The sequence below is a fragment of the Ranitomeya variabilis genome, chromosome 2 (assembly GCF_051348905.1).
Source record: "Ranitomeya variabilis isolate aRanVar5 chromosome 2, aRanVar5.hap1, whole genome shotgun sequence".
Classification (NCBI taxonomy): domain Eukaryota; kingdom Metazoa; phylum Chordata; class Amphibia; order Anura; family Dendrobatidae; genus Ranitomeya; species Ranitomeya variabilis.
This window is the reverse complement of record NC_135233.1, coordinates 675991976-676058988: the sequence shown is the minus strand read 5'-3', so window position 1 is coordinate 676058988 and position 67013 is coordinate 675991976. Positions and strand designations below refer to the sequence as shown.

Sequence of the window (67013 nt, the reverse complement as noted above, 5' to 3'; positions counted from 1 at the left end):
TATTGAGAATAAAAGTAAAATGGACTGGTCATGGAGAGCACAAGCGACGTAGTTCAGCTCGTGTTAAAAATCTTCATTAGTTTCCACAACGTGTTTCAACGGAATGGCTCCGCCTTCCTCAGGTGGTAGTTATCTACCAGTAATAACTACCACCTGAGGAAAACGGAGCCATTCCGTTGAAATGCGTTGTGGAAACTAATAAATGAAGACTTAACACGAGCTGAACTACGTCGCTTGCGCTCTCCATGACCCGTCCATTTTACTTTTATCCTGTCTGATCCTCTTTTGAGGTACCCGGCCGGAGCTGCAGCGTACCACCCTTATTGCAACATTCCAACCTCCAATTTGGCGCTCCCGTGAAGCCGCCTGCCTATTATCACAGATGTATGAAGGACACAGGTTGTGGATGGCTTTGTATGTCATGGTTAGGGTTTTGACTGGGGAGAATGAGCAGCCATTTACATTAATGGATAGGTCTGTTGGGGGAGTCAAGTGAGGTGGGGGAAAGATGATGAATTCTGTTTTGTCCATATTAAGTTTTAGAATTGTAGCTGATAAGAAGGATGAAATAGCAGACAGACATTGTGGGATTCTGGTTAGCAGGAGGTGATATCTGGCCCAGAGATGTAGATCTGTGTGTCATCAGCATAGAGGTGATATTGAAATCCATGAGATTTATATGAGCTGTCCGATGCCGAAGGTGTAAATGGAGAAGAGCAGAGGCCCTAGGACTGAACCTTGTGGGACTCCGACAGATAGGTGGCGAGGTGAGGAGGTGGGTGTGTGTGGGAGATGGTGAATGTCCAGTCTGTTAAGCCCCCGTCTCACTAAGCGAGATCGCTAGCGAGATCGCTGCTGAGTCACAAGTTTTGTGACGCAACAGCGACCTCAGTTGCGATCTCGCTATGTGTGACACGTAGCAGCGACCAGGCCCCTGCTGTGAGATCGCTGGTCGTGTCGGAATGGCCTGGACCTTTTTTTGATCGTTGAGGTCCCGCTGGGTAGCACACATCGCTGTGTTTGACACCTTACCAACGACCTCGTTGACGACTCAGACACTGAATCGTCATAATAGCTCCCATGTGACATCGTTGTACAGATCGCTACTGGTCGCTGGTGAGATGTCAAACAGTGAGATCGCAGCAGCGATCGTTGGGAAGATCTCACTGTTTGACATCTCACCAGCGACCACATAGCGACGCAGCAACGATCCCTGACAGGTCGTATCGTTGTCGGGATCGCTTTAGCGTCGCTAAGTGAGACGGGGCCTTTAGGTATGACGAGATCCAAGATAGGGCCAAGTCAGTGATGTCAAGAGATGAGAGGGTCTGTAATAATAGGGAATGGTCCTTTGTGTCAAAGGCAGAGGACAGGTCTAGGAGGAGGAGGACAGAGTAGTGTTGCTTGGCTTTGGTGGTTAATAGGTCATTGGTGACTTTATTTAGGGCAGTTTCAGTGGAGTGATGCGGCCGTAAGCCAGATTGTAAGTGGTCGAAGAGGGAGCAAGAAGACAGGTGGGAGGACAGTCCAAGATGGACTTGTTGTTCCAGTAGTTTTGAGGCATAGGGGAGAAGTGATATGGGGTGATAGCTAGATACAGAGGATGGATCAAGAGAGGGCTTTTTGAAGATAGGTGTGATTGAGGCATGTTTAAAGCTTAAGGGGAAAACACCAGTTGTTAGTGATAGGTTGAAGAGGTGGGTTAGGGTTGGGATGAAGACGGTGGTGAGGTTTGGGATGTAGTGGGATGGGATCGAGTCAACTGCACAGGTGGCGAGATGTGATCTTGAGTGGAGAGTCGATCTTCTGTAATGGTGGAGAAGTTGGTTTTGGAGGAGGAGGGCTGAGCAGTTGGGAGAAAGGGCTCTGGGGGTTGTCGACCAAAACTGTCTCTGATGTTATCAATCTTCTGCTTGAAAATGAGGCAAAGTCTTCGGCTGAGTTGAGTGGAGAGGGAGGAGGTGCTGGGGGACAGGGGGGGAGAGAACTGAAAGTGTTGAATAACTGTTTAGGGTTGTGAGACAGGGAGGATATGAGAAGTACGGTAGGTAGTAGTGAGGGACTGTTTGAATGCGATGAAGTGCTCATTGGAGTGGGATTCTTTTCCATCTCCGCTCAGCAACCCTAGTCATTTCCTACTAATGAGGACGTCGAACTGCTATTCTTCTTATCTCAGCTACCAAATTGTGGTATCCACAGCAAAGCTACATTTGTCTGTAAGACAACCCTTACGTTTACTGCTTGATAAAACAGATTGCTTGCTTGCTTGATTGGAAACATTGCTTGTAATATCGTCTAATGTCTTCAGCACTTTCTGGTGAATGGCCATCCTGCAAATGCTGTGATGGTAAAATATTTGAAATTCTGTTGGAAGGCCAATGATGCCCCCTAGTGGAGCAATATGGTGCAACATATATTTATTCTCCAACGGATGTCATTTTTGTAAGGAAAAATTAGAACACAAAATTGTCCTTTTATACAGTGCTAAAGTAACTAATATTTATACTAAACACTTAGTACTATATACAATACTATACATCTGTTATGTACATGTGAATGATGCATATCAGTAAGGCTTTGTTCACACACTGCTACTAATGGGTTACCTATGAATCTGTTTTGGGGACATTAAAGGATATATCTGGGACTTTGTGAAAAACTAAAATGTGCCTAAGAACTAACAAGCAGGTAGTTGCTACCTACATGCTTGTTGTTCCCGGAGCTGTCAGATGACATTGCATCCACAATCACACAACCCCAACCCAACTGAGATGGTTTTGGATGGGTTGAAACGAAGAGTGAAGGCAAAGCAGCGAACAAGAGCTCAGCACCACTGAGAATTCCATCAAGACTATTGGAAGCCATTCCATGTGAATACCTAAAGAAGGCGCTTGAGAGGATGCCAAGGATGTGTATAGCAGTGATTATAGTAAGGCTGGGGACAGATGAACTTATCAAAAATCAAAAAAACTCGGGCGAGTTTCATCTGTGTGACATCTGCTTTTTACATCAGTGTACGATCCATTTTCATACATTCACTTTCAGAAATGTACATGATCAATTAAAGTTTTCTAGGTTAAGAATAAAGTGTCCGTAAAAATCAGATATCAGTACCCATAGACTTGAATGGGCAAGTCTCATTTGATATACGCAAGAAACTAGTGCATGCTGTCATTTTTTTTTCTCACAATCGGACTGAAACATCATTAATGTGATATCTCATCAAAATTTGCACGCGTCCGATTTGTACACTTGTCTGCCCAAGCCCTAAAAGTGGTACTTTGCGGAATCCACTACTTGGACAACTTCTTGTCATGCCCCTCGATAAAATAATAAAGCCTATACTCACCTCCCGTGCCAGCGCCGCTCCCGTGGTGTCGGAACCCGCGCTCCCGGGGATGTTGTGCGGTTGTTGTGACATTGGTGTCCAATCAGCACAGGCATCACTGTCTCCACCTTCAGACAATCCGAACATGAAGAGGAAGTCAGATTAGCTGCAGCCTGGACTTCCTCTACATGTTCGATTTGTCCAAAGGCGGGGACAGTGACGCCTGTGCTGATTGGGCACCGGGGTCACGTGTCACAACAACACGAGAGCCATGGGGAGAGCAAGTGTTGACACCGCGGGAATGGCGCTGGCACAGGAGGGGAGTATACAGGTCCTTCTCAAAAAATTAGCATATAGTGTTAAATTTCATTATTTACCATAATGTAATGATTACAATTAAACTTTCATATATTATAGATTCATTATCCACCAACTGAAATTTGTCAGGTCTTTTATTGTTTTAATACTGATGATTTTGGCATACAACTCCTGATAACCCAAAAAACCTGTCTCAATAAATTAGCATGTTTCACCCGGCCAATCAAATAAAAGTGTTTTTTAATAACAAACAAAAAAACCATCAAATAATAATGTTCAGTTATGCACTCAATACTTGGTCGGGAATCCTTTGGCAGAAATGACTGCTTCAATGCGGCGTGGCATGGAGGCAATCAGCCTGTGACACTGCTGAGATGTTATGGAGGCCCAGGATGCTTCAATAGCGGCCTTAAGCTCATCCCGAGTGTTGGGTCTTGCGTCTCTCAACTTTCTCTTCACAATATCCCACAGATTCTCTATGGGGTTCAGGTCAGGAGAGTTGGCAGGCCAATTGAGCACAGTAATACCATGGTCAGTAAACCATTTACCAGTGGTTTTGACACTGTGAGCAGGTGCCAGGTCGTGCTGAAAAATGAAATCTTCATCTCCATAAAGCATTTCAGCCGATGGAAGCATGAAGTGCTCCAAAATCTCCTGATAGCTAGCTGCATTGACCCTGCCCTTGATGAAACACAGTGGACCAACACCAGCAGCTGACATGGCACCCCACACCATCACTGACTGTGGGTACTTGACACTGGACTTCAGGCATTTTGGCATTTCCTTCTCCCCAGTCTTCCTCCAGACTCTGGCACCTTGATTTCCGAATGACATGCAAAATTTGCTTTCATCAGAAAAAAGTACTTGGGACCACTTAGCAACAGTCCAGTGCTGCTTTTAAGTGGCTTTACCTGGGGAATGCGGCACCTGTAGCCCATTTCCTGCACACGCCTGTGCACGGTGGCTCTGGATGTTTCCACACCAGACTCAGTCCACTGCTTCCTCAGGTTCCCCAAGGTCTGGAATCGGTCCTTCTCCACAATCTTCCTCAGGGTCCGGTCACCTCTTCTCGTTGTACAGCGTTTTCTGCCACATTGTTTCCTTCCAACAGACTTACCATTGAGGTGCCTTGATACAGCACTCTGGGAACAGCCTATTTGTTGAGAAATTTCTTTCTGGGTCTTACCCTCTTGCTTGAGGGTGTCAATGATGGCCTTCTTGACATCTGTCAGGTCGCTAGTCTTACCCATGATGGGGGTTTTGAGTAATGAACCAGGCAGGGAGTTTTTAAAAGCCTCAGGTATCTTTTGCATGTGTTTAGAGTTAATTAGTTGATTCAGAAGATTAGGGTAATAGGTCGTTTAGAGAACCTTTTCTTGATATGCTAATTTATTGAGACAGGTTTTTTGGGTTATCAGGAGTTGTATGCCAAAATCAACAGTATTAAAACAATAAAAGACCTGACAAATTTCAGTTGGTGGATAATGAATCTATAATATATGAAAGTTTAATTGTAATCATTACATTATGGTAAATAATGAAATTTAACACTATGTGCTAATTTTTTGAGAAGGACCTGTAAGCTTTATTGTTTTATGGGGGCAAAGTATTTTGATCAAGAAGGGGTTGACCTAGTAGTGGACAACCCATTTAACACCTATTCTGGTTTGTTTCACACATTTCTTTATACCTTTTTTCTACGTGTTCCTTGGTGGTTTTGCCACCATTGCGTGAACAGGTGTATAGCACTGCTATCGGTATAAGTAGACTTCATAGGACTATATCAGCCAGAAATATGTCAAGTGGACTGACAACTACCATCATTAATATCTATCATTGCTATCACTTTAGGTGGACTGTGAAGCATTATCTCATTAATATGTAGGTCTGCTAAGGACCTCTGGGTATTGCGATAACCAGTGTTCTACAAATGGGACTGACGACTTCTATCAATACTCTTTTTGACACTCATTGGCTCACCTCTTTACCATAGTAGTAATTGTCCATTTTCCTGTTCCTTTGGCTTGGAGGAAAATTTGAAAAACGAGAGGTCAAAAGAAGTTGGGAGTTAAAACAAATTTATTTTAAAAACTATATACAAAATAGCAGTATGTACATCATTTCTTGTGAACACGAACAACATAAAACAAAGCAGCATTTGATGGTTCTCCCTGAATGCAAGTGTAAAGACATTAAACAAAAGTTAAAATCACATAAAACCAAGAACATAAGGTAGATAAAATGTTAACTTAGAAATGGATAACATATCACATTTCAAATATGGAGTTTGTGAAATAATTCTGTAAAGCCACATTCACTCAAGTTTTTGGTGCGTTTTTCACAATGCATGTTGTCAAAATAATGCAAGTAGCCTATTTTACTTCATGGGTGCAGAAAATCTGCAACATCAAAAACTCACCAAAAGCTCATCATGTGAACATGGCCTTATAAGTAAAAGCATATAAAAAGCATGGGTTCTTGTGTGACACACACACGATTTTTATCTAGCAAAGCCTAGTGTGCCTCTTGTCACACACTTTTCATTGGATCACGGAGGTATGATGTAGCTCTTGTCAGTTGAGACAAAGGTTTCAGGAACAGTGTTTCTTTACACTGCAGCCCGTACTGACATGACTAGTATGGGCTGTGTTTGAATTATGTGATGGGGACAATTTTACTATATTCCGGGAGAACCCCTTTTAAGTGCAATTCTGCACGCACAGTATTTATTCATTATGAAAATCAGCAACTAACAGGACCCTGAAGTTTCATCACCTTGGTCTGTACATAACACCATGAAGCGGTTTTCCATGCAGGCTTTCCGTTGCTACTTTAAGAGCTTTCCACACATATTTATAAACTGCATGTGGCTATTACTCTGGATAGTTATGTACTCACACTACACTTTTCCCCGCCTCCATTTAGAGCAGACCTGGGCAAGATGCGGCCCGCGGGCCGCATCCGGCCCGCCTGATCATTTTAAACGGCCCGCCAGCTAGCTGTCACTTCTGACAGCCGCCCCCGCTCGGCCAGCCGCCCGACGCTTCTGAGGAGGACCGCTGGCGGCTGGAGTGAAGGCCCCGAGCTCATCCACACGCTGTCGGAACTGTATGCGCTTGCAGCGTATACAGTTCCTCCAGAGTCCAGGGTCAGGATGTGATTGACACAGCATCAGGAGCCATTGGCTCCCGGCTGTGTCAATCATTCTTGTGACCGGAGGCAGCATTATGCCACCAGTCACAAGAGGCAGAGCCGGGTTGATCATCTGTTTATCGTTGGCGGCGGCCATCTTCCCGAGGCCGCACATGCGCAGATGGAGTGCTGTGCTTCACGGGGCTTCTGGAAAATGGCCGCGGGAGGCCGCGTGTGCGCAGATGGAGATCACGGCGGCTATTTTCCTGAAGCCGAGTTTGCAGATTTAGATCTCGGCTTCAGGGAAATGGCCACCGCGATCTCCATCTGCGCACATGCGGCCTCCCGCGGCCATTTTCCTGAAGCCCCGTGAAGCACAGCACTCCATCTGCGCACGTGCGGCCTCGGGAAGATGGCCGCCGCCAACGATATTCAACCCGGCTCTGCTGCTCACATTGCATTCCGGGCCGCTGCGTCACCTCACCGGTGGAAGGGACCCTGAGCACGCCATACCGCACCTCTGCCGTCGCCACACCACTGCTGTAACCCCCCCATGGACACCAGGCCGTGGCGTCGCCCACCTAAGCAGGAAGGGACCCTGCTCAGGTGCACGCCGTACCGCATCACCCCACCTCTGCCGACACCATGCCTCTTGTGACCCTGCTCTGCCACCGCCAGCCCTCAGGTAAGATACTGTAAATTCAGACAATAAGACGGACCCCCATCTTATTAAAAAATCATTTTTTCTGCAATTTTCACCCCAAATTTGGGGTGCGCCTTATGGTCCGGTGCGTGTTATAGTCCGAAAAATACGGTAATTATATTAGTCCGGCCCTCTAAAACCATCCCAATTTCTCATGCGGCCCCATGGCAAAATTAATTGCCCAACCCTGATTTAGAGCTTTTGCAAACTAATTAAAGGGGTTGTCTGCATTTCAGTGCATTTTATTTTACTTCGATGCATGTATTTGAGGCTAAAAATCATTTTTGCAATTATGTTTATGAAACAAAATTGTACAATTTGCTTCTGTGTTGCACTGTCTGTTGCTGGCTGCAGAATAAGTTAACCGAGTGACCATCAGTGAGCTCGCTCTAAATGTCTTAAGGGGAGAGCTTTTAGAGCTATAATCTGTCCTTTTCTGAACTTCTCTCAGACCACATCAAAGTTGAATCTGCAGGAAAACAAAGAGCTTGCGACAGCCAAACAGTGAAAAATAAAACCCCAAAAGTATTTTTAATCTTAAATACAATGCATTTCAATAAAAAAATAATTTTAAAAAAATGTACTATATTACTATATATCATGATTTTGTCATCTCTTGTGGTGTTATGTACATATATTGCATAAACCAACCTGAAAATTAGCATTCTGATATGGAATAGGACCCATGCCCAATAGTCTCCTGCCGTGGTGTGGTAGCCACTAGAACTTGACCACCGAGCATGCCGGAGTGTCTCATCACGTCAGAATATGAGGACCAAAGTGTAAGCACGTATTACGGTTGTAGAAGAGGACAAAGGACCTTCTTCTGACGGGTGGAACCCGACCCATCAAAGATTTATGGTTTAGCCAATTAAAACTGGTACTTATCAGAATGTTATTTTAAGCAGTTAAAACGATATATATGTTGAAATTCTCTGCCCTCCGAATCAAGTGTTACAGCAGAACCATGAGACTTTTACAGTAAGATAACCCTTCCAATGGCAATCCTAAGGAATAAATAAAAAAAGAGGAGCTGTCTGGTACATTGGGTAGTTTGGAGTAATTGTCAGATTTTCACGTTTTCCCAAAAACCTCTGAAACATATCCATGAAATCAGACATGGACTTGCTTTCTTGTAATTTCCTTCTGTGTTCTTTTCCCAATAGGCTTTAGCAGGTGGCGCCCAAACTACAAGTGGAGAACATAGGAAAGGTTAGAACAGATATACATTCATATATACAGTACACTAGGAAAATCGTGAAGGATCAATCAGCGAATCAAACCGTTGGGCATAAGAGCCTGCAGTCAGATGACAGCATCTATTGTATTGGGGCACTATTCCAGCCTATAGCTGCCCCCTGGGCTGTCCAGGTCACAGTTGTGAGAGGCGATCGAGGCCATTTTGTTGTAGCTCACAGCAAACGCTGTGAGCTTGGTTTTGCCCATCATTGCGCACAGTGCTTAGTGCGTGCCGTGAGAGGAGCACTGAGCAGCCGAGGAGAGAAGGTGCCGGAGAGCACAGGTCTCAGGAGAGTATCTGCGGCAGTGGTTACAGCCTGTTAGTATTACACTACATGCTGAGATCACCGCTCACTGCCGACCTGTTCAGGGCACAGCAGTGCGATCATCCATGTGCTGTGCTCTGAACAGACTGACAGTGGACTCAGTGCTGAGTGGGAGTGCAGGGAAGGGAAGTACAAATGTTTACTGCTTTGTTTCTATACATTGAATGGATGGGTGAGACATATACCAGGATGGCAGAGGCCCATATACCAGGATGTAGGGGGCCATATACCAGGATGGAGGAGGTCATATACCAGGATGGCAGAGGCCCATATACCAGGATGTAGGGGGCCATATACCAGGATGGAGGAGGTCATATACCAGGATGGAGGGGGCCATATACCAGGATGTAGGGGGCCATATACCAGGATGGAGGAGGTCATATACCAGGATGGAGGGGGCCATATACCAGGATGCACTATATGGGGCCATGAAACTCTGATGGTTTACTGAGGCCACCTCTGTTCAGAGCCGACGGGACTCGTGGAGCGCAGTGGGACCCGGAGTGGCTCTTGCTACAGCCTATGAGCGTTGTTTTCTGAGAACACCATGGACTACATCGGCCCTGCGTGGGATTTTTTTTCGCTCTAATAAATTGGTGAACGAGCTACAATGACTTGTCTTTATTTCTCGTTCATTTTTTTTCAGGTTTCCATCTGTGGACTACGTCGGATTTCCAGGACTGTAGTGCACCAGACTGGGTTTTTGTTTCTTTTTTTCCCCAAAAATAAATTGGTGAACCAGGGAACATGGCGGGGAGTGTTTTTTTAAATAAAGTTTACTTTTCTGCCTGTCTTTTTTTCTTTCATTACCGGGTTAGTAATGGGGGTGTCTGGTAGGCACCTCTCCATTACTAACCCAAGGGCTTGATGCCAGATGTGATTTTTGACAAATCACAGCAGTCACCAACCCCAACTACCATTACCCTAATTGCTAACGCACCAGGGCAATCAGGAAGAGCGAAGGCAAAGCGTCAAAATTGGCACATCTTACGTGATTCTCCAATTATGGGGCGGCGGTGGGCTGCTACAGACCCATGTATCCAATACAGTAACGGACCATGCTATACAGTTGACCTAGTCTTATGACCACTTCACACAATAGATATTGCTGCAGAGTATATAGTGTTAAAGAGATTATCCAGGACTATTTTATTTTATTTTTTAAAGTATGGGTCAAAGAACTAACAGGCCAATAGTTGCTAGCTATCTGCCTATTGTCCCCGGCACTGATCTCTGCTGACACAGAGCGGTGACCGCTCATGTCGGCGATTCAGCGGCTTTTGCTGGAGTCACGTCGACAGAGCAGCAACTTCTCTTTTACTCTGGTCTCTTGATGGGGCATGACTGCTGACTGCATAAGGTCGGCAATCACGCCCTGTGACAGAAGAAGAAGAAGAGCTGCTCTGTTGATGTGGAGCAGCTGAATCACCGGCAGCAGCGGTTGGTGACTGCTGTGAGCTGGCACCGAGTACAACAGGCGGGTAGTTGGCTGTTTGACCAACTGAAAATAAGGCAGATGAAAGATCATGAATGGAAGTTTTGCTGCTAGTCATGTAAAAGTTTTACCATTGGGGCTTCAGGACTGGAGAACGGAGACTCCTCATGAGATCTATTTTCTTTATCGACAGAGTCATCACCATTTCTGTGTGCAAACTTCTGCTTTAAGGCTCTGGCTATAATGGCTGCAGGGTCTGTGGGATCAGTAAGCGAACGTCTCTTCTTGTCTTTCCTGGTTATGGGTGTCCCACCAGGGGATCTAAGGGGAAAAAGTAGTGACCACAAACATCACTGCCACTATGTAACAGAGGCGCCGACAGGCTATAACTTAGATCTTCAAACAAGCCATTTTTCATGTATTGCGGCTAGGTCTAATAAGAATTGTTTCATTCAATTTTCGGAAAAGACATGTCTAAGACACTATTATTGGCACTAGTACAACACGTTAATAATTAGGGACAGACTAATCTGAAATGTTAAATCTAACATAATATTGAGATCATGTTTGCATAAGTTAGTTTCAACTTTGCAATTGATTGAGTTCCAACTCTCGGCACAGCGCCCTCGCCCCAGCTCTGGGTACCAGAATGATTATGGGTGGGAGTTGGAGGGCCCAGGGTCAAACAGTATAGGGCAGTACGCCTGTGCCTGCAAGGGCTCCCCTGCACCTCCGGGCCCCGATGCAGCTGCACTGATTGTATTTCCGCCCCTGCTCCTGTGAACCACGCAACCTTGATAAAGAACATAAAAATTAGCAAGAAAAAAAAAAGTTAAATTTTTCTGGATTCATATGGCAGATTTAAAAAAAAAAAAAAAAAGCAGAATACTCAGAAGAGCAGCGGGAAATAAAATAGGAGCAGAAACTGGTCACTTCTGATCTGCTGACAAGTCTTCTTTAACTACTGCTGGACTGCACATAGACTACACATCTGGGCGGTCCACACATTACTCTGCACTGACATTCTATGGGGTGGGAAGTTGGACACAGCAAGGCTTCCCAGAGAGATGGTAAACATGGTTTATTACCCGTGTACCTGCTCAACCTCTGCATACATAGTGCTATCGATTAGGAATCTATAGCACTGATTGTGCTTCTCCCTCCAGGCTCAGTAAACATGGGATCTCTGGGTGTACAGATGGAAAGGAGCTTCTATGTAGCTAGGAGATTGAGATTCGCCTGCAACTGGGGCTAATGTAACAACCACAGTTATAGGGGAAATCACTATTAAAAATATATATATTAAAATGTAAAATGCCCCCCCCCCCCAAACATTTTTATGACCTTATGGGGGCATTATTAAATAAATAAAACAAAACTAAAAGAAAAGTAAAAAAAGAGAGCGAAATACTGCCAGTTTGAATCTTTGTTTGTAGCCATGCCCCTTTGAAAACAAAATGTGTCCTGTATATAAACATTACATAGCTTGAAAAAAGAAAAAAAGTCCTTGGTCTATTAAATTCAACCTTTCTCCCCAACCGTGTTTCAGCGATGAGATCTCATCTCTCGAGATCTTGGTCCCAAGATCTCCATCTGCGCATGCGCCGCCTCCCGGAGGCCATTTTCCCGATGTCCACTGCACAGGAAAGCATGGACGAACTGACAGGGGGCTCTGGCCTTTCACAAAATGTCGGCAGAGCCCCTCGCAGCACAGGACACCTCCTCATCCCAGCCTGCAGCAACGCCTCACTCCTGCCTCCTCCAGCAGCGACCCTGGGACCCGGCTTCACCGCAGCCACCACCCCCGGTAAGCAATAAGATGCATGGATTATAAGAAGCACCACCAATTAATTAAAAAAAGTTTTTTATTCCTATTTTTCTCCTCAAAATTTGGGGTGTGTCTTATAATCTGGAGCGTCTTACAAAGCGAAAAATACGGTATACATTGTTTGTCACTAAATTAACTATAACCCACAATGTTATGTGTACTGAGGAAATCATCCAGCCCTTTTTTAAAAGCTGTTATAGTGTCTGCCATTACTACCTCCTGTGGTCGGCATCCCACAGTCTGACTGCTCTAACTGTAAAGAACACTTTCCTGGTTAGCTGCCGGAATCTCCTTTCTTCCACCCATAATGAGTGCCGCCTGGTCCTTAGTATGGTCCTTGGAAGGAATAAGTCATGCTCCAGTCCTCTGTACTGACCACACATACATATATTTATACATGTAAATGAGATCTCCTCTGAGGCGTCTTTTTTTCTAAACTAAACAAGCCCAACTTTTCCAACCTCTCATCAGATAAAAGGCATTCAGTCCATGGTAATAACTATTATTTCAAAGGAAAGAAAAAAAAAGGGGCTAAAATTATTTGAACACCCAGACAAGAACATTTTTAGAGCTGTTAAAAACACATGTATAATAAAACCCGTAAGGGGGTTGGCCGGGTCATGCACTGGATCTTATTTTATTTTTTGCAGTTTTCGCCTTCATACTATTTCACGCTGTCTGTAATAAAAGAGAATCTATATCTGATCTTACCTTTCGACCACCCGAAGCTTGATGGAATTCATGCCTTTTAGCACATCCATCATGCTGGGAAGCTTCTCCACGTTGCCCTTCTCTGAGGCCGCTCTTTCCGTCGGGCTGCACTTGTGCGAAGCTTTACGCTCTCTTATTAGATCGAGTGCAGATTTGGCAGAGTTTAGTTTGGTCGGTGGGGCTGGAGGTGGCGGAGGAGGGGGAGGTGGCGGTGGTGGAGCTACTGGTGTTGTACATTGGAAGAACTGTGCGGAAAGTGGTGTAGAAGCTAAAGATGGCGGTGGGAGGGCGTTCCCTGGGCTGCCAAATGAGCACATCGATTCTGTATCTGAGAACAAAAAGAGATCAAATCACACCAAATAGCAAGTTTGGCCTGTTTAACCCCTGAAGGGATTACTAAGGAGACACTAATGGCTTACGAGACTGTGCGGCTTTGGACTCTTGTAGGGCAACGATTGCGGCAATCTGTGCTCGGAGCTGCAGCAGCTCCTCTTCTAAAGCCGCTATTTTCAGAATGGCATGATCGTTTGCAGGAAGAAGACTCTTTTCACACACTCTCTTGGCCGACATCATAGTGAGAAATCCTGAATCTGCGTTACATGGCTCCATGGACTTGTTTGATGGAAGATCATGTCTGATGAAAGAGGCCACTATCACTACAGAACCATTAAATAGTAGTTATTAAAGGGACTCTGTCCCCAGATTTATGATACCGCATCTGAGAGCAGCATGGTATAGGGGCCAAGACCCCGAATCCAGTGATGCTACTGGGCTCCTTGATGTAGCTTTGATAAATCACTGTTTTAACCTCTGCAGCTCTGCTAGTCCTATCAATGATCAGATATGCAGTCATTGATATTCAAAAGCTCCGGCTAACCATGTCCCTCTCCACTGTCAGTGTTGTCTAAAGTGTAGACAGAAGACTATAAATCAATGGTGCAGGTGGGGCTGGATTGAGCCCATACAATATGGGAGAAGAAAAGAACTCACCGTAAGTAATAAGCACCTTGGTAATTTTATTTGTCTCGTTACACCATACGAAGCACACGATCGCAGGAAAGTCATCGCCTACATGCACCAGCGTTCTCCTGTAACATGTCAGCTGCTGAAGATACCAAGACCCTTATGATGCGTGACGCTTTTCTTCTCCATATTTTCATATTGTATTACTGGACTATTTTCTATCGCCGCTAAGCACCACCTATGTTATTTCCTGACAGAGACCATAACGATAATTGTTCAGTGTCAAATATGTATGTATGTATTGTAAGAGTCATGTCGGTCTGGTAGTCGGGGGCAGGTATATCTCGCCCAGGTATTTGCCCTATGTGAATTAGGCCGCTCAGTATCTTCAGGATACCGAGGGGTTAATAAGTGCAGGAATAAAGGCTGACCAGCTGGAGGTTTCAGGTGTCAGCCTGGGGCACACAGAATGCCTGTCTGTGTGAGACAAACGTGAGTGAGAGCTGTGCTCATGAGCTCTGAAATGTTAGCTGGGAGGGAGAAGCCCCCCCAGTTGTTAGATAGCAACGTATTTGTTTAGTTAGCGCCGGACAGGCTAGGATTTATTTTTATGTTTTGTTTTCTGTATTTGCTTTCACTTTAATAAACCTGACCTGAGGTCAGTCAACTTGGAAACCTGCTGTCGCCTCAGAGTTCAATGCACAAACCACGTGACCTTTGACCCCAGCAAAGGCGATCCCGGAGTGTTTTGTTACATTGTGGTGGAGAACGCGGGCAACGCGTGGCACAGGCGACAGTATGGAAGACGTGGTGAAAGCCCTAGTACAGTCCACTGCCATACAGCAGCAGGCCACTGCAGCACAGCAGGAAGCTAATCGCTTGATGGCCGCACAGCTGAAGGAGTTACTGGACATGACGGCTGCAGACCGCCAGCTTCTCCAACAGGTGGCGCAACGCTTGGTGAGCATGCCTGAGGTTGACCCGGAAGCAGAGTCCAGGAGGATCCATGTGAGTCGATACTGGCAAAAGCTGACCGCAGAAGATGACGTCGAGGCGTACCTGACAACGTTTGAGCGGACAGCGTTGAGAGAGAAGTGGCCGAAGGAACGATGGGCCGATCTAATTGCTCCGTTTCTCTCCGGTGAGGCCCAAAAAGCTTACCATGACTTGGACCCGGAAGTCGCTCAGGACTTTGAGAGGTTGAAAGCTGAGGTCCTGGCCCGGCTGGGTGTGACGACGGCTGTCCGTGCACAGAGGGTACATCAGTGGACCTATCAGCAAGATAAACCGCCGCGATCGCAGATGTTCGACCTGATCTACTTGATAAAGAAATGGCTGCAACCCGAGGTACTGACAACTCCGGAGATAATCCAGCGGGTCGTTCTGGATAAGTACCTGAGAGTACTACCTCCGGCGCTGAAAAGGTGGGTAAGCCAAGGAAATCCCACGACAGCGGATCAACTTGTGGAGTTGGTCGAGCGTTATTCCGTGGCAGAAGGACTCCCGACGAAACCGCTAGCACCCGGTCTGTGACTTCTCCTCGTGGAACCGGTAAGACTGTTCCAGCGACTACGGGTGAAGGAAAAATCGCCAAAAACTGTGGGGGAGGAACCCGGGACTGCTCGCACTCCGAGACCGAGAGTATGGGACGGTGGTCTCAGTAGGGGGCCTGTTAGGTGTTTCCGTTGCCGTGAGAAGGGCCATGTTTCTGCGAACTGTCCTGTTACCACTGAACCCATGCAGTGCGATGTTATAGACTCTAAGAAACGCATGTCTTTGGTTACACGGCTGGTGAATGTGAATGCGGGCCAAAATGATATAGCAAAACACCTGTGTGAATTATCTGTTGATGGGAAAAGTGTTGTGGCATTACTAGACTCTGGAAGTGTGGTGACTCTGGTGAAAGCTAGTCTGGTGGCACTTCCGTCTGGTTCGTCTGACAAATTCTCTGTAACGTGTGTGCATGGTGACACCTGCTCGTACCTAACAGCGGTCATACCGATTTCCACTCCCTATGGGTCTGTGCAACACAAAGTGGGACTCGTTCCCGCATTGTTACATGATATAATCCTGGGTAGGGATTTCCCCCATTTCTGGCAGTTATGGGAGAATCAGTTGCTCCTTCACGGTAGCTGTGAACCTTCCCCCATGCCATCTGGAGGTCCCGAGTTCCTAGATGAGACCCCACAGGAAGATGTTGCTGGGGAGGTTATTGAACCCAACCCTGAGTACCCCTTCTCCGTTATGGCGGGGGAAACGGAGGAAACTGAAGAAACTGAGGAAACTCAGCGAGGGGCGGAGGCAGACGGCCATCCAGCACCCTGCCTGCTGGATTTGGGAGTTCAGTTGGATGACTTCCACAGCGAACAAATGAAAGATCCTACCCTGACTCAGGCTAGGAAAAATGTAAAAGTGATAGATAGCGTACCCGTAGAACCTGACACTAGGCTAGCGTACCCGTACATGGTTCTTGAAAATGATTTACTCTACCAGGTAGAAAAAAAAGGGGAAGACACTGTGCAACAGTTAGTGGTACCCAAACCTTATCGGCGGAAGGTACTGGACCTGGCCCACGGACATATAATGGGGGGACATCTGGGGGTACAAAAAACCACAGAAAGAATATTGCATTGTTTTGTGTGGCCTGGAATACACAATGATGTGCGTAACTATTGTGAGTCCTGTCCAGAGTGCCAAATCTCGGCACCTAAACCTCGGTTCTGTAGCCCTTTGGTACCCCTCCCTATCATTGGAGTCCCGTTTGAGAGAATTGGGATGGATTTGGTTGGGCCCCTTCCCCGGTCCGCACGTGGGCATCAACATATCCTCGTCATCATGGACTATGCCACTAGTTATCCCGAAGCCATCCCTTTGCGTAACACTGCTACCAAAACGATCGCCAAAGAATTGGTGCAAGTGTTTAGTCGGGTGGGAATTCCAAAACAGATGCTCACCGACCAGGGGACTCCCTTTATGTCAAGGGTGATGAAGGAGCTCTGCAGGCTCTTACAAATAGACCAGTTGCGTACGTCTGTCTATCACCCTCAAACAGATGGCCTGGTTGAGCGGTTCAATAAAACCTTAAAACAGATGCTCCGGAAGGCGATAGACAAAGATGGGAAGAACTGGGATTACTTGTTACCCTATTTGCTGTTTGCCATTAGGGAAGTTCCCCAGTCTTCCACAGGATTCTCGCCTTTCGAGCTATTATATGCCCGTCGTCCCCGTGGACTGTTGGACGTCGCAAAAGAAACCTGGGAAGGTCAAGTCACTCCCTTTAAAACGGTGATAGACCATGTAACGCAAATGCAGGACCGGATTGCTGCTGTCATGCCCCTTGTTAGGGAACATATGTTACAGGCCCAGGGAGCCCAGAGGCAAAGTTATGATAGAGGCGCCAAGGTCCGTACATTTGCACCCGGGGATAGGGTGTTGATCCTAATTCCTATGGTGGATAGTAAATTTCTGGCGAAATGGCAGGGCCCCTTTGAGGTCATGGAACGAGTTGGAGAAGTGAACTATAAAGTGCACCAGCCTGGTAAGAGAAAACCAGAACAGATTTATCATGTGAATCTGATAAAACCCTGGAAAGACCGCGCTGCCCTAACAGCGGATCTGCCCCGTCCGGTTTGCTCACCGACTGTACCGGAGGTGCAGATTGCCGAGACTCTCTCGGAACGACAAAAATCTGAGGTTAAGCAGTTTTTGTTACAGAACCAACAGTTTTTCTCGAAAAAAAGTGGCCAGACTAGGCTAGTGAAACATGAGATTGTCACAGAGCCTGGTGTCACAGTTCATGTGAAGCCATACCGGATTCCGGAAGCACGCCGTGAAGCCGTCTCCCGGGAGGTGAAGGCAATGTTGGACTTAGGAGTCATTGAGGAGTCACACAGCGCCTGGTCCAGTCCAATCGTGTTGATACCTAAGCCGGATGGCTCTATACGGTTTTGCAATGACTTTAGGAAACTGAATGCGGTTTCTAAATTTGATGCGTACCCTATGCCCCGGGTCGATGAGTTGATCGACCGGCTTGGTAAAGCCCGATACATTACGACCCTGGATCTAACAAAGGGGTACTGGCAGATCCCTCTGGCCGAGGCGGCCAGAGAGAAGACGGCATTTGCTACACCGGAAGGGCTGTTCCAGTATATCTACATGCCGTTTGGACTTCACGGAGCCCCAGCAACGTTCCAGAGATTGATGGATCGAGTCTTGAGGCCCCACAGGCAGTACGCCTCTGCCTACCTAGACGACATCATAATTTACAGCGTGGACTGGGAAGCTCACCTCCGGAAGGTACAGGCGGTGATTGATGACCTGAGAGACGCAGGCTTAACGGCGAATCCCAAGAAATGTTACATCTGCCTTGAAGAAGCCCGATACTTGGGCTACGTGATTGGCAGAGGAGTGGTTAAACCCCAGATCGACAAAATACAGGCAATTCAGGGCTGGCCGCAACCAGTGAACAAGAAATAAGTTCAAGCTTTCCTGGGCATTGCCGGCTATTATCGCCGGTTCATACCCAACTTTGCGGCCATGGCTACCCCCTTGACGGATCTTACCAAAGGGAGGGATTCCGTCATGGTAAAATGGTCCTCAGCGGCTGAAGAGGCCTTCCACAGTCTGAAACGGGCTTTGTGCTCTCAGCCCGTACTAGTGACTCCTGATTTCAGCAGCGAGTTTGTGGTGCAAACTGATGCTTCTGATACTGGTGTCGGAGCTGTACTTTCCCAGGTAAGGGACGGAGTCGAACACCCGGTCCTCTACCTCAGTCGGAAACTGAATGTACATGAGCAGAGGTATGCCGTGATTGAAAAAGAGTGCCTAGCCATCAAATGGGCTCTCGACTCCCTCAAATATTACCTGGCAGGTAGGAAGTTTAGGCTGGTCACGGACCATGCCCCTCTCAAGTGGATGTACCTCCACAAGGACCGTAATAGTCGGGTAACCCGGTGGTTCCTTGCCCTGCAGGCTTACTCTTTCACGGTGGAGCACCGCCCCGGGGTGCAGATGGGGAACGCTGATGCCCTGTCCCGAGTACACTGTTTCGAGAGTATTCTTGCTCGACCTGAGTGGTCTGAGCAGGGGGGGAGGATATGTAAGAGTCATGTCGGTCTGGTAGTCGGGGGCAGGTATATCTCGCCCAGGTATTTGTCCTATGTGAATTAGGCCGCTCAGTATCTTCAGGATACCGAGGGGTTAATAAGTGCAGGAATAAAGGCTGACCAGCTGGAGGTTTCAGGTGTCAGCCTGGGGCACACAGAATGCCTGTCTGTGTGAGACAAACGTGAGTGAGAGCTGTGCTCATTATCTGTGTAATGTTAGCTGGGAGGGAGAAGCCCCCCAGTTGTTAGATAGCAACGTATTTGTTTAGTTAGCGCCGGACAGGCTAGGATTTATTTTTATGTTTTGTTTTCTGTATTTGCTTTCACTTTAATAAACCTGACCTGAGGTCAGTCAACTTGGAAACCTGCTGTCGCCTCAGAGTTCAATGCACAAACCACGTGACCTTTGACCCCAGCAAAGGCGATCCCGGAGTGTTTTGTTACAGTATGTATGTATGTATGTATGTATATGCACACACACATACACACTGTAAGGGGTTGACTCACTCAGCTGTGTGCAGAGATAGGCACAGCTTCTTGTGGCCAGTCACCTGCTGGTTTAGGAGAACAAGTCAAAGATAAAGTCCAGTGGAGTCTTTTTTCATGCAAGATTCACCCGCAGGGAACACTCAAAGTCCTCAGCTCCTCCACGTCTGGAGAAAAAAAATAAATAAATAAATAAAAAACAGTGGCTGAACACTTAACTCCCCTGCCACAACCTTGAGATGAAAATATGGTGAATAGGGTTCCGCCCATCTCTCACAAAAAACAAAACAGTCTTTTATCACGGCTGGTTAACACATATCACCCCTCACATAGTGCGTGTGTGTGTGTGTGCGCGTATATATATATATATATATATATATATATATATATATATATATATATATATATATATATATATACACACACATATTCAAATTGTTCAGAGACCTGGTAGATCTGCAGCTGATAAAACGGAGGCTTAAGCGAAACTACCGAGAGAAGCCCAGTAAGTGATACATCATTGGAGTCAGGGTCTCTGTCCTTTGGAGAGGATAAATCTCATGATAGATTCCTTTTGTAAGTAGTACGTTGATATTACCGAAATCTGGTGTACATCGGTGCATTGTCATCAAACAGACATGGGGAATCTGCTAAGGAAGCAATGCCAGGTTTCTCACACTCTTTAGCTTCTAATACTCCAGGTCCTATGAATTTCTGCAAGAGAGAAATAAAAGATATTATGCCAAAAAGCAAAGCTTTTGTATTAATCTCCATGAAGGGAATCTGTCACCTAGTTTTTACTATATAATCTGAGAGCAGCATGATGTAGTGATGGAGACCCTGATTCCAGCAGTGTCACTCACTGGACTGATTGTTGTCATTTCAATAAAATCAGAGTTATATCAGCAGAAGATTATCACTAGAGGACTAGTTGTCTTGTGTTATATAGTCTTCCTGCTCTATGTAACCTCACCCCCTCACTAATTAACAGTTTTCTGCATATGCACAGTGTACGCAGAAAGTTGCCAATCAGACAGCGCAGGGTTATTGAGAACTCAGCATTAGAGAACTGCTAGATCAGCAACAGATGAAACAGTGATTGTATAAAAAATGCATCAAGCAGCCCAGCAATGATATCATTGGAATCAGGGTCTCTGCCAGTATATCATGCTGCTCTCAGACTGAAAATAAAAAATCTGGTGACAGATTCCTTTAAACACTTGGGCTGTTTTAACACAAACTGATATTATTAATCAGGGTTGTATTATTTATTTATTAAAAAGGTGCTTGCCAAGAGGAATAATCCATATAATGTACTAGCAGCACTTTATCAGCCACCTAATAAAGTTCTTAAAGAAGCCCTCCTCCCATCAAAGTTTTTATCATCTTAATATATTGCATTCATCCTATTATATAGCACTGTGTACTTACAATTGCTCATTTTGACTTTCTACCCAGCTAATTCTTCTCTGTTTTATGTAGACATAGGAAGTCTCGTCTCTACATTTATCATTCCCCTCTTCACCTCCTGACAAAGCTGCTCAGCTATTCACGCCGCCACAGACTTTTGCACTGACTATGACTCATACAGGGAAAATTGACCTCCTGCTACTACATCAAGCTTAGAAAGATTCAGCTAGTCAGTTTTTAATCACGTGATGTCACAGACCTAATGAAAAACAGAAGAATTACCTGGGTAGAAAGGCAAAATGAGCAATTGTAAGTATACATAATAGCTTTATTTTGCAGTCATTACAATTACAGGGATACTAAATCTACAGTTTAAGGTTTGCACGTTGTCACGATAAAAGCATTTATGAAAAAAAAACAAAAGTTTTTTGTGTTGTCAAATTCCAAGAGCTGCACCATTTCTATACTTTCATGGACTGAGCTGCATCAGTGCTTGTATGCTGTAAGACAAGTTGTAGCTTTCAGTAATACCTTGTTTGGGATATATGTGGCTTTTGATACATTATTTTTTGGGAGGTCTGGTGAACAAAAATACCAGTTCTTTATGCTTTTTATTGTATTTAGCATTTAGTACAAATAACATGACTGTTGTCAATGTACCGTATATACTCGAGTATAAACCGACCCGAGTATATGCCGACCCCCCTAATTTTGCCACAAAAAAACTTAATGACTCGAATATAAGCCTAGGGTGGAAAATGCAGCAGCTACTGGTAAATGTCAAAAATAAAAATAGATACCAATAAAAGTAAAATTAATTGAGACATCAGTAGGTTAAGTGTTTTTGAATATCCACATTGAATCAGGAGCCCCATATAATGCTCCATACAGTTTATGATGGGCCCCATAAGATGCTCCATAGACACATTTGCCTCATATAATGCTGCACAAATGCTGATTATGGCCCCATAAGATGCTCCATTCAGACATTTGCCCCCATATCATGCTGCACATGGCTCCATACAGATGCCCCATACAGATATTTGCCCCCATATCATGCTGCACATGGCCCCATACAGATGCCCCGAATATATTTGCCCCCATATCATGCTGCACATGGCCACATACAGATGCCCCATACAGATATTTGCCCCCATATAATGCTGCACATGGCCACATACAGATGCCCCATACAGATATTTGCCCCCCTATCATGCTGCACATGGCCACATAAGATGCCCCATACAGATATTTGCCCCCATATCATGCTGCACATGGGCACATAAGATGCCCCATACAGATATTTGCCCCCATATGCTGTTGCTGCGATTAAAAAAATTAAAAAAAAATTACATACTCACCTCTCCGGCCCCCGGCACTTGCTATAGTCACCTGCTCCCCGTTCCACAGCTGTGTCTTCCCATCCTCTGCACCGATGTTCAGGAAGAGGGCGGCGCGCACTAATCGCGTCACCGCGCCCTCTGACCTGAGCGTCACTGCGGAAGACACAGCGGCGCCGACAGTGGAACGAGGACCAGGTGAATATCGCGCACTGCCCCCCGTCATACTCACCTGCTCCCGGCGAGGTCCCTTCACGTCTGTTCCCCGGCGTTGCATTTTCTTCCTGTAGTGAGCGGTCACCATTACTGCTCATTACAGTAATGAATATGCAGCTCCACCCCTATAGTGACCGCTCACTACAGGAAGAAACTGCAGCGCCGGGAAGCAGGGACCGCGCCAGGATTAGGCGAGTATTATTAGACAGCCTCCGCTCCCCCTCCCCTGCCGACCCCTGGGTATGACTCGAGTATAAGCCGAGAGGGGCAATTTCAGCCCAAAAAAGTGGGCTGAAAATGTCGGCTTATACTCGAGTATATACGGTAGATGCAGCAATACTAAATATGTTCTGGCCCTATAAATTGAGTGCTGAGGCTTGCAGCTTGCCAAATAGCCACAATGTCCAAATCTGGGCAGGTTCATACAGCCAGTCCTAATGACAAACATCCTGGTAGGTCATGAGCGCATGAGGTGACATCACCAGGGTGTTTAACCCCTTTACTTTACCGTCATGACCAGGCCAAATGTTACAATACTGACCTGTGTCACTTTATGAGGTAATAACTTTGGAATGCTTCAACAGAGCCCACTAATTCTGAGACTGTTTTTTGTGACATATTGTATTTCATGATAATGGCAAAAATGTATTCGATAGGACTTGTGCAAGTCAAAAAATTGAATTAGTAGTCCATGGATGTGTGGAACAGTCAGGGCCGGCGTTAGGGGCAAGCAAACTAGGCAGTTGCCTAGGGCCCCCACTACCCCAGCCAGTGGCATTCTGCTAATAGCAGCAGACAACACTGCCACTATGGGGCCCGTGAGTGAGGGGGGCCTGGTGCAAGCGCCACTCCCTCACATCGCCGCACATTCAACTGCATCAGCATCATAGATGCTGATACAGTTCAAATCACTGATGGAGGAGAGAGAGTCAGCTGACAATCCCTCTTCCATCATTCCCCGTCTGCCTCTGACGCAGCGGGCGCAATGACGTCACTTCATCGTGCACCACACTGAGTCGACACAAGGGTCCAGTTAGAAAATTAAGTAGTGGTGTTATGGGCCAAAAATTGCTGGGCGTACTAATTTGTCTCAGCCACCATGAGATTTTCAAACTCCTCAGAGAAAAAGACATTGAAAAAGTCTATTTCTGTGAGGTCGGTGGTGTCAAATTGGATTCCTGATTGCGCTACAGAATCAGGAATCTGTGGCTCAATCTTCGGAAGATGAGGTCCATACGGGGTCAGTAACGGCGGTGCTGGTCCATTTTCTGTCCTGGGGAGTATAAAGAGATGAAAAATAAAGAAAGGTGGGATCCTCTCCCTCACCTTCAGTGCCAGAGGCATGGAAAGCGCATGCCTCCCCTGCTGAATACCTTGTTTGGGACAATTCTTTTTTCACAAAAAAAATAAACACAACCGGAGGTTGGTCAGTGATGTGTCGCTGATCAGCGCTCAAGGGCTGTAGGACGGGGGTACGGATGTGACTCTTTTTCCGCTTTACTATCTGACACTATCCCTGACTAAATTCAGTAACAAATACTGAAGTAGAAGACTATTACTACAGTATATTTTTACTGTCCCTAATCTAGTCCTATCAACTAATCTAAATTATTTCTTTTGATTCTTTTTTAACACAAAAAAACAAAACAAAAAGAGGTCGATCACTGAGGCGCGTCAGTGATCAGCGCTCAACAGCTGTAGGACACACAAACGGATGTGGTGCAAAAAGGGGATACAAAAAATAGCCAAAAGCGAGCACAGACACTGATAAGTGGCGTGCATCTGATCAGCAGCTTGACGGCTGTAGGACACACACGAAATGGTGCAAAGGGGGGGTGAGTAGAAAAAAAGTAGACAGTAAAAAAAAAAAAAAAGTAATGGAAAACAGCGAGTGCGGATCAGTGATTTGCGTCACTGATCATCGCTCACTGGCTGCACGAAAACGAAAAAAAAAAATGCCCCAAAAAATATATATATGTGTGTGTGTGTGTGAAAGAGAAACTCTCATGAGAAACAATGCTATTAACATGCAAATATGGTGTTAATCTGCAGGTAACTAGCATTCTGAACATACCCAGTGCCTGAACGGTCTGGCTGCAGGGGTGAAATTAACTTTATTCCTCCCTGCAGCCTTTCAGTCACCGCTCAGTAAATAGTGAGGGCAACAAGGTGTCAGAAAGATATTTCTCTGCAGATTAACCCCATATCAGCAGAGTAATAGCGTTTATTCACATGACAGGTTCCCTTTAATGTTCTGTGGATTCACATGATGTAGAAGTGCACAAACCTGGAAATGACGCCGGGGGCACTGTTCCAATGGCAGCAATGTTCCAATAATTCGAACCACACTACGGGTCCAGCCATAGTTCTTACGCTCCAAGATTTGCATACACTAGAGAGAAATAAACCAGAAAATCACACAGTTAGGGAGAGGTCAGCACAGTCACCTCACCACGATCAAAGTTCTGACCTGACAGGTCGCGTGCCGCAGTCATGGGAGCCACAGGCGCGTGCCGCAGTCATGGGAGCGACAGGCGCGTGCCGCAGTCATGGGAGCCACAGGCGCGTGCCGCAGTCATGGGAGCCACAGGCGCGTGCCGCAGTCATGGGAGCCACAGGCGCGTGCCGCAGTCATGGGAGCCACAGGCGCGTGCCGCAGTCATGGGAGCCACAGGCGCGTGCCGCAGTCATGGGAGCCACAGGCGCGTGCCGCAGTCATGGGAGCCACAGGCGCGTGTCGCAGTCATGGGAGCCACAGGCGCGTGCCGCAGTCATGGGAGCCACAGGCGCGTGCCGCAGTCATGGGAGCCACAGGCGCGTGTCGCAGTCATGGGAGCCACAGGCGCGTGCCGCAGTCATGGGAGCCACAGGCGCGTGCCGCAGTCATGGGAGCCACAGGCGCGTGTCGCAGTCATGGGAGCCACAGGCGCGTGCCGCAGTCATGGGAGCCACAGGCGCGTGCCGCAGTCATGGGAGCCACAGGCGCGTGCCGCAGTCATGGGAGCCACAGGCGCGTGCCGCAGTCATGGGAGCCACAGGCGCGTGTCGCAGTCATGGGAGCCACAGGCGTATGTCATTGTCATACTATGCATTTTTTATGCTTTATATATGCAGATAAGCTCCTTTATACAGTACCAGAATAGCCTATGATATTTCAGAAATCTCATGCACACACATTGGTTTTTTTGTCATCAGGATTTTGTGCTTTGCTTGGGTTTTTGCACAATGGAGCGTGTCACTTTCAGCGTTTTTCGCCCACTGAATTGAATGGGTGGTGAAAAAACGCAGGTATCAGGTTTTGCTGCGTGTTTTATGCCAAAACCTGATTCTATAAAATAGGAATTTTTCTATTTTCAACACTAAGCTTTATCAACATGCACAGGAGAAATCTAGCATGCCAAAACGCGGCAAAAAAACACAAGAATAACCAAGGAAAACCTGTTATTTTTCTACAGCTTCTTTCCTGCCAGGAGATCAGGTTTTGCTGCACAAAAAAAAAAAAAAAGGGTGAAAAAACACCTAGCGTGAACTTATCCGCACAGCAAAAACTCACTAGAATCCGCAGAAAAACCGCAAGAAATCCGCATCAATTCCGCTGGAAAACCGCCAGTGTTTTACCCTGCATTTTCTGCCAAGAGATGCGGATTCTCTGCAGAAAAATCCGCAGGCTAATCCGCAACGTGTGCAGTGTGCACATAGCCTTAAGCTCCACTCCAGTGCGCGTTTTTCAGCGCTGGGTGGTACTACTAATCTAAGGTCCCTGCCCCTAGTATTATACTTACCCCCTGCTTCTTCACCTTTCATTGGCACCGCACCGCCATCTTGTGACCGCAACTTCGGACTGACCGGAAGTCAGAAGTAACAGTCACAAGATCTCAATGCAAGTCTATGAGCGATAGCCTTATTCTGTCATACACTTGCATTGAAAAGTGACCCCCAGATCAGTCAGCAAACACTGGAGCCATCTCACAACCTGCAGAGGACGAGCGGAGCTGCGGCGATAGAAGACGGCAGCTGGTAAATATAAGACTGGGTTCAGGGACCTTAGACTAGAAGCAGCACTCCAGCGCCCGGGTGACGGGCCTTTACCTATAGATTTCATCAGTATTACAAATAAAGTAGGTCTTCACTTTAGATTCCAATTTTGTGCTGGCAGGTTCCCTTTTCGGCCCACTTGGTTATCTGTGCCTGCCAGTGTCCCTGTCGGGGACAGTATGAAACGTCAAGCTGAATGAGAAGAAAATTTGTGCCAGAAACTGTGGCACCCTATCTCCACAACAGAGTGGAGAAAAAAAAAAAGAAACATTTTCTTCTAAATTCCTGCCGTAACATACAGGAACGTAGAGTTAATAATTCTTAAATTTGGGAACATTCCTCTTTAAAAGGGAATGCGACACTATTTGTATCCATACGATAATATATCTATCGTATATATACGATTTTTTTTATATAGTAATCATTCATGTTTAAAAACAAAATAAAATATTGTGCTTTAACAGTTAATTTTGTATTACTTTGCCACTATTATTTGCTGATGTGCAGATACGGCAGCCCCAGGCCCTATGAGACTGCGGTTGGCATCTTGTGTACGCGGACGGCAGTAACAGGAGCACACGGGCAGCCTTACAGTGTACTACTGATCCCAGGCTTCCAAGCTGCTCTCACCACTGGCAGATGTTACCTCTACAGTCCTGCTCTGAGTGATGACACCCGCCTGGGATCAGTACTACAATGTTAGGCTGCCAACATGTACTCACAGCTGCTGTCTTTGCTCATATTCATATTATTATAATATTTTAATTATAATATATAATTATAATCTAATAATAATAATATAATATTTATTATATTCATATTATAATTTGTAAAGCGCTGCGGAATATGTTGGCGCTATATAAATAAAATTATTATTAAATTATTATTATTATATTCAGAAAATTCATCATGCTGCTGTGCTCTGAACACTGACTCGGCTCTGCTCAGTGAGTGATGCAGGGATACACGAGTCAGGCGTTACTCCTGCGTCTGTAAACAAGGTCCGGGCACCAGCGCTGCCGTAATGACTTCATCCAGAGGTGAGTACACGTCACTGGGCGAAATCCCCGCCGCAGCGCTGGTGCCGGACCTGGGGAGTGCTCATTACTGTGATCTGAGCACAAAAGTCACAATGATATGACAGCTCCACTCAGATCACAGTAATGGTCTAGAGCTGTGTATCTAGTTCTATCATGTGTGATACATTCTGCAAAGCCGTGTATCTAATCCTATCGTGTGATACCGACTGGTGTGTTATCACATTGTGGCAAAAAAACAAAATGACTCTGGACTATGACCCTACACTTCATCCTCCCTTATCCTTTTGAAAATACCTAAAAAGGGTGGGGAAGAGTGGCGTCAGACACATGGAGCAGACCCCCACACATTTACTGCAGGCAAAATGGCGGCTAGCCCTACACCAGGTCACGACAATGTCTAATAGGATTCTGCTCTACGTCACAGACTGTACGGCCATCATTGGACACCTCGTAAAGGATCTGCATCCTTTTAGCAACGGGCCAACTACTTTCTCTGGCTGAGAGAAGCAGGAAGTCACTCACAAGTTTGGTGGTCAGTCAGGGGGCACAGACCCCCACCTACGTCATTAATTAGAGGGCTGCTAGTAGCGGACCATGGAGAAGGGATCAGATGTGATCGTGATCACTGTGGGAAGCCGCCAAAGGGTTAATGTGCCAGCTCAGGCAATGGGGTTCTTCAGCTCAGGCACAAAGGGGTCCATGATCTGCTAGCTTCTGGAACTAATAATGCAGCGACATTATGTATCTGGGGTACACTCAGTAAATCATCCATGCCCTTTTACAACGACAGGCCCACTATATAATAAAGTGCCAGAGCAAAAGGGGCAAGATGTCACTGCGTTTTCTGTACAAATACACCCTCCTCCACACTTTTTTTTTCTTTTTGGCACCAGAGAAACTGCACTGAGGGAACCAGAAATTGACCCCCAGAATTTCCTAAATGACGGCAATATCCATATACTGTATATACCTGCAGATCGATTCCTTCAAACAGCACGGGAGGAAGACGACTTGCAATAGCGCGAACACAACTGCGTCTGCGGGTGAACCGCTCCCATACCGGCTCAAGCTGGGAAAAATACAACAAACGTTGTCTTGTTAGGTCAAAAACAAACAAAATTGAGACCATCAGTAGTCACTAAGATCAGAACCATAGGCATGGCGGCTGCCTACTGGCAGTGCAGGGGTTGTCCTGTGATGGACGTTTCATGCCTATGCACAGGAGAGAGGAAAGGCTCGGTCCAGAAATTAGTGATTTTTTTCCCTCTCCACCCTTTAGTCATCAGTAAGGTGCGTCTTCCGGTTGCTTCCTCTGCAGCGCTGCGCCACTTCTCCCTGTACCTTGTGACTACAGCTCTCCCTTACTGGCTGCATTCATGCGAGACAGGAGAGTATCGGAGCGGCGCCGGAAACGGCAGGAGATGGCGACCGATAGGTCATCTAAAGCACATACTGTACTGATTAATAAAGGAACATAAAGGCAAAAACTAAAGCTGGAAAGGCCAAAACACTAACCGGCAAGTAGTTACTAACTGGATAACAACTATCTGCCGGTTCTATCCAGCACCAGCACAGATTGGTCACTGACCGCTCCTGCCAGCGATTCAGCTGCTCCGTGTCAACAGAGCAGCTCTTGTTCTCCTGCTCTATGTTGATGGGGCGTGACTGCCAACGTCGTGCTGATTGACAGCTGGCCCCTCGCAGTTAGGCCGCTGGCAGCAGGCTGTCAGTCAGCACGATGTCAGTAGTCACGCCCCATCAACATAGAGCAGAATCGCCGCCACAAGCGATCTTTGACCTCTCTGTGTAGTCAGTGATCGGCGCTGCGCACAACAGGCAGGTAGTTAGGAACTCCCGGCCTATTTGTTATTAGGCATATAGTAAAAAATAATAGTCCATGATAACGCAGTTAACAGTATGATAACTTTGGGAGAAGTGGCTCAGAAGTGGAGAAAGAAGTAGATGTCTCCGATCATGCGAATGTTTGCAGAGCCCAGTGACGGACAGGGAGCATTTAAAGGGTTTTTGTTGCCTTTTACATATGGCCCAAGGGCATTCGGCTATCACTGCCCCGATGATCCTCGCCCCGCTTTTCCTCCATTGGTGCATAGTCCATAGGGGCAGTGATATGGAGGTATATGGGGGTACCGGTAAGCAATGACTGGTATAAAGGACAATAGGGCGGGGACCCCGATTCCTGCAGCGAAGTTCCCCCCGCACGTCCCATGCCCATCACTCACCTGCTCAGTGGGCACTCCCAGGTATTCCAGCAGCTGACGGATCAGCTCCAGCAGCAGAGACATGGCCGCAGAGATGATGGTGGCACCTTCCTCCTGGAAAACAATGACAGCTCACTGACCGATGGTATCAGGCCGTTCAGATGCGACCTATTGTTCCCTGGGATCAGCCACTATAGACCGGAAATAACGGCGGCGGCCCGTCCTCCTGCAGCCGGGGCTAGTGTGAGGGCAGGGGAAGCAGGTGGCGGGCAGAGCACGGACGGAGCGCAGGACATCACTCACTGCGCGGCCGGGGATACTGACAGCTCCGGGACAGGACGACGAGGACGGACGAGACTCATTCAAACTCAGCGCCGCGAGATCACGTCCTGCGATCTGATTGGACAGTTCAGCTGTGTGATGACATGTGACAGATTCCAGAGCCAATCAGCTGTAGGTGTCTCTGTGGGCGGGGTTAGGTAACGGTCGCCGTGTCCCTGAGGCTGCAGATTGGAGAAGACGTTGTGCGAACCAAGGTGTAGGCTGAGCGGCCGGTGAGGTGTAAGTATTAGTAGCCTGTCTGGGGGCGGTGGGTGCCGGCTGCGGTGAGGGGTAAGTAGCCTGTTTGGGGGGCGGTGGGGGTAAGTAGCCTGTTTGGGGGGTGGTGGGGGTAAGTAGCCTGTTTGGGGGGTGGTGTCTGCTGGGGGCGGTGGGGGTAAGTAGCCTGTTTGGGGGGTGGTGGGTGCTGTCTGCTGGGGGCGGTGAGGGGTAAGTAGCCTATATGGGGGGTGGTGAGGTGTAAGTAGCTTATATGGGGGGGGCGGTGAGGTGTAAGTAGCCTATATGGGGGGCGGTGGGTGTCGGCTGCTGGGGGCGGTGAGGTGTAAGTATTAGTAGCCTGTCTGGGGGCGGTGGGTGCCGGCTGCGGTGAGGGGTAAGTAGCCTATATGGGGGGCGGTGAGGTGTAAGCACTAGTAGCCTGTTTGTGGGGCGGTGGATGTCGGCTGCTGGGGGCGGTGAGGTGTAAATACTAGTAGCCTGTCTGGGGGGTCGGTGGGTGCCGGCTGCTGGGGGCGGTGAGGTGTAAGTACTAGTAGCCTGTCTGGGGGGCGGTGGGTGCCGTCTGTAGGGGCGGTGAGGGGTAAGTAGCCTGTTTGGGGGGCGGTAGGGGTAAGTAGCCTGTTTGGGGGGCGGTAGGGGTAAGTAGCCTGTTTGGGGGGCGGTGGGGGTAAGTAGCCTGTTTGGGGGGTGGTGTCTGCTGGGGGCGGTGGGGGTAAGTAGCCTGTTTGGGGGGTGGTGGGTGCTGTCTGCTGGGGGTGGTGAGGGGTAAGTAGCCTATATGGGGGGTGGTGAGGTGTAAGTAGCTTATATGGGGGGTGAGGTGTAAGTAGCCTATATGGGGGGCGGTGGGTGTCGGCTGCTGGGGGCGGTGAGGTGTAAGTACTAGTAGCCTGTCTGGGGGGCGGTGAGGGGTAAGTAGCCTGTTTGGGGGGCGGTGGGTGCTGTCTGCTGGGGGTGGTGGGGGTAAGTAGCCTGTTTGGGGGGTGGTGTCTGCTGGGGGCGGTGGGGGTAAGTAGCCTGTTTGGGGGGCGGTGGGGGTAAGTACTAGTAGCCTGTCTGGGGGGGCGGTGGGTGCCGGCTGCTGGGGGCGGTGAGGTGTAAGTACTAGTAGCCTGTCTGGGGGGCGGTGGGTGCCGTCTGTAGGGGCGGTGAGGGGTAAGTAGCCTGTTTGGGGGGCGGTGGGGGTAAGTAGCCTGTTTGGGGGGTGGTGTCTGCTGGGGGCGGTGGGGGTAAGTAGCCTGTTTGGGGGGTGGTGGGTGCTGTCTGCTGGGGGTGGTGAGGGGTAAGTAGCCTATATGGGGGGTGGTGAGGTGTAAGTAGCTTATATGGGGGGGCGGTGAGGTGTAAGTAGCCTATATGGGGGGCGGTGGGTGTCGGCTGCTGGGGGCGGTGAGGTGTAAGTACTAGTAGCCTGTCTGGGGGGCGGTGAGGTGTAAGTACTAGTAGCCTGTCTGGGGGGCGGTGGGTGCCGGCTGCTGGGGGCGGTGAGGTGTAAGTACTAGTAGCCTGTCTGGGGGGCGGTGAGGGGTAAGTAGCCTGTTTGGGGGGCGGTGGGTGCTGTCTGCTGGGGGTGGTGGGGATAAGTAGCCTGTTTGGGGGGTGGTGGGTGCCCGCTGCTGGGGCGGTGAGGGGTAAGTAGCTTGTATGGGGGGGCGGTGGGGGTAAGTAGCCTGTATGGGGGGCGGTGGGTGCTGTCTGCTGGGGGCGGTGAGGGGTAAGTAGCCTTTATGGGGGGTGGTGAGGTGTAAGCCTATATGGGGGACGGTGGGTGTCGGCTGCTGGGGGCTTACCCCGAGGAGTCTCTATACGCTGTGTGTGGCTCTCACCCTTGGACACCGCGGGATGGAAGTGTTCCCGTGTCACTATCGGGGTCAGCATACATACAGTGGTCCTATGATGATCCGAGACACACCCCCCCCCCCCCCCCCCCCCCCCCGATTATCTGCTCATCTTTCTGTTCTGACTTCCAGCTCGGATCAGACATGGACGCTGCGGCCGTTGTCGCCCATTTGCGGGACCTGGCTTCTGATCCGCAGAATAGAGCCAGTATTGTAAGGGACAGGAGTTGTCTGGCCGGTCTCATCCTTTTTCTTGGCCACCAGGACCCACAGGTGGCTGAAGCGGCTCTGGAGGTAAGATATACCTGGATGAGATAATACAGCCAGTGCCTGATATATGCTGCCCAATCCACGGGCCACATGTATCAGCTGACAGGTTCACTTTAAGACTGGCCTTGTGCACGTCAATCTTAAAGGGATTCTGTCAGCAGTTTTTGTTTTTTTTTGCTATGAAACCTGAGGACCGCATGATGTAGGATCTGAGACTCTAATTTCAGCAATGTGTCACTTATTAGGCTGTGTGCTGGTGTTTCAATACAATAAGCATTTTACCAGCAGGAGATTAACACTACAGGACTACAGCTCTAGTGCCAAGTGGTCAACTTCGCCCCCACTACTGATTATTGGAAATATGCAATGTATACAGAAATCTGCTAATCAGTGGTATGGACAGCTGCTCTACATCTAAAAACTCTTAATTGTATCACAACTGCTGCACCCAGTAAACTAAGTGGTATGTTACTGAAACCAGGGTCTCTTTCCTTACATTATGCTGCTCTCAGATGAGGTAGCAAAAACCTTGTGACAGATTCCCTTTAAGGCCAAGTTCACATTGCGTTAAAGCAGCCCGTTCAACACATGCATTAAACGGGCTGCGTTAACGCAAGTGCCGAAATGTGATCGCGCTAGCGCCGATAGAGCTAGCAGATGCTCTATCTGCGCTAGTGGTGACGGACCCGGAAACGCTGCAGCCCGTGTCCCAGGGTCCGTCACTCAATGATGGCACATCGCTAGCGCACGCCCATTTTGGCCGTTCGCTAGCGATGCGTCCGACATAGGGCTTAATGGGCGGCTTTAATGAACTGCTTTACACCGCGTTATGCCGCGGTGTAACATAGTCCATCTAACGGACTGCCTAGAACGTAATGTGAACTTGGCCTAAGGGGGTGATTTTATACCTAAAAATGTTTTTATATCTTATCTTTACACCCTAAGCATTTTTGTAAATAGATTTATTATAGAATACCCTACACTACCCTATTGTCACGACTCTGTTGCCAGGTGACCCAGGATCAGTGGCTCCTTCCCTGATCCTAATGCTAGGGGGCACCCTAGCTCGCACTGTTCCCTGTTTTTACTTCTGAAGGTGAAGATGCCGGGTCCACGTACCTTGCCTTATCTCCTGAATCCGCCCTCAGTATGTTCCCTTCCCCCACCCAGGAGAGAGTGAGTAGTAGTGCACTCTAGTACACCAACCAGATGAACAAAGTAACACAAACACGGGAAACGGAAAATAACAAACATACAAATATACATTCACATATAACAGAGTTATGTACCGGGAAGTAGAGGATGGGGTAAAACCAAATTAGGAGAAGGAAAGGGAATTATCACACTTGCTAAACCAAGCAACAGTCACCGATAAATCCACCAAACGCCTCTCTTCCCAGCCATGCAGCATAACCTAGCTCTGATGATGTGTGTCAGTCAGGACCCACATTATACAAGGAATAGGAGTGGCTAATCGTGCTCAGCTGAGAGCCGTAGCTCCCAGAGCTCTCAACGTGGCCGATTTAACCCCTGTGCTGCCAAAAGAAATTCACACAGTTTAAAAAGGTGAAGTGCTTCTTTTCAGCGCAGTAGTAGAAGCAATCAGAAGCTGTGGTCTTCTGGCTCCTCTGTCGTGGTAACCCCATGAGATATATCCTGCTAATCCCTATATGTATTTTTTTTTTACTTCACTTCTTGCTTTAAGAGGAGTCTCAAACTAGGCGTCATCAGTCACTTCCCGATGACGTCTATCTTCCCTAATAGAAAAGGATGGAGATGCAGTCACTTACCACAGTTTCTTTAATCATCATCACCATCTATAGATGTTCTGAATCCATGGACTGATGGAAGCCGTGGAAGAAGTGATAGAGACGCCTGTACTCATCTTCTGTCTCCATCGCCGCAGCTTCTTGCTGTGAAAGGAGACTGTATCAGGTGTCAGCGATAGAAGCAGGGTGAGTGACGCAACAGTTTTTATCACTGTCCTCAAATGAATCATGAGGTGTCAGTGATAGGTTTTGGGCAGTGCTGGTGTCGCTTACCTCTCTTCTATCACCGACCTCAAACAAATGGTCATCATGGGGCGGCATTGATGTCACTCACCCTGCTTCTATCACATCTCCCTGATGACAATTCATTTTATGGCGGTGATAGAATGTGGGTTAGCACTGGTGTCACTCGCCCTGCTTCTATCATCACACCCTGCTGACGTCCTGCTTCAGAAGTGGTGATAGATGCTGAGGGGAAGTGAGTGCAGGACAATCCTCCTGAATCCTTGCTTTAGACTCCTCCCAAATGAAGTGTCACAGGAAGTGAAGTAAAAAAAAACACATTTAGGGATTAGCTATATAGGAGAAATATAGTGTATTCTAATAAAGCAAATTACAAAAGTGCTTAGGGTGTAAAAATAGATATAAAGGTCGTTTTAGGTATCGGACACTCTTATTAATGAAGGGCTTACTGGAGTACCATGTGCCAAATTCTTTAAGAGGCACACACCACTTAATGAATTTTGCATAGCTATGCTTCTCCAGTCTTGGAGTTTAGTAGCAATTCTAGCATAAGAAACGCCATCACTTTTGCTGAATTTTTTTAGATGGGTGTAGTCCCGTCCCACCCCAGTTTTGCCCATTTTGGCAGATTATTATGCATTAAAAACTTTAATGAATCCCATATTATAAACATATGGTTAGATGCAGGGGCCGACTGTACAGCTCAGCTGGCAACTAGTCTTTGTGGAGCGGGCTCAGCTCTTGAGCATGCATCACACAAAACTACCTATTTTTGATGGATATTTGTGTATTAATGTTAGTAGGGGCTTGCATGTGGCTCCCATAGAGTTAAAATGGGAACCTGTCATTAGATTGATGCTGCATCATAGCTGCAAAGTATGTTTTTCCTGTCACCAATGACAGCACTATTATATTCCTTGGTGCTGTCATGGGTTCCGTAAAAAACACATTACCGGTAAATAATATACGTGTTTTCTCTTGACCCTTTTCCTCTTTTACAGACAATTCACTACTTGTGTGAAAATCCTAATCACTGTAAAAAACTGAGAAGTGAGCTCGGTATGATGGTGAGCCTGGAGAACATTAAGAACAGGTAAGCTGTAGTAGTGATGTCTGTACTGAGTGTGCATCCAGCCTAAATGTAGGGAGAAGAGAGCTGTCAGTGTGATGCCCTGGACATCTAAGGGCGCATGGGCCTGTGTTTTTGTATATGAAGCTGCAAAGTTCAGGTCAGGAGACTTGCGGACAACCCGTACATCATGAATCGTGCACGGACCGAGCAGCACAGATATCTGAATTAGGCTTAAGATTGCATGCACTTGTTTTGCAAAATCGTGAGTCTCCAACGATGATGCAATTTCTGTAAATCCAGCCTTAAGGATCTAGTGTTGGCATGTCTCACTAGACATCACGTGTTGTGTAACTAGAATAATTTTCATTTTGTAATTTGTAATATTCCTTTTTCAGGAAAGTTGTCTTTACCTGCTATTTATTATAAAAAAAATAAAAAAAAACTGTGCTTTACACACCCTCCCAGGGTTTCCGCTGCTGCTCCTTGTGTCTGTTATTGTCTGTATTGCCGACATCACATCATCAGAGCTGTAGCCAATCCGTGACCCCGTACAGAATGAGCCACTGCGCTCACTGATTGTCTGCAGCGTTGTTGGCGTGACGGCAGTAATACAAATAATAAAAGAAACCAAGAGCAGCGGTGAAGACTCGGCGGTAAGTAAAGCATAGTTTTTGTTTTAACAGCAAATTGTCCCTTGAGACTCAACTTTCCAGAAAAAAAAGCCAGACATATAAGAAACTTTTTAATTAAAGGGATTGTCTCATGTTTGCAGGTGGCTAATATTGCAAAGTGCTTGTAAAATTAAGCATGTTTGCAATTTGCTTGTCCGTTAAGAACACATGGATTTTTCCTTCTAGGATAATACAACCCCTTTGCTCTGTACTTTCTATAGTGCCCTTTTCCAATAAAGAACCATATGACCACCGGTGATAGATGCATAAACTCTATTTTTTTTTTCTCAGTGACTCAAGGAGTAATCGTAGCAAACTACTCGCCCATCGTATACACATGTCACTAAGTGTGCCGGGTCACTTGCATACACCAGAAGCCAAGAATAAGCAAAACAACCTACAGTTCTTCATTGCAAGTGCAAACAAGAGAGCAAAGACCATAACGCTCCACATCCATGGGCTTGACCTGGTAAGGCTTGAGATTGCTATTCTCCGCACAGAACTTATAACTTGCTAAGATACCCTTATGTTCATTTGGAGATTTAAAAAAGGGCGTCCAAGATTATCATTTGTTTTTATTTTATTTTTTAAGAGAATGGCTATAAATGAAAGCAACAAGTTTCCAGGTGTAATCCAGTTTCTCCATGCCTGGTGGCACTCTCTGACTGCTTTCTTGTAGGAGATGTAAATCCAAATATTGCTGCTAGTTTCAATCCTAATTTCCTTTGCATGCACTAGCCACTATATTCTAGTTGTGACTAACTTATCTATCCAAGTAAAAATTAGGCTCCAAAATTGAGACTATTTATTTTTAGTAGGAAGAAGTGACCACTATGAAGCTCTATAGTCACTTATCAGAGTATTTCTTACATTTCAGGAGAGGAAATGCCTATGTGAAGAAGTGTTATTAAAGGTGAAAGGTGTCATCAGCTTTACATTTCAGATAGCAATCAGAAGGTGCACCGTGCGGGTGAAGCCAGACCTGGCCACAGAGGTAGGAGAAAATGACAAATTAAAGATTGCTATGTTGTAGGTCAAAAATTACACTGCTGTCACACCAATTTTTATTTAAAAAAAAGTGTGATGGGACTTACTAGGAGGGGTTGACGTAAATCTGCGCCAGCTCATAACTGTTGGGAGTTTCATTTTTGGAGCAAATGCAGCACAAGATGTGCCAAATTTATTATGAGGCACATACAGTACATCTGAGTATGTTTGATGCTTGTTAATCCAGTAAGCTGGCTTCTGTTTAAAGGGGTTCTCCAAGAATGTATTAAAATGGCCCCATCACATAATTTAAATGCAACCCATCCTACTAGTCCGGATGGGCTGCAGTGTGAAGAAACACTGCTCCTGAGACCTGTGTCTCAACTGACAGAAGTATTGTAAGCACACATACCTACGTGATCCGAGGGGAAAAGTGTGACAGAAATAGAAATATATCTTCTCATCTAACTGGGCACAGATGACTGAGGCTGCATAAGAATATACTTTGTGCTAAGTCAACCTAGAAGATTTATTTCTTCTCTCTGTTCGCTTCTATTTATTTCTTCTCTCTATTCCTTTTGCGATGTGTTTGAATTATGTGATGGGGGGGGGCCATTTTATTACATTCCTGGAGCACCCCTTTAATGACTAGTTTATGAAAACTTTCCCCAAATGTATTTTTTTTTTTTCTCCTTGTGCACATGGCCTTAATCTACCAATTGATGAGTTTCATGCCAGAAATTCCGATTGTGTTATTTGTGTACAATTCTCCAGGCAAGAAAAGGGTGCTCAGACTGTGCCCCTTGTCTATCTGCTAGCTAGTTCTATGCAGTCAACATTGAAATTGCAAAACAAAGACGGAAAAGTTGTGTAATTATGGCAATCACAGGATGGATAGATATCTTACTAGCACATGATGAAGAAATGGAAGCAAATTTTTGGAAACACTTTTTAGATTTATTCCGTATGGAGTATGAGCACCATTTGCAGAAATACATTTACACGCCTTGGCTGCTATCAGGGAGGTTAACATAGAAAAAAAAATACATACCATGAGATACAGCCTTCCCAAAACCCTGTCTGATGACAAATGCACACTTAGCAGCAGGATGCAGCAGGCCTCCACTGATAAAGGCTAGGGGCGGCACAGGTGCAAACTACTTGATAAAAACAGCCACCCCCCACCCCAACCAAACATTGCAGGGGTTGGCTGCCTAGTAGAAAAAATGCACATTGATATAACTCACATAGGACACCAGTCACACTGGTAAGTGTGGTGCACAGTGTCTGGTATGCAACCTATTAATGACGCCCCTTGTATTAACAGGCGGGCTGCCCAGCACTATAATATGCAGCACACAGTGACAGACGCCCCAGAAAAACCTAACCAACAAAAAGAGGCCTGACCACATCCTGCAAAAAAAGATATGATATAGTGCAAAAAATGCATGCATATGATAAACACATACATTATATAAGGTATTGGTTTAATATTTTGGCCAAAATAAAGTAAGCCCGCAACCCAACGTCAAGGGTCCTCATAATCTTGCGGGTCCTACCACTAATATAAAAAAACAGCTAACAGAAAAAACAGGCCTCCACCTGTGCCGCCCCTAGCCTTTATCAGTGGAGGCCTGCTAAGTGTGCATTTGTCATCAGACAGGGTTTTGGGAAGGCTGTATCTCATGGTATGTATTTTATCAGGGAGGTTATTAATGGTTGTCTGAGGAATGTTCTTTTGCACTGAATGTATTGGGGCATGCAAATCATCAAGATCCGCCGCTGGCAGCTACCTTTGTAATTGCAGACAATGATGTCCCAGATGTGCCCAGTGGTAGACAAGTCAGGAGACGCTATAGGTCATGGCAGTGCTTTTAGGCAACATGGGTTTCACAAAGTAGCACGAGCAGCATGGAGACTGGCTATGTCATACCGACTGTTTCATTTGCATATCATTAATGTGGGTCAATCCTGTGATTTCCTTAATTCCACAACTATGCCTTCTTGGTGTTGTAACCTCAGTGTTGGGGAGTGTATACTATAGTGAGGTATGTCCTTTTACGTAATGTTGCTGCTTCTGCTGATCTGCAGTGTGCTACAAAGGCATTATGGTCACAGTAATCTTGTTACATTTGTCATTTTCTTTTTGCTCCCTCTCCCCATGAATGTACATGGATTACACAGTTATTCTTGTTCACAGTGTTTAACCTCCGCAATCGCAGAAACAAAAGTTCTGAAGGCCCAGCAGGTGATCAGGAATGACTGCGGTGAAGAGGTAAGCTCACACACATTTTAGCTGACGGTTTGGTACCTGAAACAGCTAGGCTAGCCAGCGACTCTGCTCGCATAGCCAAAAACATTTGTGTGACTTGCTGTTGTGTTGTTTTATAATGTGATTTTGCCATTGGATCGCCTGTGACTCTTGCTTTAGGTCCACTGCTTGGTCTGGCACCTGGACACAGGACGTGATGCTTTACAACAGCCAGGGTGACTGCTCCCATGTGTAATCTTTGTCTTCTGTGCTTCATTTACATAGGTTTATGTACCGCTGCTAAGTACGAACAATCCAGTGGAAAAGAGCCAGTGCTTGCCAGACTACTTACCGGAAGAGGAAAGTCCTCAGAAAGATCTAGAAAAGGCTCTAGCTCATCCAGCAGCAAAAGATGAGACCCATGGAAGTTGGGTGAACGCTGCCGCCAGTTTCCTTAGTAAAACCTTTTACTGGTGACATACAGGACGTTTTCAGTGATGTTTTTATTCCCCGGAGAACAATGTACATATCGTCCTATATGTATTTTATATGTGATTTACTTACAGAAGAACAGAACACTAGCCGTTTCCTTATCTTTTTCAGTGACTACCTGCATCTGAATTACACAAGGTATTTTTGTAGATAGAAGATACTTAATTTCTGGTAGCATTCTGTTAGATAATTGTAAGAAACTTCTTCCAGTATGTTTACCCATGTAGTGAGATTTTGCCTGACGTCTCGTTGCCTACGTGCTGTTAAAGCCCACAGACCAACAGTGTGGTAGTCAAAAATGTGCCCCTATTAAACTAGCATAGGACCACTTTAGGGAACCTGTCAGCAGGATTGTGCTCAGTAACCTACAGACAGTATCAGGTCGGCGCCGTTATACTGATTAAAAATTAAACAACAATCACAAGACTGATTTCATCAGCCAAGGTATCATTATAATCGTTATAACGGCACCGACCTGACACTGTCTGTAGGTTACTGTGCACAATCCTGATGACAGGGTCCCTTTAACCCCTTCACCCCCGGAGCTTTTTCCGTTTTCGTTTTTCGCTCCCCTCCTTCCCAGAGCCATAACTTTTTTATTTTTCCGTCAATTTCGCCATGTGAGGGCTTATTTTTTGCGGGACGAGTTGTACTTTTGAACGACATCATTGGTTTTAGCATGTCGTGTACTAGAAAACGGGAAAAAAATTCCAAGTGCAGTGAAATTGCAAAAAAAGTGCAATCCCACACTTGTTTTTTGCTTGCCTATTTTGCTAGGTTCACTAAATGCTAAAACTGACCTGCCATTATGATTCTCCAGGTCACTACGAGTTCATAGACACCTAACATGACTAGGTTATTTTTCACCTAAGTGGTGAAAAAAAATTCCAAACTTTGCAAAAAAAAAACAAAACAAAATTGCGCCATTTTCCGATACTCGTAGCGTCTCCATTTTTCGTGATCTGGGGTCAGGTGAGGGCTTATTTTTTGCGTGCCGAGCTGGCGTTTTTAATGATAGCATTTTGGTGTAGATACGTTCTTTTGATCGCCCGTTATTGCATTTTAATGCAATGTCGTGGCGACCAAAAAAACGTAAATCTGGCGTTTCGAATTTTTTTCTCATTACGCCATTTAGCGATCAGGTTAATGCTTTTTTTTTATTGATAGATCGGGCGATTCTGAACGCGGCGATACCAAATATGTGTAGGTTGGGGTTTTTTTTTATTGATTTATTTTGATTGGGGCGAAAGGGGGGTGATTTAAACTTTTATATTTTTTTTATTTTTTTCACATTTTTAAACTTTTTTTTTTTACTTTTGCCATGCTTCTATAGCCTCCATGGGAGGCTAGAAGCAGGCACAGCCCGATCGGCTCTGCTACATAACAGCGATCATCAGATTGCTGTTATGTAGGAGAATTGCAGGTGTGCTGTGAGCGCCGACCACAGGGGGGCGCTCACAGCCACCGGCAATCAGTAACCATAGAGGTCTCAAGGACCTCTATGGTTACAATGGAGGAGCATCGCCGACCCCCGATCATGTGACGGGGGTCGGCGATGCGCTCATATCCGGCCGCACGGCCGGATGCGGTAGTTAAATGCCGCTGTCTGCGCTTGACAGCGGCATTTAACTAGTTAATAGCGGCGGGTGATCGCGATTTCACCCGCCGCTATTGCGCGCACATGTCAGCTGTAAAAAACAGCTGACATGTCGCGACTTTGATGTGCGCTCACCGCCGGAGCGCACATCAAAGCGGGGGTCCCGACATGTGACGTACTATTCCGTCACATGTCGGGAAGGGGTTAAGGATATATGTTCATCTTGTACATGATGCCATTGTCTATTTGTCTTCTAGCACTTATTACTGTACTGTGTTGTCTTATTTCTGTATACATGTCTGTTCTCGCCATATAAATAAAATAAGGGCATTTATTCATGTATGATTCATAATTTGGATTGGTACATTTGTTATCCTCGAAACCCAAGTGTGTTACAGGTCATCAGAATGGCAATTTCATCAAAAGATCAATGTCAAGACATTGGGGCATGTCAGCAGAAACTTCTTCAACAGTCAATAGGAAGCACGATCAAACTTGGTGCAAAGTAAAGGGAAGAAAATGTGGTGGAGATGCAGGTTCTCATAAGAGCTGGCTATTTTCTAAACAGGTCAAGGTTATGCCCAGAGGCTGCCCCCTGTTGTCAGCTGCAATCTGTGATGGAATCCAGGCAACTGTGTATTACTCTAGAGAGTCACCACAGTTCTCACTGAAATTGGTAACCTGTCCATGTCAAATAGTAAAAAAAAAAAAAAAACATGTACTGGGTCCTCCAAGTAGAAAGATGCATTTTGATCCAGGTACCTGCTGTGGCATTAGCTGCGGGTGTCTCCTGTGCTAGGGGGGTGTCGGGCAGTGCTGCCCGAAGCTGGTCTCCAGTGCAGCCCCCGGCAGTTCCATGGGTTTCCACCTGTGCGGTGAACTCCAGGAAAATGGCGCATGCGCAGATAGAGATCTCTGCATTGAGATCTCAGCCCTGAAATCTCATCTCCCGAAATCTCGGTGGCCATTTTCCCGGAGTCCACCACACAGGAGGAAATCCATGAAACTGCCGGGGGGTCGAACGGAGACCAGCATGAGCACCACCGGGCAACACTGCCTGACACCCCCGCAGCGCCGGACACTCCCTCATCCAGCCTGCAGCAACACTACTGGGTAAGGTATATCCGCATTATAAGAAGCACCCCCATTTTCTCCCCAAGTTTGGGGGGGAAAAAGTGCGTCTTAAATCTGAAAAATACGGTATATGCAAATAAATCCAGTGGCATAGAAAATAAACTAGGCCACTAGGTAATGGCACATAGGAAATCATCAACAAATCCGCATGGGTCTATACAATTCAAAGACCCTGAAAAGTGCATACAAAGGACAATGTAGTCAGGGGTATGCTGACATACGGAACCTGTTTCCACAGAAGGGCAGGAAAAGGAAGGCCAGAACTCAAACCCAACAATAATGGAATGGATGTGTCCAACAGAGAGCCATAGGAGCGGGTGAGCACCCCACGCATATCGCCACAACAGTTGTGGCTTATTCAGGGGAAAGGAGTGTGCTGTGTCCAGCAAGTGCAGAATATAAATACTATCGCTAACAAGAATAATCTGGAAGCGTACTAACTGGTGGTATTATGGAACGAGCGAGGGAAATGTGATCGCGGCCATCTTGTCAATAAAGTTGTTCATGACCCCAATAGCGCAAGCGCCGGAGAGCTCCACTTGCGCATGCGCACCTGAAGCGAAGGTCCCGGAGTAAAATGCAGGCGCCGTGTAGCAAAAGCAATACGGGGATTCGTATTGGAGAGAGGAAAAACTCCCAAGTGCGCTTGCATGAGATGGCGCTATCGCACTGGTGTGCCCCAGAAGAAAAGATGACATACATAACCTAGCGCCGAAAAAAGGTCTATAATAAACAAGGTGTCCTATCTATGATTATCTAAAAAGGCATGATCACCCAAAAGAGAATGTTTTCATATACAAAATCACATTTGTGATGAAATGGTCCAACATAGTTTTAAATGTATCAACAAATGTTATTTTCACTGAGCATGTGCAGAACTGATTTACAAGACAGTAACACTGTTATTCTAAAAACGGGGCATATTTCCAATGGTGATGATAGGCAAAAGAAGGTGAGTGAACTAAAAACCACCCTGCTAGCCTAATACAATATGTTACACATATATAGTGTAATCAAGGCCAGTGGGTGCAGTGTATAACTGTCAACAAGACATGTAGCAATGAGATGAAGAGTTAGTCAGAAACACAGTATAATATAGAAAACCACAAATGGTCACAGTGTTGAGTATTTCATAATGATTTTTTCTTTATCGCCTCTCATTGGGGGACACAGGAACCATGGGTGTATGCTGCTGCTACTAGGAGGCTGACACTATGCAAATAAAGTTAGCTCCTCCTCTGCAGTGTACACCCCACCGACTGGCATTATACTCTTCAGTTTAGCTTAGTGTCAGTAGGAGGTGGACACGGGTCTTTCATTAGACCCTTATCTACCTCAATGTGCGTCGTTTCTTTTCAGGTTTTTCCGGAGGGATACAGGGTGATCAGTCACACCTGTAGTCCCATAATACGGACTATGAGTACGGCGTGTACTGCCACCCCGTATCCTCATAGATCCCTCTCCAGGACCAAGAGCCTAGCACAGAAGCATGCTCAGAAGTCTGGTCCTGGCCCCGTCCCTCGCCCACCAGAGCCTGTCGGTTGGAGGAGACGAGGACGTCCATCATCGGCTCCATGGACGTCGGATACCTTTCCTTTGAGGTTAGTAACGAACGACGTGGGATGTTTTCAGGTGAGTATTCCTAGCCCGGGGGGTCCCTTGGTTTCCCTTTTCTTGCGATTTACAGGCCATCTTTTGTCCTGGCCTGCTTCCCTAAAGGGGTCCCGGGAATCGCAGATCGCCGCCTTTGCAGCACTTTCTGTCCCTGCGCGGGGTTCCCTCCAGCGCGGCTGGCTGTAAGGCTGTAATTTTCCTGCGACCGCATGGAGCATCGCCGCGTCCCTCTCCGGCTGTCACCGCCTTCCTAAACCTCCACTGCTCTCCAGTGGCCGCACCTTACAGCCGGGCAGCGCCGGCACCGCGGCTTTAACTCGGCGGTCGGCAGCTCCTAATTTAAGCCCCGGCTTTCCCGGGGCTTACCTCCGGCGGCAGCGCTTCCCCCTGCTGCCGCTTCACTCACCATAGGCCGCATCTTCCGGCCGGGCAGCGCTGGCGCTGCGGCCCTCTCAGGCGGTCACCAAGCTTTAATCTAGCCCCGGGTTCTCTCGGGGCCTACATCCGGCGACACCTCTCCGCCCACTTCCCCTTTACTCGGCGGGCTTTTCTCCCGCCTGACCATCAGCCCTCGGCGTTGCTCCGCCCACCGGCACCATCTTACTGCACCCGGCGTGGACGATTGCCTTTACCCACGCACGTCTCTCTGTGCGCTGCAGTGGACGACTACGGGTCCCAGATCCCTTTGGCTGCACTTCTGCAGGATCTACATTACATTCTAAGAAAGGATTTTCTTCTCTGCGGGACCATCTACAAGCTGGGCTGTGTCCTTCGTCTAGAACCGCTTCGTCTGCATGAGTAGCTGCACTGCAGACTGACACTCCCCTCTGCCCCCCTGTTCCCTAACCTTCTGGCCCTGCAGCAACCCGATTGTTCCCCCGGCCGATCCGCCCGAGAGCGATACCCCCATCCCAGGCTGAGCTTCCTCTCTGTCACAGTCGGTGGCCAATCTAACATGGGTGTCTCAAACCCTGGTGTCAGTGCTGGGCTGATTTCCCCTGCAGACTCCCGCAGTAGCCAGCGGGTCGCAGGAAGCTCCGTCCGAGCCCTCCATTGCAAGCCGCAAAAGATCCAGACAGGAACGCTGGTCTGAGTCCTCTTCTCACTCCATCTCACCACACGGTCCGTCTCTGCGGTCGACTCCCCCCCTGAGTCAGGCGAGGCGTTCTCTGATGCGCCTTCGGAGGATGTTTCGGAGCTGGATTCGAACCAAATCGCTACCATGAGGGATATGGTTCAGAATCTCATTGGAGTGATAAATCAAACCTGTGGCATCAAGGAGTCCTCTACGGAACCCGCAGATCAGGCGGTTTCGTTTAGACGGGCTAAACCGCCTTCCAAGTTTTTCGCTCCTCACCCGGAATTCGAGGAGATTATGACCAGTGAAAGAGAGTACCCGACCAGACGCTTTCAGAGAGGAAAGCGACTTGGCGTTTTATATACCTTCTCTCCGGAGCTCACCGCTAATTGGACTGCTTCTCCTTCGGTGGATCCTCCAGTTTCCAGACTGTCCACCAACACAATCCTCCCACTGTCCGGCGGAGCATCTCTGAAGGATTCTAACGATAGAGTCATAGAATCTTTCGCGAAATCAGCCTTTGCAGCGGCCTCAGCTAGTCTTTGCCCGGCCTTTGCTTCCACTTGGGTTTCAAAATCCATATCCAAATGGGCCAAACAGCTCCGTCAGGGCATTCTGGACGGGGTTCCATCTGGACAGCTGGCGGAACTTGCCAACCAGATTTCTCACGCTGGTGAATATCTGGTCTCCACCTCCCTGGATGCCGCGTCTTGTGCGGCTCAGGCGTCCAGCAACGCGGTTGCCATCCGCCGGACCATTTGGCTTAAGGCCTGGCAGGCGGATTTGTCTTCTAAAAAGTCCCTTACCAGCCTGTCTTTTCAGGGGTCTCATCTCTTTGGTTCTAAGCTGGACCAAATCATGAAGGATGCTACAGGGGGCACAAGTTCCCTTCTTCCCCAGGCCAAGCCTCAACGCCCTCTTCCTAGACGTCAATTTCAGTCTTTTCGGCCCTTTCGGCGCTTCGCGGCATCAAATTCCTTCTCCCAGCAGCAACAGAGGCCACAGGCCCGTCAAGAGAAGAAGACGGTACCCTTTAGGCCCACTCCTTCCTGGCGTCCTCGCTACTCCCAGTGTAGATCCTCCAGGTCCAGGACTGGAAGAACCACCTTGGCATGACTCTCGGCTAGTAGTCAGCCCACCTCCCAGGCTGGGCGGCCGTCTCCTCTTCTTCAGGGATGTCTGGATCTCCTCGGTAGAGGACGCATGGGTCAGGGAAGTTGTATCCTCTGGATACAAGATGGAGTTCGTTTCACGACCCCGGGATCGTTTCTTCGAATCCCGACCTCCAACAGACCCCGCTCTCGTTCCGGGTTTCTTCGCAGCCATCGCGTCTCTCCTCAAAGCCGGGGCAATCGTTCCCGTCCCAGGAAAAGAACGGTTCACAGGTTTCTATTCAAACCTTTTTGTGGTACCGAAAAAAAAAAAAAAAAAAGACGGCAGAGTGCGTCCCATTCTGGATCTCAAATTGCTGAACAGGAGAGTCCGTCTGAAGCACTTCAGGATGGAATCCCTTCGTTCAGTAATTGCTTCCATGGAGGCTTAGGAATTTCTGTGCTCCATAGATATTCAGGACGCCTACCTCCATGTTCCGATATTCCCGGGACATCACCGATACCTGCGCTTTGCAGTGCTTCAGGAACATTTTCAGTTCGTCGCCCTGCCGTTCGGTCTTGCAACCGCCCCAAGAGTTTTCACAATGAACATGGCGGCACTGATGGCCATCTTGAGGGTCAGAGGCCTGGTTCTGTTTCCGTACCTCGACGACCTCCTCATCAAGGCTCCGTCCTTTTCTCAGGCCCACGAAAGCCTGTTCATCGTTCTTGACAGCCTAGCCCGTTTCGGGTGGCTGGTCAGCCGGGAGAAGTCTTGTCTTATTCCTTCTCAGTGCATCATCTTTCTGGGCATGCTCTTCTCCGTCAGACCAAGGTCTTTCTTCCCGAAGACAAGAGATCCATTCTTCGTCGGGACATACGTGTGCTCCAGGGCCCTCCGTTTCCCTCCTTCCGATCGGCCATGAAGGTTTTGGGGAGGATGGTAGCAACATTGGAAGCGATTCCCTTCGCCCAATTTCACTCGCGACCTCTTCAGCAAGCCATCCTGTCTCTGTGGAACAGGTCTGTCTTCTCTCTGGACCGTCCGATCCGACTCTCTCCCCGGGTCAAACAGTCTCAACTGGTGGCTCACGTCACCTCTCGTCTCCCAGGGCAGGTCCTTCCTTCCAGTTCTCTGGCAAGTGGTGATGACGGATGCCAGCCTGCTCGGCTGGGGTGCAGTGTTTCGCCACCTGACTGTACAGGGCCGCTGGTCGGCGCAAGAGTCAACCTTGCCGATCAATGTTCTCGAGATCTGGGCCATTTTTCTGTCCCTTCGTCACTGGGAAGGGATTCTCAGGGGCCTTCCTATCCGAATCCAGACAGACAATGCCATGGCGGTGGCATAGGTCAACCATCAAGGGGGGACTCGAAGCTCCTTGGCCTTGGCCGAGGTATCCAAGATCCTCCTCTGGGCAGAGGCAACGGTCCCGGTGATATCCGCGGTGTATATCCCTGGCGTGGACAATTGGGCCGCCGACTTCCTCAGCCGCGAGGGTCTCGCGGCAGGGGAATGGTCCTTGCATCCGGAGATCTTCCATCAGATTTGTCTTCGATGGGGGACTCCGGACGTGGACATCTCGAACGAACAGGAAGGTTCCGCAGTTCGTCTCCAGGTCTCGCGATCCTCTCGCAGTGGGCGTCGACGCTCTGGCCATTCCTTGGTCACTGTTCGTGCCGCCCTACCTGTTCCCACCCCTTCCATTACTTCCCAAACTGTTGAAAAATATCAAAGCGGAAGGGGTGCCAGTCATTCTGATCGCCCAGGATTGGCCCAGGAGAGCTTGGTTCGCGGAGCTCGTCAACTTTCTCGCGGACGCTCCCTGGCGCCTTCCAGACAGGCCCGATCTGCTGTCTCAGGGTCCGATCTGCCACCCGAATTCTCGGTCGCTCAGTTTAACGGCGTGGCTGTTGAGACCGCAGTTCTAAGAGCGTCCGGCCTTTTGGCTCAGGTTATTCACACCATGATTCAGGCTCGGAAAGCCTTCATCTTCCAGGATCTACTATCGTACCGGAAGGCTTCCTTCCGTTGGTGCGAGTCCAACTGCGTTTCACCTCTGTCCTTTTCCCTGCCTTCCATCTTGGCCTTCCTTCAGGCAGGACTGGATTCGGGCCTTGCTCTTAGTTCCCTAAAGGGCCAGGTTTCTGCGCTTTCAATCCTTTTTCAGAAGACTTTAGCTTCCCGACCACAGGTTAAGACCTTCCTTCAAGGAGTAGCCCACGCAGTCCCTCCGTACAGGGCCCCTGTGGATTCATGGGATTTAAACCTGGTACTAGATGTTCTGAGGGTTTCCCCCTTTGAGCCTCTCAGGGAGGTTCCCCTGTCAGTTCTATCTTGGAAGGTGGCTTTTCTTGTGGCCATCACTTCTATCCGCCGCGTTTCCGAGCAAGCGGCCCTATCTTGCCGTCCTCCGTTCTTGGTCATCCACCAAGACAAGGTGGTCCTCAGGCCTCCGCCTTTTCTTCCTAAGGTGGTTTCCACCTTCCACCTCAACGAGGACATCGTTCTTCCTTCTTTTTGTCCAGCTCCGACTCATCCTCTGGAGCGATCGTTGAACAAGCTGGACCTTGTCAGGGCAGTGAAGATCTATCTGGATAGAACGTCCACTTTCCGGAAGACGGATTCTCTTTTCGTCATTCCTGATGGCTCGCGCAGAGGCCAGCCGGCTTCTAAGGCGATTATTGCTTGCTGGATCAGAACGGCTATTCTGGAGGCTTACCGGGTCAAGAACAGAGTGCCTCCTCCTGGGATCAAGGCTCACTCTACCCGGGCAGTCGGCGCCTCCTGGGTGGTGCACCACAGGGCTTCCACCCTACAGCTTTGCAAAGTAGCAACCTGGTCTTCCATCCACACGTTCGCCAAATTTTACAAGGTCCATACCTACGCTTAGGCGGACGCCAGCCTAGGCAGAAGGATCTTGCAGGCGGCAGTGGTGAGTCCTCTGACCTGATGGAAGTCTGTTTTACCCACCCCAGGGACTGCTTTTGGACGTCCCATGGTTCCTGTGTCCCCCAATGAGAGGCGATAAAGAAAACAGGATTTTTGGTTGCTTACCGTAAAATCTGTTTCTTGGAGCCTCCATTGGGGGACACAGCTCCCTCTCAATGTTTCTGTTGTTTTATGTTCTATGACTATTCTCACGTTTGACTGTTATCACGTTTACAGTTCTCAAGTTTGTGGTTATGGTTTTTCAACCTTGTTATTTTTCTCTTACTGCTTTCTCACTAACTGAAGAGTATAATGCCAGTCGGTGGGGTGTACGCTGCTAGGAGGAGCTAACTTTTTTATTTGCATAGCCTCCTAGTGGCAGCAGCATACACCCATGGTTCCTGTGTCCCCCAATGGAGGCTCCAAGAAACAGATTTTACGGTAAGCAACCAAAAATCCTGTTATTATATAAACATATGAAAGAAATAATAACAACAATAGTTTCTTGATGTTTAAACATATAAATAGCAGTTCTTAAAGGATCTCCACTAATCAAATGAGGTGTCAACCCATAGTGGGTTCTGTTCTCCTTTCTTAGACTAGGTCAAAATCCGGGCATGCCAAACCAATTAATGACCTTCACAAAATTGGCAATCTCGATAGTCCCGGCAATCTTGAAATCGGTCACACACTGTACAATGAACAGGTTGTCGCCCATTGAGCATAATGCTCATGTCACAGAGGGGCCCCAGACAATCGTCCAAACAGAAAGACCAACAATCCAGGAATTTAGATCACATAAATAGATACGTTTCATGGATGAGAGCTCGGTATGCGTGTGCATGCAAAGAGACCGCACAACCGTATACCCAAATATCATGATGAGAGATTCAGTAATAGAAAAACTTTGTATCCAGAGATATTTGAAAAATAATGATACAGTGAATAGAACCAAAAAGCTATTATTGCTCAAATATATTACTGCAAGAGCTGATCAAGTACTATGATAGAACACATATATGAGTTAATTAAAGACCACAAACCGTATCAAACATCCATTATATGGGTAACGTCCATACTGCTGTATATACATCTAAAAAAGAGGGGAGCAACCCCAGTTGGTCAAGAAATAGTATCTTGAAGCTTGACATCTGACCAGACGTTAGAGAAACTTCTGTTGGAAACTGATGGAGATGACAACACTGAATCGGTTTCCAGGTAGGTATAGGTGGAAGGGATATTATGCTTGGAAAATCCAAGTAGTCAAACAGTGAAGGAGGAAAGCACCAAATTCTGATTAGGCTGGAGTAGATGAGCACATCAAGAGTCGGAAAATTTCCAACAGGATTGTGGTAGGTGGAAATATGGAAATTAAGAAGACCTAGAAGAAAAACCAACAATAAGGTCAAGATGCCCAACATAGCTAGCCATAGAAACCAGAAAATAGCAATTCTTCATTAAGGCCATTCGGTGTCAGACTTTAAATCGTAAATCCCACGTGATTCTCGACGAAGCAATTCCTTTGTTGGATTCCCACCCCAAATATTGCCATGAACTTGATCCACTACCATTATATGTAAACCATGTTGTCTACTCCCATGAAATTCCAAAAAATGGAATGCTATTGAGGTAATAGGCTTACACTTTTCTAAATCGTGGACATGGACAAATCAACAGGTAAATCACATTTCTTGATCGACAGTTCGAATAAAGCTTGGTCGTGATGGTTTCTGGAAAAATAGGAAGGGTGATGCTATCATTAGAAATCATGTATGGACAGATATTACATCCCCCACAGGGGAATGAGCCCGAAAGTTGACTGCCCGTGCATAGTTTAATCGTTGATCTTTTGAAATAGCTGGTAGTTAGATGATCCTTAAGATTTTTTGCCTTTCTGGCTATGATCCTTAAAATGTCAGAGATGAAGGGCCTCAGTTTGGGTTCACTGAGTAGGATATCCCAATACCTACTCAGTACATCCTGGATATCATGCCATTGGTTATTATAGACCGTTATCAGACTGGTAGTACACGGTCCATCACGAATTTTGGGCTCTAAAAGAGTGCACCTATCACTGGTGGATGAATGTTGAAAGATCTTAGATATCACTCTACTGTTTGTAAAAAACCCGATCAAAGACAAAATAACTGTTAGGCTAGGTTCACATTGCGTTAGGGCAATCCGTTTAGCGCTAGCGGATTGCGCTAACGCAATGTTTATTTAGGGGCCGCGTTCAGGGGTCGCGTTAACGTCCCCGCTCTCGCAGATCCCCGATCTGCGAGAGCGGGGAACGGACCTCGGGCGCGCCGCGGACGCTGCAAGCAGCGTCCGAGGCGCGTCTCAGAAGAACGGCACATCACTAGCGCGAGCCGAAAAAGGCACGCGCTAGTGATGCGCTGCAGGCGAAATTTACATTGCTGTCAATGGGTGCGCTAACGGACCCGTTGCACGGCGTTAATTGCGACATTTTCGCCGTGCAACGCTGTCCGTTAGCGATCACCCACTAACGCAATGTGAACCTAGCCTTAGGCAGTACAAAGGACAAAAGATCCAGAATGAATGAGTGGTGTCTGCAATCGCCTGAAATTTGCTGATTTAGGAAGAAATAGACCGCTTCAATGCCTAATGTGTAATCAATACACGTGTATAATGACTTGACGTCCATTGTTACAAGGATGGTGTTCAATGGAACCATCAAATCCTGCAACTGACGAATTAAATGAGAAGTGTCCAGTATATATGAACCTAAAAGAGGAACAAACGGCTGCAAAAAATTATCTAAATAAATGCAGGGCCTCTCAAAAAGGCTACCAATACCAGCAACGATTGGCCTACCTGGTGGTTCCTGGATGGACTTATGAATCCTTTCCAAGGATTGGGCTGGACTCCCTTTTTTTCCAGTGGAACGTAATGCTACATAATACAGTTGCAATTAAGAGAATTTTCAGTATATGTTTCAGCATGTCTGTAGCTTTGTGCACAAACCAAGGTCCAAAATGACATGGATGAGTTGCCTGCACAAAGCCTTGACCTCCATCAACTAAGGGAAGCAACAACAAGCTGGAGCTTCCTATCAGTCATCAGAGCCTGACTTCACGAATTGTGTATTGGCCATAAATTTCCATAGCCACTTTAGAATCTGGTAGAAAGCCTTCCCAGTTACAGCTACAAAAACTATAAATGAACTTTATTACCTTTTGGCTATATGAGGTAGATGATGATAATGGCGGTTCCTTCAGAATGGGGCGGGGATGGGGCAGATTTTTCTGGTGGTAGTATTTCACCTTTCTTGCACCTTTAATCCATTCCAGATCAGGATTGTGCTCAGTAACCTACAAACAGTGTCAGGTCGGCACCATTATACTGATTAAAATGATACCTGGGCTGATGAAATCCGTCTTGTGGTTGTTGTTTAATCTTTATTTTCAGTTTTGAGTTAATGATGTGCCCGTGCTCCGGGACAGCCTGTGGGGGGTGCTCATGTGGTGCTCTGGTTAGGTATTCATCTGTATAGCTTCTGACAGATCACTGATCCCTCAGTGACCTGCTCCCTAGTTTGCATAATGAATATCTGTACATACTCTATACATACTGAAGAAAAAAAACCTCTCTGCAGCATAATTGCATGTTTAGTGTCTCAGTAATCACTGTTCTTGATGTTGTTGAGCAAGTACAATAAAAAAAATCAATTTGAAAATGGCGCCTGCGCAGTAGCAGCTATTGGTGTGTATAGAGATCCGATAGCTGCTTTTGCGCAGGAGCCAATGGTGCCATCTTGGAGGAGGACATTATTTTTTTCTTCTCCAGCAAGATGGCGGTGCCTGCGCAATAGCAGCTATCTGACTTCTATACACACCTGTCCTCTAAAAAAACTGTCCTTCACTCACCCTCTCCGGATCCAGCACTTAGGCTCCACTGTTGCTCCCGAACACTCGGGGCAGAGCCACTATGCTCAGTTGGCTGCTGTGCTGTTGGCGTGATGGCCGCGCTGTAAACCATAAGAAACACAGGAAGCAGTGTCGGAGATTCAGTGCAGGACCCGTGGAGGGGAGCAAATCACATTTTAGTATTTTTTTTATACTGCAGCTGTGGAACAGGGTATTCAAAATAAAAACCCTAGTGACAGGGCCAAATTTTTGAAATCCGACCAGTGTCACTTTATGTGGTAATAACTCTCGAACGCTTCAACAAACACCAGCGATTTTGAGATTGTTTTTTCATGGCACATTATAATCTATGATAATGGTAAATTTAGGTCATATGTTTTGTGTTTATTTATAACAAAATATCAGAAATTTGACAAAAATGTTACAAAATTAGCAATTTTCAAACTTTGATTATCCCTTTAAGGTTGGGGTCACACTTGCAAGTTTCCTTGCGAGAAACTCGCACGAGTCTCTTGCATCAATACCTGGCACTGCTATCGGCACTCAGGACTGGAGTGTTCAGCTGCATAGAAATACATGCAGCCGCACGCTCCGGTCCTGTGTACCGGCGGCAGTGCCGGGTATTGATGCAAGAGACTCGTGCGAGTTTCTCGAATTGCACTCACCAGTTTGATTCTGGCCTAATCCAGATAGTCTTACCACATCAGCACCATTTGCAAAATGTTATTTTATTTAATTAGCATTTTAGGAGGTTTAAAAATGTAGCAGTAATTTTTCATTTTTTTACGGAAATTTACAAAATAATTTTTCTCCTTTGCCACATTGGGGGACACAGGACCGTGGGTGTATGCTGCTGCCACTAGGAGGCTGACACTAAGTAAATACAAAAAGGGTTAGCTCCTCCTCTGCAGTGTACATCACCCACTGGCTCCGGATAGAACCAGTTCATGCTTAGTGTCCGTAGGAGGCACACTGGGGTCTTCTATTCAGACCATACCTTTTTTCTTTTTCTTTTTATATTTTATATTTTTTATAAACCTTTTTGCGCAAGAGAAAACCTTGGGGACCTTTTCAAGGGGCCGATCTCCCCCAAACAACAACAAGCGAGCATGGCGAGTGTCGCGTCCCAGTACCCTCTCCTGCGATGTGGGATGCTAGGCCTGAGCTATACTAGGGGCGACGGTTCTCTACAGGGCACCGATCTCCCCGCACCAGCAACAGACGTGAACACGGAGTGTCGCCTCCATGTACCTCCTGAGCCAAGCCACAGCCGGTCAACCTGCCCTGTGAAATCCTAGGGGAGAGAACCCTTAGGATACACAGAGGCTCCCCCCCCCCCCATGGCATCCATGCTGCTTCCACTGCACCACCACTGATGGAACAGTGGTGCTGCAGGGAGCTGGACAGTCCCTCTACTCCTCCCTCTCAAACGGATTGTGGATTGAGGGTTCCTGCACCATCCCTATTACAGCCCTGACCTGCGTGCAGAGTACTAGCTCTGCCCATCGCTTCCTCCAGGAGGAGATCCGGCGCTGCACAGATCATCCGGAGGTGAGTTTTTAATGCAGGGGAATCCTGAGCGTGTCGTGGGCCCAGCGGTCATTTCCAGCCGGGCACCGCTAAATTAGTCCCCGGCTTCGGCCCTTGCTAGGCCACAAGCTGGTATTCCTGCCCCCTTCGGCGCATCATTCCAGCGGTCCCGCCCACCCGCCTGGCGCTTCTCGCACACTGCGAGAAGCGCCTCTCCTGTTCTCGGTGGCCATATTTCGCCACCCAGCAGGCTCAGCATGGCACGGTAAGCTTCCTCTACACTAGAGATCTGGCGCTGCACGCTTGGGGACAGAACTCTCGGGGCTCACGTCCTGGGTAAGTGCCCTGCCACACTTCCCTCAGGATTCCTTCCCATTTTTTCCTCAAGTGCTCTTTTTCAGCTGCACAATTAGCTTCTGCAGTATTTTTTGGGGTTAAGAAGGATACAGCATGCCTCTACCTAAAACCTCTAAAAAGACCACTAAAACACATACAGTGTTTTTCGCTTCATGTACCTCCTGTCAGGCCGCGTTACCAAGTGGGCATACTGCTCCGCTCTGTCAGGCTTGCAATCCCAAATGCGCTCAGAAGCCCCCCACCGCGACCGAACCAACGTGACCAGTCCCCCTGAGTGGGCCTTGTCACTATCGCAATCTATGGTCTCTTTGACTAAGGTCATCGATTCCCTTCAGGATCCTTCCAGGACCACGAATGCTAATCCATCTGTCTCAGAGAATTCCCCTACGTCAGGGGAACCATCGCCCTGCAGGGACCGTCCTCGCTTAAGGCACAGAAAGGCATCGAGGAAGCAGGTACATAGCTCGCCCCCCAGGCCCTCTGGAGCTTTGGCGTCCGTTAGCTCTGTTTCTCGCTCTCCCTCTCCAGGAGTGGACAGTGAACGTGACTCTGAATCTGAGTCAGATGGGCCCCTTGACCTAGAGTCCCCAGTTATCTGGCTACTGTGGATAGTCTGATTGAGGCCGTCAACCAGTCACTGCAGGTCGACGAAGAGCCTATGTCGTCACACTCGGATTCTGCAGTGTCTTTTAAAAGGTCTAAATGTCCTCATAGGGTGTTTGCCAATCACCCTGAGTTTCAGGACATAGTCCAGCGACATAGGGAGCACCCAGACGACAAAAGCTTTGCAGGTCAATCATTGGAGACCAGATATCCTTTCTCCCCTGACCTCCACAAACAATGGACGGAATCTCCTCCAGTGGATCCTCCCGTATCGCGTTTATCATCCAAGACTCTGCTGTCCCTACCCAATAGATCTTCCATTAAAGATCCCACAGATCGTCTGATTGACATCCTCGCTCGTTTGATTTTTGAAGCGTGTGGCTCGGCACTTTTTCTCTCCTTTGCAGCGAACTGGGTAGCCAAAGCAGTGGTTTACTGGGCAGATTCCCTGCATAAGGCCATACAGAAGAGTGATCTTAATTCTGAGGTAGCGGAGTTGGCCAATCAAATTTCATTGGCCGTTGATTATTTAGTAAATGCTTCACTGGATGCGGCTAATTGCTCTGCGCTTACAGCTTCCAACGCAGTAGCTATTAGAAGGGCACTATGCCTGAGGAACTGACATGCGGACTCTGCATCTAAAAAGTCCTTAACATCTCTTCCCTTTCTCAACAGTCGTTTATTCGGAGAAAAGCTGGGCCAACTGATTTCGGACACTACAGGTGGGAAGAGTAAATTCCTCCCCCAGCAAAAAGTTAGGCTTCCTATCCGCCATCAGCTGCAGACTTTTCTGTCCTTTCACAATTATGGGTGGTCCTCGATGGCTAGTTCCCCCGTTTCGGGGCGCCCTGCTCATAGGGACAAGATTCCTCAGTCCTCACACAAACTCAACCACTCGTGGAAGGTCCGCCCCAAGCAGTCCAGATCTGGGGGATCCAGACCCTTCAGATCCATCACTAAATGACTCGCAACCTTGCCCGGACGACACCATCAGAGTAGGCGGCCGCCTACTCCTCTTTCGCCATGTCTGGCTCGCAGTCAGTCACGACGACTGTGTCAGAGATCTGGTGTCCTTCGGGTACAAAATAGAATTTTGTTCCCTTCCTCCAACCCAATTCTTTTCTTCCCGCCCACCCGAAGTGGGAACGCGGGCTCGTGCCTTTTTCCAAGCCATCAAGTCTCTCCGCCGAGACAGGGTCATTACCCCGGTCCCAGAGAACGAAATGTTCCAAGGTTTCTATTCAAACCTGTTCACGGTACCAAAGAAGGATGGTTCAGTCAGACCCATCCTGGACTTAAAGCTTCTAAACAGATTTGTCAGAGTGCGGCATTTTAGGATGGAGTCCCTCCATTCCGTCATTTCCTCGATGGAGCGCGGGGAGTTTCTAGCCTCCATCGACATTCGAGATGCGTATCTTCACATCCCAATTTTTCCTCCTCACCAAAGATTTTTTCACTTTGCGCTTTGAGGAGAACATTTTCAGTTCACAGCCTTGCCCTTGGGCCTCGCCACCGCCCCCAGGGTATTCAAAAAGGTCATGGCGGCTGCCATGGCCATTCTACACTCTCGGGGCTTAGTCTTTCTACCTTATCTAGACGACCTACTGATCAAATGACCATCTTTCCAAGCCTGCGAGGAGTGCGCCCGCATTTCTTTGGATACTCTTTCTTGGCTGATTAATCAACCTGAACAAGTCCTCTCCCATCCCGGCTCAGCAGATTTCCTTCCTGGGCATGATGCTGGACACTTCCCGAGGGTTGGTGATTCTCCCTCAGGACAAGGTCCTAGCTCTTCAACAAGGAGCCCGGGCGCTCTGTCATTCATCTCCTTGTTCCATCCATTTCAGCATGAGGATTTTCGGGAAGATGGTAGCCGCAATGGAAGCAATCCCATTCGCCCAACTCCATCTTTGGCCCCTGCAACACGCACTCTTGGATGCATGGGACAAGAGTCCTTTTTCCCTCGATCGTCCATGCCGACTGACCCCTTGGGTCAAGCAGGCACTCCAGTGGTGAACTCTCCGGTCCTCCCTCCTTCAAGGGAAGTCCTTTCTCCCGGTCCATTGGCTGGTGGTCACGACCGACGCCAGTCTCCTCGGCTGGGGAGCTATTTTTTGTCATCACACTGCCCAGGGCAGTAGGTCCCCGCAAAAATCTCGTCTTTCCATCAATGTCCTGCAGATCCGAGCAATTTGGCTGTCCCCGCATTGGTTCCATTGTCTCCTTGCAAGCCGCCCCATCCATATCCAGTCGGACAATGCCACAGCTGTGGCCTACATCAATCATCAAGTGGGCACTCGCAGCAAAGCCGCAATGCAAGAGGTGGAACACATCCTTCGCTGGGCCGAAAGGAACCACTCAGTCATATCGGCTGTTCACATTCAAGGAGTGGAAAATTGGGCTGTGGATTTCCTCAGCCGTCAAGGCCTGGCCTCAGGAGAGTGGTCACTCCATCAGGAAATTTTCCAACAGATCTGCCTTTGCTGGGGGACTCCAGATGTAGACCTGATTTCTTCTTGGTTCAATGCCAAGGTACCCGAGTTTGTGGCCCGATCCCGGGACCCGAGAGCCATCGGGGTGGACGCACTGGTCCTCCCCTGGAATCACTTCCGTCTTCCATATCTGTTCCCCCCTTACCTTTGATTCCAAAGGTCATCAGGAAGATCAAGGCGGAGGGGGTAGCAGTGATTCTCATTGCCCCGGACTGGCCACGCCAAGCATGGTACTCAGAACTCGTTCAATTGGTCGCAGATGTCCCTTGGCGACTCCCAGATCAGCCAGATCTGCTTTCTCAGGGTCTGATATACCACCAGAACTCAGGGGCCCTGCGTTTGACAGCTTGGCCGTTGAATCCTGTGTTCTGACTCAAGCTGGTTTTTCCCACAAAGCAGTTTCCACCATGATCAATGCTCGAAAGCTGGTGTCGTTGCGTATCTATCATTGGATCTGGAAGATATTCTTTGACCGGTGCAGAAGTAGAGGTCGTCCTGCGCTCAATTTCAACATTCCCACCATTTTGGAATTTCTTCAGTCCGGTCTGGACATGGGTCTAGCGCCGAGTTCCCTCAGGGCAGATCTCGGCCTTGTCCGTCCTGTTCCAGCGTAAGATCGCATCCAAACGTCAGGTGAAAACATTCTTTCAAGGAGTCTCCCACGTGGTACCTCCCTATAGAGTGCCTCTAGACATCTGGAACCTTAATTTGGTCCTGGGTGTCCTACAAGAGTCTGCCTTCGAGCCATTGCAGGACATCTCCCTATCACTCCTTTCACGGAAGGTTGCCTTCCTTGTAGCGATTACTTCATCAGAAGAGTCTCAGAGTTGGCTGCTCTTTCCTGTCAAGCTCCCTTTCTGGTTTTTCACCGTGACAAGGAGGTCCTCAGACCGTCTCTATCCTTCCTTCCGAAGGTGGTGTCTTCTTTTCACCTTAACGAGGATATCGTGCTTCCCTCGTTTTGTCCTGCTCCGGTTCACCAAGTGGAAAAGACTCTTCATTCCTTAGATATTGTGAGGGCTCTTAGGAAGTACGAATCTAGGATGCACCTTTTCGCCAGACGGATGCCCTGTTCATGATCTCGGTGGGACACCGGAAGGAATTGGCCACTTCTAAGTCGACAATAGCCAGATGGATTTGGTCGACTATTCAAGAAGCTTACCGTGTCAGAGGTAGGCCGATTCCAGCGGGGATCAAGTCACACTCCACTCGGTCGGTAGGCGCTTCGTGGGCCATTCGGCATCAAGCATCTGTGGAGCAGGTTTGCAAAGTGGTGACCTGGTCCAGTCTGCACACTTTCTCAAAGCATTACGATGTCCATACTCAGGCATCTACAGACGCGAGCCTAGGTAGACGTATGTTGCAGGCAGCAGTAGCGCATCTTTCGATAGCAGATGCCGTGAGTTTACTGTTATGTCGTTACTTCCCACCCAGGGACTGCTTTGGGACGTCCCACGGTCCTGTGTCCCCCAAAGTGGCAAAGGAGAAATAGGGATTTTTGTGTACTCACCGTAAAATCCTTTTCTCTGAGCTACTCATTGGGGGACACAGCACCCACCCTTTTGACCTGTTGCCTATGATGAGTTTTATAGTTTTGACATGTACCTACGGTTAATTTTTTGTTAATCTCCTACTGCTTGGTCACTGAACTGGTTCTATCCGGAGCCAGTGGGTGGTGTATACTGCAGAAGAGGAGCTAAAAACATCTAACATAGAAAAAACTCTGAAAAAATACATACCATGAGATACGGCCTTCCCAAAACCCTGTCTGATGACAAATGCACACTTAGCAGGATGCAGCAGGCCTCCACTGATAAAGGCTAGGGTCAGCATAGGTGTAAACTACTTGATAAAAACAGCCACCCCCACACCAACCAAACATTGCAGGGTTTAGAGGAGGAGCTAACCCTTTTTGTATTTACTTAGTGTCAGCCTCCAAGTGGCAGCAGCATACACCCACGGTCCTGTGTCCTCCAATGAGTGGCTCGGAGAAAAGGATTTTTACGGTGAGTACACAAAAGTCCCTATTTTTCAGGAACCTATCCAGGTTTAAAGTGACTTTGAGGGTGCTATATATTGGAAACCCCTAAAAGTGACACCATTTTAAAAACAGCATCCCTCGACATATTGAAAACTGCCATCAGGTAGTTTATTAACCCTTCAGGTGATTTTCAGGAATTAATGCAAAGTGACATGATAGGAATTAAAAAGTGTATTTTTACCACCTTAATGTCAGCAACTTCTGAACGGTTTACTGTAGCTGGCAGACTCTAAGGCCATGAATTACAATGGGAAACATCAGGACCACTGTAACAACTCTGCTGGCATCACGGCATGGCCTTGCATTTCTCACACTATCTTACCCACTGCTGCAGGTCATGATGTGGTTTCTGTTTCTTGCCAGCTCCATGTTCTGTGTCTCTGCTCTCTGCATGCTTCATAGTTCTGTGTATAGAGGGGCGGCGCCTGAACTCTCTGGTTCTTATAGGAATCAGGTGCATCTGTCCAATCTGTTCCTGACCAATTGCCAGGAGACCTCCAGTATTTAGTTCAGCTCCACCCAGTGGTCTGGGCCTGTGCAATGTGTTAGCTCAGTTAGTGTCTTGATTCTGAGTTTGCCTGGCCTTTCTCTGAGTTACTCCCTCTCTGGAGGATTCTCTGTGTTATTTCCTTGGTCTTGTTGTCCGCCCACCAGGAGGCAGTATATCCTGGTCCCAGTGTCTTTGTCCTTGTGTCTTGTTCCATTGCCTTGTCTGTACTTAGTCTTATCTCTGTCTCCAAGTCTTTGGCTTCCTTCCCTGTTGTCTTTCCTTGTATTCTCAGTCTGCTTTCACTCCGCACTCTTGCAGCTCTGCCTGCTCTGAACCTTTGTTACTTTACCTCTGCTCCTCACTTCTGCGTTTCTGCTCCTTTCTACTCAGCTTACCTTCTGCTGTTGCAGTTATCCCTTGCTGCAGCTTCTCTCCACATTCTTTGTGGCTCTGCTCAGCTTTGCTGCAGAGACCCCTCCCGCAGCACCTCTCCGCTCCTTGCGGTTCTTCCTAGCTCCGCTCCTTGCGGTTCTACCTGGCTCCGCTCCTTGCGGTTCTACCTGGCTCCGCTCCTTGCGGTTCTACCTGGCTCCGCTCCTTGCGGTTCTACCTGGCTCCGCTCCTTGCGGTTCTACCTGGCTCCGCTCCTTGCGGTTCTACCTGGCTCCGCTCCTTGCGGTTCTACCTGGCTCCGCTCCTTGCGGTTCTACCTGGCTCCGCTCCTTGCGGTTCTACCTGGCTCCCCTCCTTGCGGTTCTACCTGGCTCCGCTCTTTGCGGTTCTACCTGGCTCCGCTCTTTGCGATTCTACTTCTCCTGCACTTGGCTCCGCCGCCAGCTCTTGGCTCCGCCTCCTGCCTGTCTGCACTTGGCTCCACCTCCAGCTCTTGGCTCCGCCTCCTGCCTGTCTGCACTTGGCTCCGCCTCCAGCTCTTGGCTCCGCCTCCTGCGGTTTTTCACTTGGCTCCGCCTCCAGCTCTTGGCTCCGCCTCCTGCGGTTTTGCACTTGGCTCCGCCTCCTGCTATTGGCTCCGCCTCCTGCATTTCTGTTCTTGGCTCTAGCTCCTGTGCTTTCGCTCTGCATCCGCTCTTGCGGTCTTTATCTACTTATTCCTAGGTCCTCGTGTCTGAACAGGTTCTTACCCGTTCTACATACCTGCCTGCAGACCGGTCCCTACCGGTTCTTCCAGTGTACCAGTCTTGTCCACCAGTCCTGCCAGAGAGCCAGCCGTGCCCGCCTGCCTACCAGAGAGCCAGCCGTGCCCGCCTGCCTGACAGTGTTCCTGTTGTACCCGTCTGCCTGCCTATGTGCCAGCCGTGCCCGCTTGCTTGTCTATGTTCCGTTCCCCGGTGGGATCAGCAGCCACAACCAGACTCCACCCTGGAGTGGTACCTGGTAGCTTCCTATTGCACAAGTCTGACCTCACCATCAGAGGCTCCAGCGAACACCTAGGAAGCTACTTAGTTACGCCCCTTCCAGGGAGGTTTGGTCTGTGGTCCAGTGGGGCCACTCCCCCCGCACGCCCGCGCCAACCAGTCTGGGCGCGAGCATGACAGTTTGCACAGGCCATGGCCTCCGCTGTATCCCATGTCCTACCGCTCGCAGAGCATGATGAACTTTTTTCCTGCCCGTATGAGCAACCTGAAAAATTTGTTCCACCAAGGGTGGTTCAGATTGAAGAGACCTCTGACCCAATTATTGTCTCTAATGCTCTCTTCAAGCAACTTCAGGCCTATGAGGAGGAGCACTACCCAGCTGACCCACCTAGGTTCTATGGGAATCCTGAAGAATGCCAGGGGTTCCTGAAGCAGTGCTTACGCTACATCCTGCAGAATGCAGCTTGTTTCCCCTCTGACTGGGTCAAGGTGGGTTACATCATGTCTTACCTGGCCGAAGATGCTCTAATATGGATAACTCCCCTCTGGGAAGCAGGGGATCCTATCGTCATGAACCTGGGGGCCTTCCTGGTGGCCTTCCGTAAAGTCTTTGACAAGCCTTGTCCTGCTGCTCCTGTTAAGTCTTCTCCATCTAGATCCGAGAGGCGCTCCAGACGGGCGAAACCCGTGAAGAAACCCCCACGTCAAGCCATGACCGTCTGTGACCCTCCTGTTCTTCTACCCGTTAAAGCAGCAACCTGTGTGAAGCCTAAGAAGGTTGATGAGAGTGGGCTGGCAAAGCAGCAGCCTGAAATCAGCCATAAGAAGGGCATACAATGTCGCTGCTGTTGTGAGGAACACCTGGATGGCCTCTGTCCAGGGGATCTTAAGCTCCAAAACCTCGGGCCAGTTGGAGAGGCTGCCCCTGGCGAGAGTACTTCCTCTCCATCTAAGTTAATGACTGTTTCACTGCCTTCTGGGAGCTTTGGTGTGTTTAAGCCGCCTATCATACGGAGTCGGTGTATGGTCTCCATTTTACAGCTCCAGAACCCGGTGTGGGCGTTGCCTGATAATGGCCGAACCCTGCTAAAGAGCAGTCTAATCCTGTAAGGACAACTACAGCTCCATGTTGGAGCCTTATACACGAAGAAGTTTGTTTTCCGTATGCTGTCTGTTATGCCCATGGGTCATTCTAAGCCAAGGACTCTACCACCCGCTCTGGTCAAGAGTTGCAGTAAGGTGCTTCGTTTGAACTTACCCAGTCTTGAGAAGTGTCTGGTTCCCATGCGTCAAAGACACTCAGCAGTGACATCTTCTTCTGCTGGTCTGCTAGTCGTCGAGTCAAGCTGTGCTGACGTCACCGAAGATGGGGAAACGGTGACTATGTCTCCACACATCTCCAGCGACTATACCAGTAAACACTTAGTCGTCGAGTCAAGATGTGCTAATGTCACCGAAGATGGGGAAGCGGTGACTATCTCTCCACACGTCTCCAACGACTTTTCCTGTATTCCGTTCCTAGGAACATCCCCGCCGCTTGGACGATTTCTTCTGGATAACGGGCAGAAGATGGTTCCTATGTTTTTACCTTCTGCGTCCTTGTGGCCGGCTGGTGAAGATTTCAAAACAGAAGTTTGTTCACCTCAATTTTTCTCTGACCCGGTGGAGCTGATGCTCTCCACACTCATCTCTAGTGACTTTTCCTGTGTTCAGTATCCGGGAGCTTCTCTGCTACCTGTTGGGCAAAATTTGAATCCTATGAGACGGTTTCCAGTTTCCAAGTGTCTGGCTGGTGAAGATATTAAGTCGGCAGCATTCAAGTCCCTGTTACCTATGTACCTGGAGGAGATGGTCCAGTCCATTGAGAAAGCTAACCCCATTGGGTACAATGAGACTTTGCTACCTGAGATTTCCGATGAAGTTAATCCTACAGAGCACAAAGAGACTTTGTTTTCTGAGATTCCTGGTGACCCGCCTGCCTTATTCTACTCTGAAGATGTCATGTTATCCTGGACTATGTGTGCTCCTATCCTTCTTCTACAAGTTATTCTGGCAAGCTTGAAGAAGAGGGGCCGTAAAGGGGGGGGGTACTGTAACAACTCTGCTGGCATCACGGCATGGCCTCGCATTTCTCACACTATCTTACGCACTGCTGCAGGTCATGATGTGGTTTCTGTTTCTTGCCAGCTCCATGTTCTGTGTCTCTGCTCTCTGCATGCTTCATAGTTCTGTGTATAGAGGGGCGGCGCCTGAACTCTCTGGTTCTTATAGGAATCAGGTGCATCTGTCCAATCTGTTCCTGACCAATTGCCAGGAGACCTCCAGTATTTAGTTCAGCTCCACCCAGTGGTCTGGGCCTGTGCAATGTGTTAGCTCAGTTAGTGTCTTGCTTCTGAGTTTGCCTGGCCTTTCTCTGAGTTACTCCCTCTCTGGAGGATTCTCTGTGTTATTTCCTTGGTCTTGTTGTCTGCCCACCAGGAGGCAGTATATCCTGGTCCCAGTGTCTTTGTCCTTGTGTCTTGTTCCATTGCCTTGTCTGTACTTAGTCTTATCTCTGTCTCCAAGTCTTTGGCTTCCTTCCCTGTTGTCTTTCCTTGTATTCTCAGTCTGCTTACACTCCGCACTCTTGCAGCTCTGCCTGCTCTGAACCTTTGTTACTTTACCTCTGCTCCTCACTTCTGCGTTTCTGCTCCTTTCTACTCAGCTTATCTTCTGCTGTTGCAGTTATCCCTTGCTGCAGCTTCTCTAAGACTTCTCCCGCAGCACCTCTCCGCTCCTTGCGGTTCTACCTAGCTCCGCTCCTTGCGGTTCTACCTGGCTCCGCTCCTTGCGGTTCTACCTGGCTCCGCTCCTTGCGGTTCTACCTGGCTCCGCTCCTTGCGGTTCTACCTGGCTCCGCTCCTTGCGGTTCTACCTGGCTCCGCTCCTTGCGGTTCTACCTGGCTCCGCTCCTTGCGGTTCTACCTGGCTCCGCTCCTTGCGGTTCTACCTGGCTCCGCTCCTTGCGGTTCTACCTGGCTCCGCTCTTTGCGGTTCTACCTGGCTCCGCTCTTTGTGATTCTACTTCTCCTGCACTTGGCTCCGCCGCCAGCTCTTGGCTCCGCCTCCTGCCTGTCTGCACTTGGCTCCGCCTCCAGCTCTTGGCTCCGCCTCCTGCCTGTCTGCATTTGGCTCCGCCTCCAGCGCTTGGCTCCGCCTCCTGCGGTTTTGCACTTGGCTCAGCCTCCAGCTCTTGGCTCCGCCTCCTGCAGTTTTACACTTGGCTCCGCCTCCTGCTCTTGGCTCCGCCTCCTGCATTTCTGTTCTTGGCTCTAGCTCCTGTGCTTTCGCTCTGCATCCGCTCTTGCGGTCTTTATCTACTTATTCCTAGGTCCTCGTGTCTGAACAGGTTCTTACCCGTTCTACATACCTGCCTGCAGACCGGTCCCTACCGGTTCTTCCAGTGTACCAGTCTTGTCCACCAGTCCTGCCAGAGAGCCAGCCGTGCCCGCCTGCCTACCAGAGAGCCAGCCGTGCCCGCCTGCCTGACAGTGTTCCTGTTGTACCCGTCTGCCTGCCTATGTGCCAGCCGTGCCCGCTTGCTTGTCTATGTTCCGTTCCCCGGTGGGATCAGCAGCCACAACCAGACTCCACCCTGGAGTGGTACCTGGTAGCTTCCTATTGCACAAGTCTGACCTCACCATCAGAGGCTCCAGCGAACACCTAGGAAGCTACTTAGTTACGCCCCTTCCAGGGAGGTTTGGTCTGTGGTCCAGTGGGGCCACTCCCCCGCACGCCCGCGCCAACCAGTCTGGGCGCGAGCATGACAACCACACAATCATGATCCCTGGGGGCTGATGGGGTTAAATAGGAAGCCCCCACACTCTGATAACCATTTATATGATATAGTCACTATTGACAGCAGCATCTAAGGTGTTAACAGATATGGATGGTGCCAACACTGATCGTGACTGACGCAGCAAGTTTTATCATACAACTTATACTCACAGCACCTCATGGAACAATAGGTTCAACATTACCCATGGGTGAAGCGCACGTCACATCCAAGGAGTCCTTCTTGGAACACGTCCAAATACCAAAGCATAAATAAGGACAGCACCTCACAAGTTGGTAAATTTGCATCACATTTATTCTGCCTCCAGTTGCGACGTTTTGATCAAAAGAGATCTTTACGGCGCAGCAAGTTGTCAGCTATAGTGTACAGCTAACAGCTGCTGGATTGTCTCCTGTATGGGAATGTTTTTCTCTTATATCTCAGGTCAGTTAAAGATGCATTGGCTGTCATTAGGGGGTTAAAGGGACTCTACCAGCTAAGAATAACTGTTTAACGGAAGGAAATTTGATATCTTTAACTTTAGGCCTTTACAGATCATTTCATCTTCAAATTGCTTATCTGTTCACAGTAACAGTAATTTTGATCAGGAGTGCACTAACTTTTACATGGCAATGTACAGTGGGTACGGAAAGTATTCACACCCCTTTACATTTTTCACTCTTTCTTTCATTGCAGCCATTTGGAAAATTCTAAAAAGTTCATTTTTTTTCCACTACCCCTTCATGACATGTGAGGGCTTATTTTTTGCAGGACGAGATGTACTTTTGAACGACACCATTGGTTGTAGCATGTCATGTACTCGAATATGGGAAAAAATTCCAAGTGCGGTGAAATTGCAAAAAAAAGTGCAATCCCACACTTGTTTTTTTGTTTGGCTTTTTTGCTATGTTCACTAAATGCTAAAACTGACCTGCCATTATGATTCTCCAGGTCATTATGCGTTCATACACACCAAACATGTCTAGGTTCTT

General features: G+C 48.0%; 2 protein-coding genes across 4 annotated transcripts; one reads left to right on the top strand and one right to left on the bottom strand.

Moving 5' to 3' along the window:
- Nucleotides 1-7220: 7220 nt before the first annotated feature.
- Nucleotides 7221-30216, bottom strand: MTFR2 (mitochondrial fission regulator 2). The gene is made up of 9 exons (XM_077289307.1): nucleotides 30138-30216; nucleotides 29856-29948; nucleotides 28586-28684; nucleotides 24828-24932; nucleotides 20173-20288; nucleotides 13440-13654; nucleotides 13021-13348; nucleotides 10613-10802; nucleotides 7221-8669 (listed from the first exon to the last, which is right to left on the bottom strand). The coding sequence occupies exons 2-9, from the start codon at nucleotides 29916-29918 to the stop codon at nucleotides 8595-8597; spliced, it is 1191 nt and encodes a 396-aa protein (XP_077145422.1). The 5' UTR covers nucleotides 29919-29948; nucleotides 30138-30216; the 3' UTR covers nucleotides 7221-8594.
- On the top strand, nucleotides 30160-41927 carry LOC143807594 (armadillo repeat-containing protein 1-like). 3 transcript variants are annotated; one of them, XM_077289304.1, is made up of 7 exons: nucleotides 30160-30287; nucleotides 32366-32527; nucleotides 35517-35608; nucleotides 36550-36727; nucleotides 37136-37252; nucleotides 39446-39520; nucleotides 39782-40091. In XM_077289304.1, the coding sequence occupies exons 1-7, from the start codon at nucleotides 30255-30257 to the stop codon at nucleotides 39971-39973; spliced, it is 849 nt and encodes a 282-aa protein (XP_077145419.1). In that variant the 5' UTR covers nucleotides 30160-30254; the 3' UTR covers nucleotides 39974-40091. The 3 variants fall into 3 exon arrangements, with proteins under 3 accessions (XP_077145419.1, XP_077145420.1, XP_077145421.1); XM_077289305.1 differs by having other exon boundaries at nucleotides 30256-30395; nucleotides 39782-41927; XM_077289306.1 differs by lacking the exon at nucleotides 30160-30287 and adding an exon at nucleotides 30750-30768.
- The last annotated feature ends 25086 nt before the right edge of the window (nucleotides 41928-67013 follow it).

Bases quoted from the DNA above. Each gene is read 5' to 3' on its own strand.
- MTFR2 (XM_077289307.1), bottom strand. From the start codon at position 29,918: ATGTCTCTGCTGCTGGAGCTGATCCGTCAGCTGCTGGAATACCTGGGA. The intron at 28,685-29,855 runs GTGAGTGATGGG...TATTTTTCCCAG, and splicing joins TGGGAGTGCCCACTGAGCAG to CTTGAGCCGGTATGGGAGCG. The intron at 24,933-28,585 runs GTATATACAGTA...ATTTCTCTCTAG, and splicing joins TTGAAGGAATCGATCTGCAG to TGTATGCAAATCTTGGAGCG.
- LOC143807594 (XM_077289304.1), top strand. From the start codon at position 30,255: ATGACATGTGACAGATTCCAGAGCCAATCAGCT. The intron at 37,253-39,445 runs GTAGGAGAAAAT...TCTTGTTCACAG, and splicing joins AGCCAGACCTGGCCACAGAG to TGTTTAACCTCCGCAATCGC. The intron at 39,521-39,781 runs GTAAGCTCACAC...TCATTTACATAG, and splicing joins GGAATGACTGCGGTGAAGAG to GTTTATGTACCGCTGCTAAG.